We start from the raw sequence: 67,391 nt of genomic DNA, 5'->3' as shown, positions 1-67,391 counted from the left end.
CTGTAATTATACTGTGTCTTAAGGACTTAGCTGTTTTGAATTGTATCTTGATGAGGACGTTGCTTTAAGACAATGCTCTTTTTATATAATATGTAAATAAGGCTTGGAGATTATGGATAACGTTTTTAATTAGACTGATCTGCAATAACAGAATAAATAAACAAATACTGTTTTCTGAAGATGAGCTTGGAATAAATGAACCGCTTTATTTGTGCATGTGACGAGTTCCAAAGCACCCTACATTTTTAGAAAAACGTGCTTATGATATAGTTACAGCTCTAAATTCTGATTCAGTGAGCTGTGCTGTAAAAAATGATCATAAATACACACCTGTTACCCATAGTATATTAATGCATTGAGTTTCTAGGCAACTCCACACAGCCAACCATTACAATAATACTAATAATGATAATAAAAAATTATATACAAATTATTAATAATTATTATTTTTATTTAATTTTTCGTTATTATTTTGTAATTATTTCTTTATAATAGATATCAAAGTATGTTTAAAAAAAGTTTTTTGCACATCACTGTTTCGTTCCACTATATTAATTTCCCTTCATGTATATTAGGATATTAAATCAACTGCCATACCACATTTCCAACGCGTCTGAAAATATTTCCGTGCTCTTGCTTCCTGTAGGCCTGTCTCCTATTAACCCTAATGATGTGGGATTATGGAATTAAGGCTCCATGTTGCACACACTCCCCCCAGTCCCTCAGTAAATACTGTAAGCCCATTCCTGCTCCACAAAAAAAAAAAAAAAAAGGAAAAAAAAAAAGTGAAAGCTCACCGTCTGCTCTTAAGCTGCACACACAGAAGGGTCGTGATCCAATCCAGAGCCAGGGAGAGTAGGAGAGAAGAAAGAGGTCTGACCATTTTTAATCCTTGTCCTTTTCATTTCTCCTACCCGTGGGATTGGAGTGATTTTATTTAAACTGTCAGCTTGAGCCAAGGGATTGAAAATCAGGATTTGAGTGATTATCGTTTTATGAAAAAAAAAAGAAAAAAAAAACATTATGCATGTATATTGTGAGGCACTGGTGTGTACAGACATCCTGGTATAAGTATGGGAAATGGGAAATCTCTATTGTCCAGGAGAAAGTGCATTCCAGTCTAATATGTATAAGGGTCTATGACCATATATTACCCACTTGACCCTTAAACTGTATTTATAATGTACTCTCAGAAAGCAAAATGAGGAATGAGGATAACATAGCACTTTCAGTTCAGTCTGCTGTGAGAGATTAGTCTGATGGAAGTGCTTACTGCCTTGGAAACACAACAATACTCCATTGCGGTGTCTACAACTACAACTTTCATTGTTCTGATATATCTTTTCAATACGTTTGTGTGTTGCTTTTACAAACCACATTTCTCCTTTGGACAATAGATACGATGCAAAAGAGGAAGCAATCCAGCTAATTCTCAGAAATGGCCACTGGTCTCTTCCTCCCACTGCGGACTCTTGCTGGATGGCTGAATCTCCTCAGTTATTCCATCTATTTTAACAAGAATGGGTTTAAAGGTGAAGAATCAAGTATTTGTTTTAATGAGTTAGCCATGACTAATGGTTGGGAAAGATACTCTAAACCACTCCAACCGTTCAATCTCACATGAAACAAGGCAACTGTTTGAAACAAAAAGGACACCTGCTAAGTGTAGTTCACATACATTAAGAGGACCATTGTGGAGGCTTTTTTGGGCCTTTTAAAAATAATTGACACTTTTTGGCACAATCCATTTACTTTGCTGAGAAGCAACATTTTGGCTCTGCTCAAGAGATCCTTTGCATCCTTGACACAGATTTTAGAGAATTTAGAAAATGGAGAAAAACTATTATTACGTTAAATAATATTTGGAGATATCTTACATAGCGTACACTGGTCTTTACATTAGGTTGAAAAATATATGCTGCGTGAATGCAAATAATGCCAAAAAAACAAAAAAAACATGATTTGGTTTATGCACTATGAATGCATCTTTATTTTGGTCACTGAACATTTTTGACAAAAACAAGCATCACACTTTAAAATGTTTGACATACATTTAATTTATTGATTTAAATAATACTAATTATAATATAACAATTCTTAAATTCATCTTGTCATGCACATTTAATCAGAACAGAAAGCTTTTTTTCTGAAAGAAGCAACAAATTGCATGCAATATGAGACTTGAAAATACATTATGTAAGGCATGTTTGTTGTTTCATTTAAATGCATTATGTGAGGCATATGCACTGAGCCTCCCTGGTGTCATTTAATGATTCTGATGTGACAGATGTTTACTTATTATATCAAAACATGACTATTAAAACTAGCTTGTGCTTAACCACACAAATATGTATGGTGAAATTTGTTGGCAGGCTCGGGAGGTCATCCAAATATTGAAAAATATAATGACATGGTTTGTGTTCCAAAAGGTTCAAATGAACTGCGTATATAATATGAGACGAAGGCCTAGAAGCAAAGATTACCATGTTCTTTAGTTCTTTCTTCAATTTGTATTTTCTCATGACAAACATTTTATGGCCTGTTGACGATAATAGGAAGACACACGGTTCTTCCTCTGTTTACACACCAACACTTCCCCATAATAGGATGAACAAAAAGGTTATCGCTACACAATCTATCAGTTCTTTTCTTAAGCCACCACTCGAAATTACCTCATCATCCAAAATAAACTGTGTGTCATCCCCATTATACATGACTGACTGAATCCAAAGAAGCTAGTGTCTGTTTGAGTAAGCCAGCCCATTATGCCACACATACATAATCCCCTTTAACATCCTTCCTGTCCTCTGTTAGTTCCACTTGCATCCTCTCCACAGAATCTTAAAACAAAGTATGCAACAAAAACGGGCCGTCCTTAATCAAACAGCGATCGATTCTTTGGTGCATTTCAGCTGACATCCTCATAGAGGCCAAACCAATGAAGTGGGTCAAGATATCGGGCACGTCTGTGTCTTTGTGAGCTGAAAGGGAACGCTGATGCCAAGTCATTTGGAGTGGGGTGATTGTGGCAGATGGGCCAATGCTCCAAACTGATTCCTCTTCTCTCTGTTCTATTTTATGAGATATGATCACCAGGGATTATGGCTTGTCACAACTTCATACATAAGTGACTGTCCTCAACCCATAGTTAAGGATCAAGGGAAAATCTCCTCTTTGGGGACAATGTGATATCATTCTCGCTCTCTGGAAAGTTTGATCTACTCAGAACTAAAGAATGTTTTTTTTTTCTTTTTCTTTTTTTCTCTCAAGTTAGTTGTGTCCTACAGCTGGGAACAGGTTTCCTCTTGCATTTCTTTTTTCCCAATTAGCTGCTGTGAAAATATGCTGTGAGCTTTGTTTAAAAAAAAAAGACTGGGATGCTTCCATAAATTATTCTGGGTAACACTTTATTTTACAGTGTCCTTGTTACATATGTTACATGTACTTACCGTAGTAATAAGAGTAAATTATGCATAATTACATGCAATTAACCCTAAACCAAAACCTAATCCCACCCTAACCCTATAGTAAGTACATGTTGTTAATTATTATTACTCAGTACTTAAATATAGAATTACACTGTAACAATGACACCTTAAAATAAAGTGTAACCAACAAAGAAATATTTAAAAAACAAAAAACAGTTTGGAAAATAAATGACATAAATAGCCTACAATCTTATTAGCCTTAATAGGTCTATTAAATCACAATTCGGTAACACTTTCGAACACTGTTCCATCATTAATAAATAACTACATAGAACAAATGAGTAACACAATATTAACATTCTAGCAGCTACTATTAACTAACAGGAAACTCTGATTAACAAATTAGTAAGTAATAGCGCTCACTAGAATGTGCCCCCCCCCCCCCCATAATGCATAATGTATCATTATTTCTAAAGTGAAGATCATGGTAACCCACTAGCAATGACTTAAGTGTTGCTACATCCTTCTAAAGGAATTACTAATGATTTGGAACAGTATTCTAAAGTGAAAAGGCATGATAACTAATGACTCCAGTGTTACTACATCCTTAAAGGAATTACTAATTATTTGAAACAGTATTCTAAAGTGAAGATTATGGTAACCCACTAGTAGTGACTCATATGTTACCAAAACCTATTACCAATTACTAATGATTTGGAACAGTTTTCTAAGTGAAAAGCATGATAACTCTCTAGTAATGACTGAAGTCATTGCAAGCATTGAGGTTTTTGTAATGTTTTGGATAATCATTTCGGTCACACTTTAGTTTAGGGTCCAATTCTCACTATTAACTAACTATTAACTATGACTTTTGCCTCAATAATCTCCTAATTACTGCTTATTAATAGTTAGTTAGGTAGTTGTTAAGTTAGGATTAAGGGATGTAGAATATGGTTATGCAGAATAAGGCATTAAAATGAGCTTTATAAGTACTAATAAGCAGCCAATATCTTAGTAATATGCATGCTAATGAGCAACTAGTTAATAGTGAGAATTTGACCCTAAACTAAAGTGCTACCATAATTTATTCTGATGGATTTGGTAACACTTCAGTCATTACCATAATCTTTACTTTAGAATACTGATCCAAATAAATAGTAATTCCTTTAGAAGGATGTTGTAACACTTGAGTCATTACTATCTAAAACCTTACAAAAACCTTAAAAAGCTTACAATGTCTTAACTTTTCTCATTCGTTATCATGCTTCTCACTTTAGAATGCTGTTCCAAATCATTAGTAATTCCTTCTGAAGGATTTGGTAATACTTGAGTCATTATAGTGGGTTACCATGATCTTTACACAGTAAAAGATGATATCTTCAATAAGTTATGCCGACATGTTTTACATTGCTTTATCTTCAACTTTTTTTTTATGAGTTAGCCTATACAAGATTCAACAATTTTTTTTAAGTCAGTTAAATATAATTTAAGTTGAAATGACTGAAATATAGATTGTACTTAAAAATTTAAGACAGCAACATTTTTACAGTGTACTTTAGAATGAATTATACATTATGCATTATTCACATTAATTATGAACCTAGTAGTTGTAGTCCTCTTGAGGGTTTAAAAACATTAGTAGTTACTAATTAGCTAATAGTGAACTTCTGCATTCTAGTGAGCGCTATTACTTTCTAATTTGTTAATCAGAGTTCCTTGTTAGTTAAATGTACTAGAATGTTAATATTGCAGTACTAATTTGTTATTTTATAGTTATTAATTAATGATGGAACAGTATTCTAAAGAGTTACCCACAACTAGAAAAAACTCATAGAAAAAAAGACTCTTAAAAGAGCCATTCGGTCTGGAATCGCAGTACTCTGGTTGTGTTTGCGTATGTTTTTGATTCACTAATGGCCAGTTCATTACAGTCACTCGTTCTGGAATTGCACTACAAAGGATGAGCTGTACGTTTTTGTTTCACTAAGAGAAGTGGCTGATAAGTGTCATTTGTTTAGAAATTGGACTATACCAATTTGCTGCCTGTTTCGCGGTATAAGTGTTACGGCGCTGTTGATTTATTAGTAATACGGTGTTTCCATTGCATAAGAATGCAAAAAAAACAACAACAAAAAAAACCAGCTAAAGTCACCATGAAATCAAAATGGGCAATTCCAACGCTAGCTCACGACCAATTCATACAAATTCGTACGAGTGAGTAAGAGGTGGCTAATTCGTATGACCTCACTCGTTCGAATTTGTACGATTTGTCTAAACCCCAGTGATGGGTAGGTTTAGGGGCGGGGTCAGGAGTAGGTCATTTTTACGAATTCATACGAATTGGGCAACTCGTAAATATGTGCGATTTATCAAAAATCGTACGTATTCGTATACAAGCTTTCCCCTCCCTCTCTGCTGACGTGTTTACTGGCGGGAGGGCGGGATCAACCTGTCAATCATATGAGATAACAGCAATAGCAAACCACAATGATCCAACGAACGAAAAATCAATTCCTGATGGACAAAATTGCCCTACATTTTTTTTCTTGTTTAAGAAGACGTTTATAAATCACAAAAGGGAAGAAAAGACTATCGCACCTTTCGTTTTTTTTGGCAACTTTGACAAACCTTTCAAAACTTTGTCTTCATTTGGTTGCACTATTTTTTAAACAAATATATTTTTAAAAAACTCCTTGATACCTTATAATAAAAGATATCACGTGAAGTTAACACTTTTTTTGTGTTTGATTAAAGCGTTCTGGTTCATGGAACTTTATAAAGTTAAAAACCGCTCGCAGTGACTTTTGACTTTCAACCATCAAAAAACTTGAGTTGATTTGCAATGCCTCTTTACGCCCAGAATAAGGCATCAGAGCATACTGTAGTAATTAGGGAGTCTTCACACATTTTCTGTTCCAAAAACACAAGACTTGCCTGCAGGGACTATTTTTCAAGCCAAAATTGGTCCCTAGGTACCAATGCTGCACCAGACAAAGCACTGCGAAATTAGACATTGAGAGGCCCATCTTTCTGTTAAATGACCACTTCCCCTATTTAGCTCTTCAGACAGGAAGTAGTCACTAAGAGAGAGAAAAAAAGCTCTTCCTCAAAATGGCTTAAGTGGACAGACCTGTTTGAAGACTTAGACACGTGCTCACGCGCTCAGACGAACGGAAGTGACCTCTACTGGCTCTGACACACAATATGCAGGATGTTATGATTTACTTAACGCTTCACGGTGGTGTACGGACAAGGTGCGCACTGCCCTCCACTCATGTGCTGTGATGATTTATAGCAGAAATGACCACTCTTTCCCTTTAGGAAGTCTTTGAGAGCTTTAACGAAGGATGCAGCTTTATGGCTTGGGGGTCTCCTTTTATACCTGAGCAAAATTTGTGTCTGCAAGTCCATAAATCAGGTGTACGGAAATGGAAGGAGAAGGAAATGTATTAAGATCAAGTAGTTAAGCTTCAGATAAAAGGATTAAAGGCTAATAGTGAAACGATAAGTAATGAGCAATTGAAAACATGTCAAAATACATATATATTCTGAAAAATTAGCTCACATTGCTGCAACAATGCGGCCCCTCACACAGAATAAGACATGAAAGAGAGGAGGACACGGATACATGCACCTGTTGTTTGTTTTTCTCCAGAAGGAGCAGGTTGAGAAAGTCGATTGGCTCCTTGGAGAGGCTGAGCTCATGGATAATGCATGACTCTCAGATGATGCGTGTCATATGGTCAAACATTGGTAATGAGCAGAACAACACATCACCTTAACATAAGGAACAACACATGCTTAATTTCTCCCCCTCTCGCTCTCCATCATCCATTATCACCTCTCACTGGAAGACTCAGATTTACCAACTGAGCCTGTCTTAATAATATGATACTGTTATTATAGAATATTGTCACTGTGCAATAATCCAATCAAATAAAAGAAGCAAAACGTTGTGTACAGCAGAGGTCCTCAAGGAAGGCAGACCACTTCAGTACAGCAATGAATGTGAACCACCAAACACACCAGCTTTGAGGTAAAATACCAATTACTTTACTGTAAAAATACCCTTATTGTACTGAAAGAAAAGCCACATTTTTGATTATGTTCTTATTTAATTAAAATAATAAACTTAAATGAGCCAGCTGTTCACTAGCTAAGAGGTTGGACCAAACATTAACTGTCAGCATTTAAAACTGTTAGGGTATTAATCAATTAATAAACAATCAATTAAACAATTAATAAAACCATTAATCAGTTAAATAATTAAATGGTATTATTGATAACAATTGAATTATATATATACATATACAAATATATAAGGATATATATATATATATTCAACTCCTGGACCAGTTTGAGAACCACTGCTTTACAGAAACAATAAGAAATGCTTGTATGCAACGTCTATTTGAGTATTGACCATCTTTTATGAACTCGTATTCATCATTTGGCTTTCTATGTGCCACCTGTATTATTGTGGTGGTTATTGGTACTTTTTGGTAGTTAAAGTCTATATCAATGTAAAATATACATTGTAAAATATTATTATTAAATATAAATATTTTAAAAAAAAATTACAGTGAATTTTTGGCAACCACAACTGCCAGTTTTTTTTACCGTAAATTTAACAGGTTATTGATTTTACAGTGTAATTTTTTTTTTCTTTGCATGAAGAGGTGAAAGTGGAATCAGTCAGTCCTACTAACACAGATTCCATTCAGAAACAACAATACCTGTTGCCACTGTACACCAGCCAGATGTCCTGCTTTCTGTGCACACCAATGTTCAGCAAAAGACCACATGGTTTTATCCTGTTTCACTGATGTTTTTGAACTAACGCTGCTTTGAAGATCTGCACTGTCATTTTTTTCTTATACATCTATGACGCAGGCCATATTACAAACTATAATAACACGTATTTATTTTGCGTGGCGGCTCTGAGCAGACCTCTACGCATTTTTCCAAATGCCAGTATCGCATTGTAATTATGAAAGCAAATCTTCAGGGGGAATAATTATAAGCATCCCGTACACTGTTTTTTTTTTTTTTCATTTTTTTTTTCATTTCAGCGCCAAAAAAAAGCTTGTAAACAAACCGCAAAGCACCACGAGAGGTCGAGCAGTTTGAGTGCATCGCCATTCACCTGTACTGCTGAGGTAAATCAAGCATGGGGCATTTCAAAGACTAATTGCCAGGTACATCTCAGCAGAAAGAAGTGTTTATGGGTAATCATCAGCAGGTGGGGTGCTTAATATGGTGGATGGGTGGCCAAAAAAAAAAAAAAAAAACCACTCCGTTTTACCAAGCCATGGAAAATGACCCAAATAAATGCAGTACGCTCTGAGCAAACCCTGGAAACCTTGCAGCTAAATGATTCCCTTGTTTTCCCTTTGACTATTGGACATTTTGAAGGCATGTGAAACTGATCTATAATTTGAATCATAAAATAATAACTTTTGATTTGTCCAAATTTCAGTATGACACCATTCAGTACACTATGAATACAATAAGGTGTGTGTTTTTGTGATGAATGTCTACGCCTAGCATTTTCTTATTCGTTTAACATCGTTGAACTCCAACAAGAATAATCGCATACCTTTTTTAACCTTCATCAAATGGGCACAAATCTCCTTTTCTGCAAATAAATGCAGATATTGTTGCTTACAGCCGTGGCCTGATGTAGCTCCACCCCTAATCAACGAGATTACTGCTCGAGTCAATTTGAACAGTGCATTATTTGATCCAGGGTCAGAAATAGACATATTAGTAAGTGCATTAACATGATCAGACATTAACCATTGCGTTTGCAGTACAGTAAGTATCATGTCCTCCTTCAAGACAAATTTCATTCAGCTAGAGTGAGTAGAACCCTAATTAGTAATTATATACTTATTTTCACTATATTATGTCAGCGTAATATCCTTGTTACCGTCCAAACAGCCTAAGGCTTTTCCTTACGTGCTTATCGGAAGAAAGAGGCAAAGTGTATTGTGATGCCAGTGAGGGAATCCTATATTAGGATAATCCTAATTGATTTTCATTAAGTGCACTGCTGTAGAGCCCATGACTGGCCTACTTTCTCGACATTCGAATTAATCCCTTATCCCCGTTTTTATAGGAGAAAAAAAAATCCTAAGGACTGTCTCAGTAGCGATTTATGTGTTCAGCAATTTGATCAAAAGAAAGAGGATGAACACTAATTGTCCATTGTTTTTATGATTATTCATTCTCTGTATCTCTCTCGTCCATTTTTGCTATTGAAGTGTTCATAACACAGAATAATATGTCGTGGCATAATTTGAACGGCCTCTTGGTGCTTGATGATGCTCATGTGAACAGTACTTCTTTAGCAGACTCTCAAATACAGTTACAAAAATGTGGCCACAAATAATTCTAAAGGCCAGTAGTGTTGTTTAACCAGCAAATATTTCCTTTTCTTTCTTAACGTGCACAATACGGAAGTTTTTGAATACAATCAAGTGAGCAACTGAAATTGTGAACCTAGACATAAAACTCATTTCAAAAAAACAATTATTTTCTTTTATGTTTTAAGCAAATTTGCTCGTTAAATAGCAATAACGTGTTTATTTTATTTAGATGCACTAGCACATGCATGAACTGATCATTTCATCAAGGCTAACACCATGATGCAACAACCCTTTCAATAAGTCCTCTCCCTTCAGTATTTTTTTTCGGGGCCATTTCCAGCATTCTAGGTCTTTTTTTTTTTCTTCACAAAGTGGAAACATGGAAATAAAACAACAAAAACAAGCCCCCCCTGACAAACTGGACGAGTTCAGTGAAGTTACAGGAGGACTGGAGTGGAGAGGAAGCAGATAGGATTGTTTGCTGAAAAGGCTGCCTCAGTTCAGTGCACTGGTGTCTGAAGACCTCTATTCATTCTGAAGGCCAGAGGGGCCGTGGCAGTCTGGGTAGGGTCCCGCAGGCACTGAGGCACGGGGCCAGGCCTGGTCCTCTCCGCACTGCCAACTCGCCTCAAACCCTGACCTAACGGCCAGACGCGACAGGAGGGAGCAGGAGAGCGAGAGCAATTTAGTCTCAGTGGCTACTCATTCATTCAAAAGCTTATCACAGGCAGGGCTCGCGATTGTGTAATTACGTGTTAAGTTTAAGACCTCGGCAGTGAATTTAAGGGAAAAAACACAGCAGAGAAATGAATAAACACATATGGTCACTATGGAATAAGCGACTGGTTAAAAGATTGGATTGTTTTTGAAGGTTGCACAAATTAATCGTCAAGTCTTCCTAAATTGTTTTGTGCGCCTTGAGACAAACAGTAAAAGAGAATTCGTTTTTTTTCCGGTGGATATTGGGGGAAACGGATGGAGTATAATAATACTATAAAAGTAATGTCATTTGAAAATGACTTTGAAGAGTTTAGCTGCTGTTTCTTAAGCTACGTATTTGCGGACACAAACTGAGATTTATGATCTATAGCTTTGTTTAATACCCGTGCAGAAAGTGCAGCGTTTACGGGAGCATATGGTTCTCATTTATTCTATCCACATCTACCAAAATAGTATCCGATTTTTAATATACAAATGGCCAATTTAATAAAGATCTCTTTCTTTCTTTCTTTCGATCCTACCGTCACTTTTTGCTGTAGAAAGTGACCTTTCAACCTAGAACGTGTTTGCTTTAAGGCTTCACTTTGTCCATGGCACGAAACAGCATTGATTGTTAGTGTTTACCAGGGACAGTTTTGGTAAACAGTAGGTATAATCGTGTGGAATTAAGCCGGTATATCTGATAGCACAGACTGGGCTTCATCAGTCCCATAAGAGTCCTAAACTTGTTATATTGCGCACCAGGCAGACTTAAAACACCTTAAATGTTCTACAGCCATTATATTCCGTTACCTCACATCTTCTCATCAGCCTGTTCTTTTGTTTTCCCTCCTTATTTTTCAGCGTGACGGTAATGGTTACATGACGTAACATCATTTCCATGTCCCAATACCACATTCGATTCCCTGCTCCGACAGTCTTACAAATGAATCCAGCATGTCACATTGTCACATCGAGAGCCTCCCATTTTCGCAGAGTACCAGGGGTCTCTTAAACACTGCCCACTCTTAGTGCCACATCCTTTTTCCTGAAGACCTCCAAGACCCCTTCAAGCATAAGAGCTTTTAGCTAGCCCGCGCTAATGTGTAGAATAATAGCTACTCCCTGAATCTTGATGGCCCCTGGAAGCTGACTGAATTTGTGCACAACAGCATCTACAGTGCAGTAATATTCCCCTTTTTATATCTATTCTTGTGTGCTGCCACCCCTAATCTAGTCTTATTACATCTCTCTCCTTCTATTCTCTTTACCTCATATGGCCTTTCAATTTTAGCGTGATTAGTAAGGTGGAGGATATTATCTGTTCTGCTCAGAGACGCGACAGAATATTATGGAACAAGACTAATACTACAATTATGCTTTTCAACTAGAGACAAAGAAACAAATATTTCTGCCATATCAGCACATATGTAATAGTTGTTAACATACTGTAATACAAAATGTGCTGCAGAGTACATACACTTTACTCAAGGACTTTTGTTTGTGCATTAACATTCATTAGAGAGCAGTTTCTCCTGTGGGGTCTCACGTTAGGGTTCAGGTAGCGGGTCATAGATCAGCATGAAAGGGCAACGTCAGTGTCCACACAGCATTAGATCCTGTTTATCTGTTGGCAGTCTATCCCACTGATCCTCTTTTTACCACTAGCCCCCAGGACATCTGTAATCCACAGAAGTGACATATGAAGCCCAGTTGATTTCTTTTTTTTTCTTTTTTTTTTGCCTTGTTTGTTGATATTGCATCTGAATTGCTAATTTATTTGGGCCATCAACTTTGGTCCTTTGAATAAATGTATGTTCTAACTGCGGGATGGATTAAAGTTATACAAACCCTCTCTCAGTCAGTTATGCAAACCGCAGCAGCTTACTATGAATAACCGATACATCTAGGAAACAACAGCCAAAATTTATCCTGGGCAAAACACATTAAATAAAATAGAAATCCACCTCTGTGTCAGCTGTGTTTCCGGATGGCCTTTAGACAAAACTACCCACAGAAGTGCCATGTTGCCACGAAAAAATAAAATAAAATAAAATAAATAAATAGAAGGTTAGTTTGAGCTGCTCATAAACAAATTGTTTCCACTGCAATTAGGTGTGTAATATAATTGAAATACACCTCCTCTAAAAAAAAAAAAAATTATAATAAAGGAAAGTCATGTGGAGCTGACTCATTTCTGAATTTCTAAAAAGCAGTGACCTATACTTGGCCTACTGTTTATAATTAGCCCACATTCATAATAATAGCCCCTATGTAATGATAACATAAACAAATAAAGTCTCAAATCTCACTCGGTTTTACATTACTGAGATAATTCGAACTAGACAGACGCAGGGGGCGAATTGAAGGGGTGGGGCGTATTCAGGAAGTGACAACAAAAGGGATTGTTTTTACATATCAGTGTTTTTATGAGTTTCAGCAGAGTTTTTAAGCGACGTATCATTAACCACGAAAATGTTATTACAAGTTAAGAGTGCGCTAAATGTGAACGCTCGCGAACAGAAATCGCCATTAGCTGAGGTTGTCACCATAGCAACAGATGTTCGATCGGTGTCAGTTTCGGAGTAGGCTACATCAACAAACACACGTATTGTTACCGTTCATCGTGTTTTTATTTATTTTGTATTTAATTTTATTTTTTACATAGCCAATATATTACAATAATCGTTAGTAGTTCGATCTTTAAGATGGTTATCTGCGCTAGGGGCGCCAAAAGACAATTCGGGATGTGCCAGACGAACTTCAACCGACTGAGATGACTGAAATGGCTTTAAACTAAAGATGTCACTCTCCTGAAAGTCATTAAATAATTCGCACAGTGGACAGATGTAGTCTGTACATACAGTGAAGTATAACTAGCAATAGCTGCCTAATGCAGCTGTTCTGGAGAATGAATGCTGAAACTCACAGACGCAGAAACCAAATAAAGTTGCAGGCTACTATCGGAATTCAACTCGTGTTCCCTCACGAATATAATAATATGCCCTAATAATCTAAATTAAAATGTATTATATGTGTCGAATATCTTTAAATCTCTTTTATCTCGTCATCTTTATGGCACTTTCTAGTGGAAAAAAGGACTGTGGGGAGAGCAGGTGAGCACATTGACTTTTCAAATAGACGGCGTCGAGAAACCGGTGTAATTGAGATAAAGTTTCGTTTATTTTTTGTAGTATATTTGTTAAAGTATTCTAACAGTTAAAAGCAACAATTGTCCGACTTGGCTATGGCATTGACAACTGAATTGTCGCGTAAAATGAAATCAATCCGTTTCCGCACGTCATCTAAATATATATTATGATATTCGATATGATATTTATGTGATAGCCTTTATCCCTCACGAAATACAGGCGAGTCTAAGACATTTAGAGACTGAGTGTCCAGCAGAAAGGTGACAGAGAGATCAGAGGTGGCGGTGTTAATAAACAGGTTTCCTCTACACCTAAGAGGCGTTTTCCTTCTCCAAACACTATTGCTTTAATGTTGTCATGTATTTTTCCACTAAGCTCGCACTCCGAGCGTGCCTTTGGGGAAAGATGCTAACAAAATAAGTTGGAACACCTGTTTTGGAAAAGAAATTCATTGCAGCAAAAATCCTGCCTTCCCAGTCGTTTATTCACTCACAATAACATTTGCTTGCGACATGGAAACTGGACTGAACAACACGCCTTTCCTTTTGTCCTCGTTTAAGGAAAAGAAAGGGCTTGTTGCTGTGAACGTGAATCATATTCTAAACTTGAAGAAAAGTTTTTTTTTTTTTTTAGTTAGTTAGTTATGAATAATACATTTAAAAAACACTTCATCTAGTCAATGATTGTAAGTGTTGAAGGAGGAACACTGTCGGGGGGGGAAACACTCGCCATCAGGTAAAAATCTCGAGGGATGCATGTTATTAAAAATATGTAAGATTGTAACCACGTTGATATAAAAGCATATGTAGATAATAATCGAAAATAATAATCATGTTAATTATTATAATAAATGTAATAATAATAATAACAACAGAGGATGAAAAAGTTTTGTTTTGAATGCATTTGCAGATTGGCTTTTCTAACCAAAATGTATTAAAGAATTTTGATCAACAGAGTTACAGTAAATAATCTCATTAATAGGTCAAACAGCTGCGCTGCTGTCATTTGCTCTGACAGCCCAAACATGCTTTGGAATGAATGAGACCACTGAAATTTGCCTCTTTTTTTTTTTTTTTTTAAGAATACCAAATCACATTGACTGCTTGATTTAGCTATTTTACATGTAGGCTAATATACTTGTACAATTTAATTTTTTTTTGTATCAATAAAGATATTTTAATCATTACTCACGAAACTGTGCAGGGTCACATCACATTTCGTTCAAATGAGCTGCTATAAGAACACAAGAGGCAGTGGCTTTAAACCACCAAAAAAATTAAAAGGGGAAAAACTTTTACATTTACCGCGGAAAATGAGTAATATGCTAAGTTCTGAATACACTTTTTAATTTCAACAATGAGCAGGAACAGCGACTACAGAAAAGTAGGTTAAGGCTTTGAGAAATCTGCTTACATGCTGAAGCACCTGATAGGATGGTGAGAAATCAACATTTGATTGGCTAATGGCTCTCTAAATAATGTGTCCAAATAATCCTGTTTTTTTTTTTCTTCCATAACGCGGAACTTTATTTTAGCGTGGTGGTTCAAATTTATGAGCAGTCTGTGCACTTTATCTGTGCATAAATCAAACCTAAAGAACCGTCACAGAATAGACAACACTATTCTATTCTATTCTATTCTATTCTATTCTATTCTATTCTTTTCTATTCTATTCTATTCTAACAGATATAATAGAATATCCATTTGGTTGTGTTTTAAACTTTACTGACTGATCATAAAAGCACGCATGATGGATATGTGCCACATTTTACAATCAGAACCTCCCGTGCGTTTTCTGGGGGATAATCTTACGGATACATCTATGCAAGAAAGAGTCTATTTAACCGTATTCAAATAACAGTTGGTAAGAACACGTCAAAGCTTCAGCATATTCCTTCATCTGTTGACTGTGGAGGTTAGGAGGAGGGATCTAAAGTAAGAGCAAGGTCTTAAGTAGAAGAAGCCCATAGCTCAAAGACAGCCTTGGCAAGCGAAACTATTTTCACGAACCCAGGCACGCACGAGGTCGAGGCAGCGGTCACTTCTCGGGGCCTGCATACTACATTTCACGAATGTTGTGAGTTTTGTCCTATTTTTAAACATGGTGATGAAATATAGTATTCGCATTTATGAATTACATGATGATATAATATAAAAAACAATTAATAATTTGACAAATTAACTGTATTTACTTTTCTGGATAAAAAGTAAGTTGCATTGCAAGTGCACTTAGTGCGCATTGGTGCGATTTCTATTTCAAATGCATCATGCTGAGCGTGCATCTACACTGAAGGAAAGTATACATTTCAGTCAGCACAAACAACTTTTGTTCATTTTGTAAAGAAATACTTTTAACAAAATCCACACAGAGAACATATTGTTTAAAAAGTGCATATCCTTACAGATATCCCACAAAGGTTCCCGTATCATTCGTTTTTGCTTGAGCGGAGTCTTCAACTTCACTTGTTTTGTATTCCTCTAAATCCAGCGGACTGCTCTTATTGGTAGGTGCGAGCGTTACATCACTATGATTATGACGCGCCGTCTTCCTGCTTCCTTCAGCCGCGTCTTAAAGTGAATCTTGTTGGTTCGAGCGCGCGCTCTCAGCCTCCTCCTGGCCGCGTGCGCTGAGACATACAGTTTTCATGCAGAGAGAGGAGCGGCGCACAAGAGCTCTTTCTCTATCTCACTCTCTTCGCTCTCGCTTGTCCCGAAAAATTACAATATTCATCACGGGGCGAACAACCCTCTGTATTCTCTGTTACACTATCGCGAAGAAGCTCAATTCGCTCTCATCTTCAGAGTAAGTAACCTTGTCATTTGCGCTCGCGCTGAGTTTTGTTCTACTACTGGTGACTTTTCATGTGATGCGCTGTATCGCTTTATCCCTCACGCTCTTCGGTTGCTATTTTTTTTTTTTTTTTTACTTTATCATAAATTTGCATCATTTTGGAGGGGTTGCATCCTTATGTTTTCCGTAAAGTAAGTATAAATACGCTCTTGTAATATCGCTTGTAGACTTTGGAGAGGCGACGCGAAACATTTGCCTTCAGCCTGAACTTGCCGTTTCTTCTCCGTAATAGGACAGTCTATCTTTTCTGAGGTTTATGTAGTTTTAACATTTTGTGTATCTTTATTATTTCCATTTGCTTTTTGTCAGTCGTCTGTTGTTTTTATGCCAGTAACAAATTTCCTTGTGATTTACATAGATGCGCTCGCCGAATTTACGTTATCTCGTAAATGAAAGGTTTCAGATAGAAAAAGGGGTTTGCAGCCAGCGGTTTCATGTGAGAATCTTTTAAGTTTCACAAAAAAACGATTATTCTCTAGTTGTTTAGAAAGCCTCGTTATACTGCTTTAAAGAGCCGAGAGACAACAATAGTGAACTGAAGAACCTATAGCCTAATGTAGCCTAATATCAATAACTTTTTTTTTTTTTTTTTTTTTTTTTATCTCCAAATAGCCAAACTGACAACTTAAAAAAAAAGGTTCTTGATAAGAAGGTGGCTTTTTTCTGAAACTAAGGTGTTACAAAGAACCTTTGACTAACCTTTATTTTTACAAGCGTAAGCTTTACTGAGCCTCTGACTTTTACTGCCACTCCGGCTTGACGCGTTACTTCATCATCATCATCGTTTTCTGACGTGAAAGCCAGATACATCAAAGCTTTGCTTCAGTTTACGGGTACAATCAAAATCAAATGTTTAGGAGTGAACTGCCGACGTATATAGAGCCGTAAAGTCTGTTTTAAGTGTTTAGTGTCAAAATGAACTATTTAATATGAGGAGCAGTACATTACTCTGTTCCTCTAAGGCAGGATTTTCAATCAGGGCTCTGTGGAGAAAAAATATAGCCTATATGTTTCTGCTAAAAAGTTATTTTACAGTGTTACTTATCAAGTCTGGCCTTTTTAGGGGTCTCTGGGTTTGCTGAGAGAACGAGTCTTTGGGTCTTTGGGTCTTTAATGGTTCAAAACTGCGATTTCCAAAAACTTACACAAATGTCTTGGTTAACACATCAACTGCGTTTTCCGAATCGTGTGTTCACATAAATATGTAATTGAATTAGTTATATTTTCTTTCTATCACAGCTTTGTTGGTTTTAACTTGAACAGCTTTAAATATTTGGAGAGCTGCGCATAGGACGCGATGGCCGTATGAGGTGAAAGACATCTAAACCGAACAGATTTTGTTGCCTTGTTGTCTTGACTTGTCAGATGTCTATATTTAGTGACAGCAAATGCAGTGTATATCCGCTCTATTTCGTATCTTAAATGTAAACTTCTGATAATGTTAATCGGTGCGTCTTGAAGAACAATGAATTAAAGTTATACATGTTGGTATATGTCACACAATATTAGATATTTATTCTAAATCTTTGCAAACGACTAGTTGTCAAATGGCCGTGCTGTTCAATATGAAGACAATATCCAATTATATTATTAGAGTTATTATTTTCTTGATAACATTTTTAGAGGAAGTAGTCGCTTTATTAATTATCTGTTAAGCAAACTGTGCACTTTAGTCATGCTCAGTGCGAGATTAAATAGTCTATTTACAGTGCGTTAATGAGCAATGCAACATATTTGCTTTTTTATTATGTACGGAGAACTCCAACTTTTTATCATCTGATTTGAGCGACATGAATAATGTTGGGCGATCTTAAATCACCGTCAACAAACTTGTAAAACGTGCAAGCCTTTATTACACTGCATTATCCACAAAAAGGGTTTGCTTTAAATTAATTTGATCAACAACAAACCAATTGTTTTGGAAACCCAGAATTAAATTTAATGTGGTGTATTATACTTGTTGTATTAGGATTTTTTTTCTTTCAATTAGATGGGGGATATAAGTGCCTGCTAATCTCCAAAAGATAATATTAAGGGCTAAGTGTCTTTGCAAATATCAGCTGTAACTGTTTTACTGACAAAAAACAAGGGTACTTCAAAACTTACCAAAGTGAACAAAGCCTGTAAGTTGGCTATGTATGTGCACACAATAGTGGCAGGGCATGTCTGGCTAAACACAGCAGTATGATTTTTACTTGTTCTTTGCAGATTTACACAAATTTAACTATAAATGTATTTATTTTTTGAGATATTATTAAAACAATTTTCAATTGACAACTTTGTAACTGATCCTAATTATATATTATTTGCTGTTAATCTCTTTTGTCCATTTTTATTGAATATATTGTACCAACTTTTATTGCATTGTGTGTTGTTCTTTAAGACATTAGACTATTTCAAATTGCATTTAGGATTGAGTTCAAGAAACTTAGAGACATATAAAGAAAATTATTCATCAGTCCTTTCTTTTTGGCTAGGTTCCCAGGGTTCTCGAGCTGTGCCCAGCTGACAGGCTTTCAAAAATGGCACAATAACTGTTCCAGTGATGCCTGACCATGACAGCACATCCCTCTTAAGCAGACAAACCAAGAGACGAAGAGTTGACATAGGAGTGAAGAGGACTGTTGGGCAAACATCTGTGGTTTTTACCCGCACAAAAGCAACCTTTTTTAGTGCCATGAATCCCCACGGTTCCGAGCAAGATGTTGAGTGTTCAGTGGTGCAGCACGCAGACGGCGAGAAGTCCAACGTGCTTCGCAAGCTGTTGAAGAGGGCGAACTCTTACGAAGACGCTATGATGCCCTTTCCGGGGGCAACTATCATCTCCCAGCTTCTGAAAAACAATTTGACCAAAAATGGAGGCAGTGAGCCTAATTTCCAGGGAAGTGGCCTCTCGAGCACCGGTTCAGAGATCCAGCAGGAGGATGCTTGCAGCAACTCCTCGCGGGGCAGCCCTCAGGAGTGCCTTTCACCATTCAACAGGCCCTCGATGACCCAATTTGAAATGGAGAGGCTTACAGATGAGCATCTTAGGGCCAAACGAGCCCGGGTGGAAAACATCATCCGTGGGATGAGCCATTCTCCAAGCGTCACGCTCCGTGCAGGTGATAACGAGCGTGAGGGGGCAGCCCAGCCCTCGAGTCCTCGTGAGAACTACCGGGAAAACAAGCGCAAGCAGAAACTGCCACAGCAGCAGCAGCAGAGTTTCCAGCAACTCGTCTCTGCCCGCAAAGAGCAGAAACACGAGGAGCGCCGGCAACTGAAACTACAGCTAGAGGACATGCAGAAGCAGCTCCGGCAACTGCAAGAGAAGTTCTACCAGATTTATGACAGCACTGACTCTGAAAATGATGAAGATGGAAACATCTCTGAAGACAGCATGCGTTCTGATGGAATGGACAATCGTGCCCACGACTCAGTCCCAGATCGCTCCGACAACGAGATGTCTGACCTGGATCCAGGGCACTTCTTGGATCGAGCACGCGCACTTATTCGGGAGCAGAACATGATGGCGGAGGGGGACAAACCCAAGCGTGATGGGTCACGAGGAAAGAGCCAGGGACCAACCTCCATGCATGCAGAGGGCAAACAGCTAGCAGAGACACTAAAACAAGAGCTCAATACAGCAATGTCCCAGGTTGTGGACACCGTGGTGAAGGTCTTTGCCAAGCCTCCACGCCCAGTTCCTCAGGTTTTCCCACCCCTGCAGATGCCCCCTGATCGTTTCGCAGTCAATGGAGAAAACCCAAACTTCCATACTGCCAACCAGCGCTTGCAATGTTTCGGTGATGTCATCATTCCTAATCCCCTGGACACTTTTGCTAGTATGCAGGTGCACAACTCGAATGACCAAACGGAGGCCCTGCCTTTGGTAGTGAGAAAGAACTCTTCAGATCAGACTGGGTCTCTTCCCACACCTGGGGGTCACCACCACCATTCCCTGCACCCCTCACCCTTATCTTCCGCAATGGGCTTTAGTCCTCCCTCTTTCCGCCATCCTTTCCCCCTTCCTCTAATGGGCTACCCTTTCCAGAGCCCCTTAGGTGGCCCAACAGGGCATTACCCAGGAAAGGATAGGTCTTCTCCCGAGTCTCTGGATTTGTCCAGAGAGACCACCAGCCTACGGACCAAGATGTCGTCCAACCACCTCAGCCACCATCGTTCCATGTCACCAACACACCCAGGGAATGAAGGCTTGTCCTTGTCCCTCATCAAGTCAGAGTGCGGAGACCTTCAGGACATGTCTGACATCTCCCCATATTCAGGAAGTACAATATCCTTTCAAAAAAGAGAAAAGCATGTTTTAATTGTTGTATTTTTATTTGTTTAGATCAAAAATATTTGACAGTTCTGGTGAGAGTGCGGCTTAAATAACATATGAATGACAGACAGATCTTAAAAGACATAAACTTAATTTCAATGAATCTCCATTAATCGGCACATTCAAGACCAGTGTTCCTCTAGTAGTCTGAAGATTAAAAAGACCTCAGTGGATGGAGGCTTTTAAGTGTGCGCTATATGGAGAAGTGCTGAAAGGCCCCGCCGTGGCTAAGATACCTCCCATCTTCTCTGTTCTCACACTATCACAGGGAGACTCACAATAAAACCCCCTCTTTCATCACAGCGCATGCAAGACTTTGTACATAAATGCTCAAAGCAAATCATATTTCAAAGCCAGGAAGTAAAAGGACAAGTGGGATCCTTTGCTTAGAGGCCCTAGAAAGTTGTGTTAGAAGGATGGTAAAAGATCTCTGTCAGTGGAGGAGCACTTCATTTAGGAGGGTTTGTGCTCATTTAGTGTCAAGGGAAAGCAACAAGAGTAATAACGTCCCTACTGTTGAGCTTTGTCATTTTAAATATTAATTCTCCCTCATAGTTGCTTTTATTTCATATAATATGTGATCTCATGAAACAACAAAGCCTATTTCTTATGAACACCACCAGCTTGCTTTAGGTAAAGGCACACTGATAGCTGTTGCCTGGCAGTAGGTCTTTTCTTTTTTATCCTGTCTCACTGGTGTGAACAGGTGTTAGCAGGTAGCTGCTTTTCTTTCACCCCTTTCCCTCTTTTTAACCTACTAGGTCTTAGATAAGCTTTAAATTAACAAAACCAAATGTTTCATACAATTTGATATAAAGTTTTTTTTTTTGTTTTTTTTTATCAAACAGTAACTTTTGAAATTTCAAATGAAATTATTGAATTTATTAATTCAATTATATATATTTTTTAATTAATTGGCAAAATAATTCACCCTAACGATGCAAAGAGAAACGGCATCCCATGCAGGGATGCACTCTTCACCTCAGAGGGAGTCTATTATTTCTGTAAGTATACTTGCACACCTGCACAGTTGGGACCTGAACAACAACATCTCAATATTTGCAAAATAGGGTGTTTAATCAAATATGAATTTCTATTCAAATTTGAGAAGAAACAAGCAGCCAATTATCTTCAGCCATGGGCAGCATGATCTTCCTTGTCACGTGCTCTCTTTGCATCTCAAGAAAAATAGCCTTGTTCAGTTTCCCCCATCATTTGCATATAGAGAGACCGAACAGCTCTGGCACAGGGCTGTTGTAAGAATGGGGTGGGGGTGGGTGGCAGGTGAAGCCAGTTTGCATGTCTAATATAGTAGACGAGGACAGAGGTTCATGGTTGCGTTAGCTCCATGCTCAAGTGCTGAGGCAGCTATTGCTCACAGAATCAGGTTTCATCAATTAAAGCGAAGCAAAGAAAACGTGCACTATGAAGACATCGCTCAGATCACTTTTCAAACTCGGTTGCCAAAGTGGTTTAATAAAAGACCTTCTCGATTTCAAAATCACTCTGCTGGTGGAATGACAAAATTTGAGTCCTTTCTGATTTATACATTTATATGTCAAAAGATTGTTGCAAAGCACTTCATCAAAGTAATATTTTTTTTTCAGCTGACAATCTGAAAACGCTTCCTATTCTTTTTTTCTAAGCAAGAGCTAAAGTCTCAGCTGTAGTACATTTGTTGCTCTAATCTTTCATATTGCTGAACAGATGTCTAGCATTAATTTATGGATTTAGCATCCCTATGTTCTTTTTCCTTCCTTTCTCTCCTTACACCTGGCTGTTGGATCACATTTCACTAGTTATTATCTCCTTTACATGCAACATGCTTAATACAAAACCAGACCTAAAAAAGCCTGATGATGCAGTGCATCTATGGTGGCGTTGTTTATGTAGTATCTCATTTGGCTATAAACCACAGCTGCCCCATTTTTCTCCTCCCCTGAAATACTTCATATTCATGTTTGCATTATGTCCTTCATTCATGTTGACTATGGCCCGGCTTGTCTTACACTGAGTGGGCCAGTGTTTACTCGATCTATTTTGTCATTTCGCATATTTACGTATCCTAGAAACGGCTGTATTTTTCTTGGAAGCCAGGTCTACTTGTAGGAAATGTGCGTTCGATGAGTCAAGCCCCGTCGAGTCATCCTCGACACATTGTTCCCAAGATCTGCGACTGTTTGTTTTATTTAAAAGTGGATGTCTTGAATGTTAATGGCACTGAGTATTGATATACCTGGGATTTATGAATGTTGTTAACAGAGCAGAGACAGAGCAGTAAGAACTGATATGATGGTCGCTCTGTAAATACTGCAAAGAGATTGAACAGTGGCAGACGATTCAGTTCTCAACTGCGAACACTTCCTCACCGCTTTTTATCTGCGATGCCCATTAGATTAAAGAGCATCTCAATGTGATTAAACTCTTGAAAAAAATCTATGAAGGTGTTTACCAGCCCTCTAATTCCAAACTCCAACACGGCCTATTATTCGCTCCATTTCATGAAGATGCACTTTTGAGAAGCGGCCTCGCTGCCTGGGCTTTGCCCTTCTCTTAGTTTTTAAATGAGCCTTTAGGTCCTTGAAAAATCTGACTTGTTGTGAAAAAGACAGCTTAACTCTCTCTCTCCCTCCCTCGCTGTCATTCACTGCTGTTATTTGCTGTATGCATTATGACAGATGGTAGGAAAGAGAGTAATGCTCTTTTGGTCTTCCCTATCAGCCTAATGGAGGTCACCTAGGGTTCTCCTCCTCTCTTGGCAGAAGGAACACGCCAATCTACATACACACTATTATTAGAGAGGCTCAACATTGCAAATAGCAGACAGTCCTTTTTTTTTAGGTTCTTACATAGATGCATTTACTGTTGCTTTTGTAAGTTGCAACATTTATTGTCGCGACTGTTCCAGCGCTTAGTGTTTTACATAACAGACACAGTGAGGTACTGTATTCAGTGCGAGCTGCCATGACGGTGCCATGCTTTATAGTGAAGGGGGGTAGAGTGGTGAGCCTCTTAATTGACCTTGTGGGGGCCCATTGATTTAGCCCCACATGCATCTTCATTTTTGATAAATTATAAAGCCGTTAATTTGCAGAGGAAATGGCTGGGCCAGTCTGGAGCGCAGATGTGGCTAAAGCCGGCCTAACTGGCAGAGCGGGGGCCGTGCCAGGAGGCTCAGGGTGGAGGGTTGGGGGTTGGGGCTAATTGTAATGGGTAGATGGCTCTGGTTAGCCACGGTCTCTCCTGGGACCCCCCTCAGCTGCCCTCTGTTTACCAATCTAGAGGGCAGTGCCACCTCCAGATAAATAGCGTTTTTATTGGGATAAGCAGACGTTTATTGACTTGCGATGCTACATTGACTGGAACTCTGTAGGTGTTAATATGCAGTCGTCAGAAAACTGAAATAATTAAGGATGGTTTGCTACAGTGTAATTATTAGTCTTGTGGTAAATATAGGGGGAATTTGACATTATATTTATCTATTGTTTTAATATATTTAATATTATGCTCATCATAAATGGGATTTATTGTCTTTGTTTGATGAATAAAATAATTGCACTTTCAAATATTTTCCCTAACCTTCAAATTTCAAATCCAAGAGGGGCTTTCTCCGAACCATCTGAAGAAGGCCAAGCTGATGTTCTTCTACACACGCTACCCCAGCTCCAACATGCTGAAGATGTTCTTCTCAGACGTGAAGGTGAGCTCGCCGTTGACCGTTAACTATGTCGTGTGAAGTAGCACTGTCCCATTAGTCCAGATGGGTCCCAAACAGACGGCCAGCTCCCCCACCCCTCCACCCCCCAATTAAAATAACTGGCCTTAATCTCCTAGAAGAGAACAACACGGCATAGCACAAGTCCCACTTTCCCTTTTACTCACTTACGCTTTCATTTAAAACACCGATCATGAGAGTACTTTTTATTTTTTTATTCTTTTATTCTGTCGTGTCACTGCTGGTTAGCGAGCACAAACAACTATTCTCTGTCTCTGTTAACTTGTCGGACGATAATTTCCTAGAGTTCCCATTCCCAACTGATCTGTGGAAGTGGGAGGCAGAGGGTGATAAGAGCTGAGAAAATTAGAGGTTCGGCAGAAATGAACAAGCGAAAGCGGGAGGGGATGGAGAGGAGGAGGGAGACAACAAACAAAATGGAGCACAACAACACAAACAAAACAATGGCACCAATTGTCTTTTATTTACAACTTAATTTGTTGTTGATGCGTCATACAGGGAGCATACGGAGGAGAAATAATGTGACAGATTCAGGCCACATTATTTAAATGAGGAGAGCAGGGTCCTCTCACTCCCAGCTGCCCCTGTGCCGGGTCCAGGGTGACCACCTCATCCTCACACACATGCTTCTGTTGCATCCATCTAAATCTGCCAGCAGCTTAATACTCATGAGTACGTACTGCCATTCATCGCTCGCTGTTAGCGCTTATGCTCCAGTAGGAAATCATATAATTTAATGTCTCAAAAATACTTTCAATGTAATATTCAGAGAAAGCGGATTTATTTTTTAAATAACAGTTTTTTTTTCTTAGTTTATTCAAGTCAATTCTGATTTCAGTGAAAACCTCAAAACTTCTCCTAATTCATTTATTTTGTACCTTCATTTTGAAAGTTTATCAAAACCTTAAATTAAAGACGGCCCAATTACAATTCCCCCTTCAGACAAGGCTGTGAAATTCTGTACACATTAAATTAACATTTTCCAAAACAAGGTCAGTGTCCTGGGAGAGATGGTTTTCAGGGCTGCTTAAGCTGAAGGGAACAATGGGTGGCATGTGTTTGTTGGATCAACTAGTATGTATGTAAGGGAATTAAGCATAAATTACTGACTAATTACGGCTGTATAAGCCTACGAAAGTTACATGAATTAGTGATTAAAGACGTTTAGGCACCATAATGATGGGATCTAAATAGGAAATAATGACTGTGGGAAATAGGTTGATTTGACAACTGTTTTACCTAAATTGTCTGTAATCGGATAATAAAAAAAACCAAAAAACATTCTGCCTTTGTACTAGAGCAACTATTTAATCACTTAGTTGAACAAAAATGTAGAATTAACTCTCTCTTTTTGGAAAATATATTTTTTTACAAATTAATGGCTAAAATGGTAATAAAATGCAATCAAAATGTTTAAGACGAATCAATAAAAAAAACTAATTTTTATTATGAAAGCAATTATATATGTACAGTCAAGGCTGTAAAGTTCAATTGTAAATGTATTATGGCAAAGATAATTTGAATGATATCATACTTTTACCATGATGGTGGTGATGATGATGATAGATTGTAGCTCAGTCAGGAAGAGGAAGCTGCTTTTTTACAGGCACCACTTGTGACTTCACGGAGCGAGCCAGTAGTCATAAAGAGATTAATACAGCCTTCCTTCACAGGAAAGCAACAGGAAACTGTGACAATCCAATGTTTGGAGTTCTTATGTAATGGATAATACCTTTGTACCTCCTCAGTATCTCTTTTTCGCAGTTGTTCCTTGAACTGTGATCATATTTGTCACCCAAAGTATTATAGAACACAGGGTCATTATCCTAAAGTGATGTACTGCCAAACTACCTTGTTCATCCTTTACATCTCTCTCGCCCCCTGTATTTCTTCACATTTTAATCCACATAAATCTCATATGGCATATTCACATCACTTTGCGCATGGAGAGGTGGTCCACTGGCTTGGTTACCGTAGACTTTGAGGGCTAAATAAGAAGGGGTCAAAGGTTAAGAGGAGTATTAGCAGGACGATGGTGTGACACTGATTATGAGCAGTCAAAGCAAGTATGAGCGGGGGTTATGTCACCCTGTAAGGGTTGAGGCATATACGTTTCAGCAGGACAGCTCCAGTAAGGTCAACCATAGGTCAGGGAAATTATTTTAGCTGCTCAGGCTTTGTCACCCGGCTGCCTGACTGCCTTTAAACATACAGCATACCATGTACCATTAACAGCTGAATATCAAGTAACCTACTGGGGCACTTAGCTTACTTCCCTCTATAGAGCTCGACTTTTCCCAGATTCACAATCTAAGTGCATGCTGTGTGTGTGTGGTGGGGGGGGGGGGGGGGGGGGGGTCTTAAAATGCACAGACCCCCGTATAAGTAGCGTCCCCACCAAGCATGTGTGAAAGCCTGTATTGTCCATGTTTAACAGAGGAAACGTGCGGAGTGACAGGTCAAGTCTTCCCCCGGTGTCTTGGAAAGAGCGGATCTCTGTCACCAGAGGAATAATCTTTCACAGTCCCGTGAGCAAGAGTGTGTGAAATGTTCTCGCTCCCGTACGTACACCCTTGTTCTCTGAGTCAACTGCTGCCCGGACACATTACAGGCGTCAGACTGATTTGTTTTATGAATCTTTTGAGCGTGCTCATTGGATATATAAGGTTTTTTTTTTTTTTTTTGTGGGGGTAGAGAATAACAGGATGAGGTGTCCCATGGGAAGCATTGCATTTTGTGTTCTTAGAACAGCACTGGAAATGATGTTCAGAATAATAGGTTTTATGAAACTAGTGTGTTTGTGTGTGTGTGTGCGGATTTTGCACACATACGCAGAAGCCTCTTGCTGATTTAATAGTGGACTGCGATTGCAACTAAATATTGTCTAGTAAAGTTACTTTTAACCTTTATTTAAGATAATTTATTAAATAATTATTTTAAATAAATATTTATATTTGATATTTGAATTAATAAAAAAAGATATATATTAAAATTCAACATAATAAAAACATCAAAACAATGTATTTGTCTATAGCAACAGCATCAACAATAATTCATTAATTATAACTAATAAAATCCAAACAAAATGGGTACTGAAAATATATGTATATGTACACATGAAATTGAAACATGTCAACACTTCAAAAGACCTTTAAAAGAGCTGGACTTGCGTGAATACCAACACATCTCACTTTCTCTCCCGCAATCCCACTAAGAAAAATGATTGCGTTTGCAAGTGTTTTTTTCATGCCACGATGTATCATTTAATGTTTTGTTCAGTGCATGTGGTGGCTAAGAGCTGAGAGAGCTAGACTGGTTATTTTCGTTTGACAAGCAGATGACATGATCCTTAATTGCTGAGTTGTCACGTTCCAGCAACGTGGCTCCATTGTCCCCCGAATCTCTGGTATTTCTATTGGGCAACAATGCTTTTTAAATCTCCCTTTATACAGCGCTGCCAAACGATGTCATGCGGACTTACTTTTCTGCGCTCTCCATTATGTCATCCACTAGCCATTCTAGAAAAAAATTCCCCCCTCTCTCGCCTTTTATCCGTCTCTTCTGCAAGCCCCACTCATATGAGACAATGTCTTATGACAATAGAAGAGCCTAATCTCCATGTCAAAGCAATTTTCATTCCCCAGTGAGCAGTCTGCTATCATTTTGTAATGTTTTGTTTCTTATTCTAAAAGAATTAAGGGGGTGGTGGGGGGGCTGGAGTAAGTCGTCACGGGGGCCGGGGTTCTTATCTCAGTGTCTGGAAATTTGGACAGTGCATTTCGCTCCGCAGATAAAGTGGAAAAAAGAAGGCCCTCGAGTTCAGTAGATCCTAATAGGTTTAACGTCTATTGAAACGGGGGTAAGCGAGAGATCAGATAGCCTTGCTTCTTTGGTTGTTCTTTTTTTCGCCTCTTTTTTTCCTTTCAAACCCCTGTTCTCACTCGCTGTTAGGCTGAATGAAGGCAGAGGCGACACACAGGCCAAATGTATAATTCCTAGATAGGTTAAGTACATGTTTGAACTTCTGCAGACTGATGCCTCGGGATGACGACTTAATCATTTTCTGCTGAATTATGGGAGAAGAACCCTGGCGGTGGCGCAGTAATTATGCTCTCGGCTGGCCTTTTGGGGAAACCTATCAGCCTGTCGTGGCTTCTGACTCTTTCTCCGACTCGGATTCCCCGCTATGAATTCTCATTCACGTCATTATCTTAAATTTGCAAGCATGGAGACAAGTTTCTACACGGTAATTACATCTACCCTCGGAAAACACGGCCGCCCTCCCCCTCTTTGTTCCTTGTCCTTCCTCTTTTTTCTCCTCATGCTCGATCTCTCTCTCTCCTCAGCTGTCATCTAAACAGAGGCCTGCATGTTCTCATGGCCACAGATAGATAAGTGCTCGCTGTTGATTTTTGATTAATGCTCTTTGAGGGTATGGGAGGGGAGGCAAAGGCAATGAAGGCTTGATGAACACCCGTAATGACAAAAGGCAGGAGGCTGCGTGTCAGAGCAGCCAACAGAAAGCCCGTCAGATTTATAGCTTTTAACTTGGCTACATTCAACTCAGCTGTCCTGTACATTCACACTCTTGGCAGACACAGCTTTTACGCACACGCACACACACACACACACACAGAAAGTACCAAAGGCTGTCGCACAGGTCATTTGCTGAGGTCATGGGGCAAGTACACAGGGCAAACGGAGCACTGTGTATTTACTGATCGAGGATCAGGCACTCCAAATATAGCTTCCACAACAGTGTACGAGGGCCAGCTTGCTGAATAGTTACTGAGCTATTCAACTAGAGCAGAACTTTTGATTTCATTTTGATTTCTTAACTCAGTTTCACTTCACTCGGTTTTTAATGTGGGGAAAAGACCTGGGGCATGTCAGAATTAACTTTGCTACTTGATATGTAAATTTGCCGTCACTGCATTATGGGCTATTGACACAATTATAATTTCATCTACTCAACCCTGAACTGTTTGCATTTGCGCACAACAGCAAATATCCCAACCGACCGTGTAAGCCTTGTTGGAAAAAAAAAAAAACACCCCACTGACCAATCTTTCTCAGCTACGGGTTTGTTTGCTTACCCATCATCCTCAAGGACAATGTGAAGTAAACACGTTTGTAGAAACAAATGTCTTATCTGTTGTTCTGACATTTAAGGGTCTCACTGGCTAACCAGATTAGAGGTTAGTCACACCTGATTTTTTTTAGTTTTCAGAAAACACAGACTAAAGATTGAAATATTTGGAACCTTCTTGTGTAAGTTTTTCAGAAAAGAAAAAAATATATATTTTAGCATTAATAATAATTAATAATATTACTATTATAAATTTTTCTTGTGATAACATAAATATAAATAGCTTGTGTTTCAGGGTCACGAAAACACATATCAGCAATTACAAAAAAAAAAAACTTTACACTTTAAAAAAAGCACAAAGGCACTCTCTAAATATGAAAATGAATTTCTCTGTGCTTAACAAATCTTACAAAAAGTGTTTCTCTTTTTTTCCCCTCTCTCTCTCTCATAGTTCAACCGCTGCATCACATCACAGCTGATCAAGTGGTTCAGTAACTTCCGTGAGTTTTACTACATCCAGATGGAGAAATTTGCTCGGCAGTCCATCAACGACGGTGTGACAGGGGTAGAAGAGCTGAGCGTGAGCCGGGACTGCGAGCTTTTCCGCGCTCTCAACATGCACTACAACAAGGCCAACGACTTTGAGGTGAGCCTTCGTCCGTTCCGTTTGTTTCACACTACTAAGCAACTGCATTCACCTTATCAGGCCACACTGTATTACGAGGTGAGATTCAAGCAGTGATGCATAAGGTATTACTTTGAATCCTTTCCGTTAATGTTAGCGCAGTTCAGAGCTTTAAAATTAATACAGCTAAATGATCTCTTTATATGATTAGACAATGAATGGCAAGCTGTTCATCCCATAAGCCCCCCCCCCCCCCCTCCTCCTCCTCCTCGCCGTACTCCTGGGGTAAAGTGAACAAGAATTTTTCTCTTTTTTTTTGGCTGAAACACAGTCATGCATCTGTCTGTTTGATGAGGCAAACAGGGAGCGATGCTTCAGGCCCAAGTGTCCTTGTCAAATACAATTTGCAGAGCTCACATTTACCGCTCAGCTCACTATCAATATCTGCCCACTGGGACTCTGGTCATTCAAACACTATCCTTACAACATCATCATCATTTAGCTGACTATTAGCAAAAAATCTGCCCCTGTTCGCCTCCCCCCCCTTTCATTTAGATCAGGTCAAAGACAAGGTTTATTGTGATTGCAGGTACAGAGAACCTGGCACACCACACCTTTCGTGACCAGGAAGATATTTAGGGACATGATCCCTATTTTCATATATAAATGCAAGATTTGCATGGCTGTGGAAGAAAGTGCAGGGCACCATGAATAAGACTGTTGTTGGTAGAGAAGTCGAACCGAGGGAGAGATTGTTTTGCATATCAAGAGCCACAAAGGCTGCACAGGTGTACAAGCAGGACCGCCTGAAAGACTTTCCCAAATGCTCATTTTCCATGCAAGGAAAACTCGATCTTTGATGCAAATTTCAGCGCCCTAGTCTGTTCCTTTTTTTCTACCGGGCCGGCTCACGCCATGTCTTGTCTAGCATGCGGCGATATCCCACAGCAAGTCCGTGCCGCAGAGAGAGGTCACACAACCTTTGGCGGTGCAAAGGGACACTTCATGCTGAGGCTTTTTTTGTACTAAATTTTCTCTTCTCCACCTGTCAGACTGCGAGGCATGAAACTGGAACCCTCGCCGATTCAGCAAGTTGCTCTTTCTGCCAAATTTAGCATCATCAAAGTACCACCTTGCTAGCTCCTCCTGAATGAATATACCCTCTGTTGTGCTGATCGTTTGATGTTAATCTAGTCTGTCAATGTGCACCAGTAATGTGCTTCCTCCTCCTTTGAGACTTTCTTTTTTGTAGTTGGGCCCTGTCATTTCTCTCTCCCTCTCTTTCATTGCACTTCCTTTTCGCTGCCTTGTGTCTTTCATCCTCTTCGAATGTACTCACCCCTCACTTTCCCATTACAAACTTTTTAATGACATAATTGTCACATTCCTCATGGTGGATTGAGCAAAGGCCGTAATTAAAGGAGCTTCATTAATTGCCTTCAATGCACTTGTGTTGTTCTCACCAAGCTTGCTGTTTTCTTTCAAGTTGTTTATCCTTCATTCGGCTCCTCCTCCATCGTGCTGTCTCGATACACCATCATTTTTCTCCTAATTACTGCTCTGTTTGTCTTAGCTGGACAATGGCACAAATGAACACAATCAAGGACATTTGCATAGACACAGCTTATGATGTCCGGACCCTGAAAGGCTCCCCCCCAAAAAAGAGAGAATCCCCCTTTCTCGTCTTCTGTCCTAAACAGAGCTGCCAGCAATGTGGCAAGTGTTATCTCTTAGCTGAAGGGGTTTCTCTATGTACAAACCAGATATGATCATGCCTAACAGGCCTGCTTAACTGTTGTCTGGAAACATCATTTGTTTATTCTGCATAGGCTAATGGACACATTAGAATATTTTTTTTAAAGGAGTTGTTCACTTAAGCATGAAAATTTGGTCATTATTTGCTAGGTCCTTCCAAACTATGCTGTTATTTTCTATCCATGGAACTCAAAAGGAGGATTTCTTAAGGGTTTTCATGCAGCTCTTTTCCAACAACTAGAGCTCATTCATATAATATAAAGAAGGCACCATAAAAGAGGTCCATATGACGTGTGTGCTGTATTCAAAGTCTTTTGAAGTCATATGACAGCTCTGTGTGAGGAACAGACTGAATATAGGTTGTTATTTACAGAGAAATTGTAGCTATTAAACTATGAAATTTTGAAATGTTGAAATGCCATTTTTGAAAAAAAGAATGTCAGTGCATAATTTAATTCCTCGAATAAAGCTATTTAATGGCTTCTGAAGACTTTTTTTGTTGTCTATTTTGGAACTTGACTGGCTTTTTATGGAAAAGAGCTGCTTAAACATTTTTCTAAATTTCTTTATTTTTTCTAAACAAATCCTTTAAAGTCTAAAAAAAGTTACAGAGCATTTAATCGTTCAAAGAAAGCGAACACCTGTTAAATCTCGCAGCACAGTTACGCATTGTTAGCCAAAGTGGCGTTTCCAGGCCCTGTAATTGTGGCATCTGGTTCTCAGGAGCCGTCTTCACACTTACTGTATCACATCACAGGCACCATTGAAGAGTTCTAAGAGGGGTGGGGTCCACGGGCTCCACTGGGATAAGGAGACATTTTTATGACAGCTCTGGGAAGGTCTCATCTTTCGGCCACAAAATAGTTCAAGGCTCTTCTGTCAAACCCCCCTGAGTGTCCTCCCCCCCAACTTGCCCTAGACTCGCCTTGTCTTCAGTCCTTGTACCCTCCTCCCATGAACCGGCTGAGGAGAGCATAGAGAAGGCTTAGTCTCTTGCTCTCTTTCTTTGGTCCCTGTGATCTCTGAGCCTTTTTGAAAAATTGTTGGTGGTCATATACCCACAGCACACTCACACAGACCTCCTTTGACTTCAAGAGTTCTCGTCTTGGTATCTTTTGGCTATCAGGTGTCCGTGGCTATTATCATTCTGAGTGAATGAAACTTAGAGACTTTGTTTGTTTCCCACTCACATATTAGTTTTGTTTGTGTGGCGAAATTCCAAGGTTAAAAAGATACCGTTATAGTTGAGGGAATACTTAAAAGGTGAAGTGTGTAATTTCTGCGCCGCTAGCGTCAACAAACGGAACTGCAAAATTAATGACTTTAATTAACAAACTCTCCCCTCCTCTGCCATTGGTCAATCAAACAGATAGCCCCGCCCAAAATACACACCATTGGTTGAGCCAGTGTTGCTGTTGTAGGGCTGCGCAAACAAACAGAGCCAAAGTGTTTATACTTTTAAGGGAAATCAACATAATTATAAAGCTTACTTATTATTTCATATTAAGGTGGAATATTATATAAATACTTAAATAAGAATTAAAATGTCTATAAGACAAGCACATAATGTAAATGATGCAATTTAAGATGCTCTAACCAGCAACACTCCCCCTTGAAAAAGATCAATTATCCAACATCCAACACGTCCCCCTCTTCTCCAGGTTTCTCTTCCCTTTTGTTTCTTCTCTCGTCTCCTCTTGTCCATGTCTGGTGTGACCTACCCCAAAGGCCTTCATTATTAATTGTCCTTTGGAGACAGGGAAAAGTTCAAAGACTGTGCGGATGGTCCCTTTACTGCGACCGTCTATTGTCTAACATTCATCTCCCTTTACCCTTGTTCCAGGAGTGTATTATCTCCCCTGCCTCATGAGAAAAGAAGGTTATCAATAAGAGCGTAGAGAGCTGCCATCGTGACTGCCAGGAGGTCCTGGCCTCCCAAGTCCACACACAGCTCCCCCACAGAGGGCTAGTTTACTGTTGTTTATCTTTGAGCTGCTAGCTTGTGCCACGCTACACTAGCACATCTTAGGATCAGGCTCTGGTTTCACTTCTTCCTCTCTGACCTCACACTGACCTGCGGTGTGGTCTGCCAGCTCACCTCACGCTTCCATTATAACGCCACTCAAAGCTACAGACAGTGCTACGAGATAGTGTAGACGTTTAAAGGATACATTAGGGAGGATTCAGCTTAATCTTAGTTGTAACCCCTATACATCTCATTTTCTTCTTGGGAGAAAAACAAAAACGTGTAGCATTAAAAAAAGAATTCTCTACAGGCTGTACCCTCTGTGCTCTGACAAGGAGGCTAAAGACCGCAGTCTCTAGAGCGCCTCTTGAGATCAGGGGAGTGAGGTTTTACCTGCACAGCTCTTGACTAGCTGGCTTCCGTTAAACTTGCGCATATAATGTTATTTAATGTTCAAATTAAATAAAAAATGCTTCAATTATGAGTTCAACATTTATCTCTTAATATTCAGCACAGTGTCAATATCAAAACCGAATTTGTTGTTGTGAATTTTAACCCGCATCTATTATGCAGCAAAAGTATATACAATATCCGCTCAAATGAAACCAAAGACAAAGTCAGACTTGGTGCCCCATTGTATGGCAAGCGCACATGCAGCTGGGATGGCACCCCTCACAATAAGTGTTCTGTGGTGAACCCTTAGCACGTCATGTGATATAAAGAGTCACTGTGGTCAGATGATGCAGACTATTGTCTTCAAGGGCTCTTGGTCACAATCTATCTTCCTCTCTCTAATTAGATCATACTGTCTGATGGACTGACACTTACAATTACAACACTTATTTTACAGGAAGAAAAACGATCCTGCAAAGTCTAATTTAGTCTAGGTGTATTTATTTTGACAAAAAATAAAACAGAAAATTAGAACAATTACAAATATAGAGTAGCCCTATATAATACAAATAGGATATAAAAATACTTCTATGCTTTAATATCAAGAACAATTGGTTTAGCAGTATGCCGCTAACAGCCTCTTATACTCGGTGCTGAATCAATTCATCACTGGAGAGCTGATGGATAGGAGACTATAATGCATTTCCTCTTTTTTCACTACCGCTTTGCTATAAATGTCACGCTTCGCGGCTCCCCTTCACACAGTACCATCCCCAGCCGAACGTAATAGAGCTCTATGAAAACAAACTCCCATCATATTAGCTTAGTTATTACCATGCTTCACGTCAGAGGAGCTCCGGTAATCTAGTTATAGGACGACACTTGGGTTCTGTTCCCATTGCAGCCACTGATAGAATAAGCCTCGCACTCTTTATGTCTTTATTGAATGCACTTTAGGCAATATTTTAAAATTAGACTGGCAGATAGTGAATTTAATAGTAGTCAGGTTTAACTAATATTTCTTTTCTTTTACCTGCCATTTAAAGGGAATATCCATTCCCATGTCTTTTATAGATGAGATCACTCGCAGGGTCTGTGTGATTTCTTCTCATGCAACTCTTGTGGGAACTGAAATTCCTCAGCATGTTGGTTAATCATTAGTGGAGGTGACCTGGAGAACGCAACAGTACAGCACATTACATCCAATGGCCTTGACTGTACTTACCAAGGGACATTGTAATCGCTGCCATCAAATCTGCATTAAAGACTTATCTTTTGTTTGTTAATAGCACAAATAGCAACACCAACAAGGAGATGTAATTTACTAATTCATAATGGAAGGTGCAACGAAAGCACACCTATTTTAGACTGCTTCACTTACCAAACACAAAGAGTTTTTTCAGCCTAACTGTCTGGTGATGGCGGTTTAGAGGGACTTAAAGCCAAACTGCTGTAGGCACTCTATATTGTATATTACTCAGAGAAACAGAGACAGAAATTAGATAAGAGTGTGTGATGCTTTCAGGCAATGTTTTTTTTTTTTCAGACAAAATGACTTATTAATGGTCACTAAGTTGCACAGAGGGACCAAGCCCTGCAGTCTTCAGCACCAGCCAAAGAAAACTACTACTACTACACACACACACACAGAATAAATCATAGATGTATTACATACCGTTCAAGCTAAATTCCTTCCCTCACGCTATAAATTTAATGAGTGTTTCGTTTAACTACTTTAGGACTTAACGACTGCATATAATTGACTACTCAAGAACATCTTGTACACAACAAAAATCATTTTTAATCAGTATTTTTGTCTTGTTTTCCAGTAAAAATATTCAAATAGCTTTAAAACAAAATGAATTCACTTAAAATGTACTTAATAGTATTTAGATAATTGTAACAATATATTGATACCATATTATTGTTATTGTCGGTTTGGTTAATACTGGATGTATAATAAAACATTTATTACCAGTAATTTTACATTTCTACTACCTTAGCCGCCATCTAACGCCCACTTAAAGTTAATCGATTTTTTTAACGATTGAGATTAGTTTTTAGTCTTTTATTTTGAATTTATTTAGACAAAGCAACAATATTTTGATACTTGTTATTTATTGGTTATTGGCCATAGTATGAAAATAATCTATGTCAGCAAAATAAGTTTCAGAATTCAATTCTCTGAAAACAATTTTGTAACATTTCATTTTAAGGAATTGTCTTTACTGGAAACCAAGAAAATGAAAATGTATATGAAAATACCATTTAAATGGGTATTTTAGGACTAAGAACACAGGATGAACTTGACCGTGTCCCACCAGCAAGCATCACATGCTTCCTGCCCTAAAGTGTGACATTGTGGCACTGAATATACACTTCCTTTAATTGCCTCTCAGCGTTAAGTGCTGGCTGCCATGGGCTGGAATTCTGTTGTCATGAAGGGACCTGTGACAGAACATAAACAGGGCGTTAAGTAGTTTTTTAAGTAGGGCCTGCAAGCTTGCTGGAACTCCTTCCTCCTAAAGATAAGTTCCTGAAGTGGCACAAACGGAGAAACACCTGCCAGTGTCAGTGCCAATCTTTATAGCTCTCTACAAATAGTTTTTGATGGAAAGTTCTTCGTCGGAGCAGGCGGGCCTCCTTTTTTTCACCCAGACTCCTTCCATGTTCTCTCATGTCACCTTGTGTGCAGTCTGCTCAGTGACACCACTGGTGATTATGTCATTATTTTGCTCCAGGGGGTTCAAACACATCTGTAGCACTCGTGCACGGCTTTCTCCAAACCCTGGCACATCTCCCACCCGACCGCCCCGTCTATGTCTCCCTCCCTCTTCTCTTCATTAGTCTCGGTGCCAGATCCTTTCTTCAGCCAGACAAGAAAGACCCAACTCCAAGCTGCCTTTCTCCTCCTCCTGCCTGCTCCAGTCCTTAGGCCATTCTGTCCTCCATCTCCCCCCTCCTTCTCCTCCAGATGTCCCTCTTTCTCTCTTTCCCTCCCTCAAACACTCTCTTCTTTCATGGGGTTCAACTGCAATTTGAGACAAATGACTTCATAACCTTTAGCCCAAGCAGGTTTGAACCCAGACCCTCCTCTAGGTCAGAGACCTACTGCCCCTGAATTTTGAAGTGCACATGTCATTGTGGCATTGTTTGCTTTAGTAAATGCAGTGATATTGAAGGGTGAAAGGACAAATCCGATTAAGCATAATAAACATTCTTCATTAAATGAATAGTTCAACCAAAAATGAAAACTCATTATTACTCAGCCTCGTTCCAAACCTTAATGACTTTCTTTCTTCCATGAAACACAAAACAATACATTTTCAGTAATATACTGGTCCTTCTTTTTCAATGAAATACAATGTATTGAAGTATGCACTATATTTCTAGTCTTCAAAAGCCATCTGACAAATTAATGTGACAACTGTAACGATAATCTTTGAATCGGTCAGTTGGAGAACCAGACCAGTGTGATTTGTGAACAAATAATTCAGTTTTTGTGCACTGAATCAACCTTACATTGTAAAGTGCTGTCCCCAAAGTTCACATTACTTTTCTTATAAGCTTATTCTTTAAAAAAAAAAAAAAATCTAATTTTGTGTTCCATCAAGAAAAAAGCATGTAAAGATGTGTTTTTTTTTTTTTTTTTTCTAGCTGAACAATTTCTTTTATAATGCTTGTTTCATCTTCTGTGGAAAAAAAAAGCAAAAAAAAGCAAATGACCTTATTTAAAGGTGAGCGCAAATATATCCACTCACACACACACACTCACTATGTGCCAGCGTGCCTTGAGAAATGGGCATATGGTGCTTGCTCAAAGTTTTCTTAAGTATGAAAAATAGTTTTCATCAAGGCCAATGCAGAATCAGCAGCAATATGCGCATGTTTGTCCAGCATTTTCAGTGAGAACCTAGGCGTGCTTCAAGGTTGCCTGGACAGTTTGTGGAGCTCAGTTGCATCACAGTGGGTTTTGAAAGAATCTTTATCAGAGAGGGAAACATGCAATCTGTTTGCCTGATTGACACTCCAGCCAAGAGTTTATCAAACTGCAAGGTTTTGCTTTCTATGGGCTATTGATTAGCTGGAGCCGAATGTCCAGCGTTCAGTTTAACGTTTCTCGTTCAACGGGATGTTGTTCTTTTGAAGTTAAGTCTAGCTCCAGGACAAGCAGTGATAGAGAGAAACTGAGAGGCAGTGGGTGGGAGGTGAGAGGGGTGGACTCTTATGCTTTCAGCCCCCTGGCCTTGAGACTTGTTTGCGCTCTGTCAATCCATTATCTCCTGGAAAAAAAACTCAACCTCCTGCAATAGTTTAAAAGGTCTTTATTTTGTTGTTCTTAATTTCTTTCTACTGGAATATGTGCCCTAAAATATATATATATATATCAAACAACAGAATAAAGAACTTTGAGGATCCTTACCAGTAGTAAAAGGGAAGTGTTCGCTTCTCAGATTAAAGATCGAGATGGGGAAATGGTGATAATGATAAAGCATTTCACAGTTTCCTTACAATATAGGTTCATGATTTAGAAAAAAAAAAACGAAATTATTAAATGATTATTATTTGTGCCATATCGAAAGATATATCGACTTAATTTCAGTCATAACAATGTTGCATCATCATCACTGAAACTGTGAAATGCTTTAGATTTGTGAGATAGGCCTACTTTTTTTCTCCTCGACAATCTCTGAGAAATCTTACTGGCCAGCAGGTGAATTTATCACCTTTGACTGGACAGGTTGGCCTGAGCAAATATAAGCCGTAAGATACAACAGCTCCAAACAAAGGCAATATCAAACAGGAGCCGCAATGAAATGGAAAGTAGACTCTTCCCCTTTAATGATTAACTCTGGTGAGAAAACCAGGACTTTCCTCCGAAGAAGAAACTCTTAGCAGGGACAGAGAGTGGGTCTGGGTTTTCAGTTCCCCACCCTGTGGCCTTTTGAGATACAAACGTTTCACAGACCGTGTCTTCACCTGCGGTACTCGTCCATGACATTTCCCACACACAAGCATTCGCTCAGCCCTCCTTCCCTTCCCCTCCCCACGCAAGTCCTTGATTTGTATGGCAGTTATCAGGAGGTAAGTCTCTCCTCAATCAATATTTACCCAACAAACAGAGTAGATTCGAGGGCAGTTTGTATAGAGGGCCCAAGTGCACACGCAGTGGGGTGAATGAATGCTGGTTGAAGTACCAGGGCTGCTGATCATGACTGCTCTACATGTCTCCCCCCTCTTTCACCTCTTGTCTTATGTTTCTCAGTGGAGGGGCGATATAATATCCCTCTTTTCATAAGACGGTCTCTGTGTCCTCTCATCCTTGGCAACAGCAGCGCTGAGGATGCGGTGCTGCCAGAAAACTGATCAAGCTGGGGGGCAGGAACCGGTGGCCAGCTAGTCTTATTTGTAATGATACTAAATAAAACAAATCAGTTAAAAGTGATTTTTCAACACGGATTAAACTTAACTGGCGTAATGTTGATTATCACAGAAAATAATCTGGACTTGTCCCTCCTCTTAAAAATAAGCAAAAATCAAGGTCATGATGAGGCACTTACAATGGAAGTGAATGTGACCATTTTTAGAGGATTTAAAAGCAGACATATGAAGCTATTAATTAAAAACAACACTTTTGTTAAAACTTTTGTATTTGTCACTTTAGGGTTTATGACATTGGGTTGTCATAAAAAGAAAAGGTTACTGAGGTTTTTTTTTACACTAAAATCATTTTAACACATTTTGTGGCCATATATTGAAACAGAGTATTTTAATGATTTTGAATTGGCCCCATTTACTTCCATTAACAAAGGACAAGTCAACACTATTTTTTGTGACCACAAATGCTGTCAACTTAACTTGAACCCTGAACCTGAAATATCCCTGTTAATGTTGTTTCAGGTATATTAGTTTATTAATATGATGCATTACCATGAATAGCAAAGAACTGGAACTGCTGGAAGTAATTGAGTAATCACTTACGCTTTCACGCTTTTTCACATCATCTACAGCCAAGAAGTGAAACACAGCGTGACAGCGTGCACAAAACACGGCGGCCACCGGCACACGTAGTCTTTTCTTTATTAGTATTAATTTTCTCCGAGGGCTCTGTGAGCCATTTAAACCGTGCCTGCCGTATTTTTCCTCTCAACTTGTCTGAATCAGGAGTCCTAAAGAGGGCATATGAAATATTGATGTGGAATTGTCTGCCGTGCGATTCAGCTGTGTTTACCGCACAGCAGAGCGGCCTTAGAGGCTTAGCCTACACAATAGCCGTAACAAAAGAACAACAGCTGATCCGTGTGAGGCGAGGAGGTGACAAAACAGTTAAAGCATGCTGCTGGCTATGGGCAAGCAGTCAGCAGATGCAGACAAAAGGGTTTGTGACAAGAATAACTCTCTCTCTCTCTCTCTCTCTCTCTCTCTCTCTCTCTCTCTCTCTCTCTCTCTCTTTCCTCTGTCCCTCTCTCTCTTTCCAAGGCAAGCAGTCAAGAGGATCCAAAATACCAATACCCTTTTCTCCTTGACATTGTCTTCTTCCCTAGTCAGCATTTTACTGCCCTTTTATGGTAAAAAAAAAAATGAGTTAGAGAAATTCCTCACAGGAATATTCTTAGCAATGCAGCACTCCTGGGCTTTACCCTATGTTAGCGTCAGTAGCTACGCAAAGGAATCAGTTTTGATGTGAACACATCTCTGCCACAAATAGGATAAAGACAAATCTATTAGCTATAAAATCCTTCACATTAGCTCTAAACATCAGGTGCTCACCTGAATCACACAGTGCCCTATAAGACAATTTAAAGGGGACCAATGGAAGCCCTGATTTTCAATTAAAAGAGCCAATCAATGTTTGTTTGTTTTTACTCTAGGACTTCCATTAACATTAAAGGGATAGTTCACCCAAAAATGTTGTCATCACTTAACCCTCAAGTTGTTCCAAACCTGTATGAGTTTCTTTCTTCTGTTGAGCACAAAAGAAGATATTTTAAAGAATGCTGGTAATCAAACGGTTGATGGTTGTTATTGACTTCCATAGAAGGAAAAAAAATACTGTGAAAGTCAATGGCTAACTGTCTGGTTACCAGCATTCTTTAAAATATCTTCTTTTGTGTTCAACTGAAGAAAGAAACTCATACAGGTTTGGATTGGAACAACATGAGGGTGAGCAAATGATGACAACATTTTCATTTTTGGGTGAACTATCCCTTTAAAAATAAATGTAACTTCATGAAAATTATTGAAGATTAAAATGAATCAGTGAATCATTTTTGAACTAGTTCATTAAAATCAATCATCCAAATAAACCAACTCACTAAAATGATTCAGACTTCCCAACACAATTTGAGAGAGATATTCTAGCTGAGCATGTTTTGTCAAGCTACACCACTACTCGAAATATTGTCTTGAAAACAATCTTGACAATTTGGGAAAATTTGGTCATTCTCCATTCAAGTAGAAAGGAGATGTACTTATATGTGTTGTCTACATAGAGAATAACTAGCCTAAGGCATTACCAAGATGGCCACCGACCAGACTGACTTGCTTTTAAGGGACTTTGGGAGCATCCAAAAGAGACGGACTCCCTTCTGAGACCACACCAATTTGAGAAAGGCACCTCTATCACTTTTTTTCTTCTTCCTGTGTGCAATTATTCTGTTTATCCAGAAGGCTGCTGGCCATTGTCTGAGGGGGTGGAAGACTTATAAAGGCGTGAAAAAATAGGGGAGAGGGTATGTTGCGAGTCGGGGTGTTGGGGAGGTTGGATATCTATAACCTTTGTAATCCCCCCCCCACCACCACCACCACCTCTCTTCTCTTTTTCTTTCTCACCCCCTCCATTCCATGTGACATTCATTCATCAGCCAAGTGCGTTTGGCAAGCCCTTCGCCTATGAGCGCCGTCCCAGTGACCACTAACCTTGGTATGTCCTGACACTCGTGATGAGTATCTGCAGGACACAGAAGGCAAGCAGGCTGCTATGTCAGGCCTTTATTGTGTACTGCCGAGGCTGGGGACAGTCAGCATAATCAAACAAATGACCCCTGAAGGCTGTGCCCCTCAGGGAGGGAGAAGTAGAAGGAGACAGAGCTCTGGCCAAAAGCACTTGGGCAGGATTTTTTTTTATCTCCTCTTCTCTTCCCCCTCCCTTCCTATGATCTTGCCCCAGGAGAAAGTGTGGAGGAGGGGAGAAATTACTGTACGGCACTGTACAAAAATGTCACCCGTTTGAGACGGACAGAGTTTGAGCACAGCAGTGTTGCGATGATACTTTAAATTACAAGTAACTTTAAATAACTTGTAGTAGTACAAGTTACAAGTAACAGTTTCAAAGTAGTTCAACCACAGTCAAAGCCGCCCATGAAAAAAGTATAGTTGGTAACAAAAAGTAGCTACATTAAAGCTATATAAGGGAGCGATATAGCTAAAATATATAATTTATTGATCAAATATTTTATAAATTAAAATTTTATATAATTACACATAAATCTGAACTAAAATAAAACTAAACAACAACTTAACTTATCAGAAACATAGTGCCAATCATCACTATTAAACTAAATATTTATTCCGATGCCATGGAGTGCCATTAAACAGAGAGAAGATTCAAATTAAGTTTTGAATCAGTTCTTTAAAATGAGTCATCCAAATGAACCATCGCAACGCTATTTGAAAGAGACAGCTCTACGAACATTCAAATTAATCAATGAATCATTTTAACTAGTTCATTAAAATGAACTGCCAGAATGAACCAGCTTGGTTCACTGAGTGATGATTGAAATTAACTAATGTATGATTTTTTTTAACTTGTTCATTAAAATATATCCTCCAGATGAATTAACTCACTAGAGAGCACATTTTGACACCCTACAATGCTACTAACTTGTTACTGGAAAAGCTATGCTATTATGCTACACTATTCAGTTAGCAACGTCACTACTTTTAGCTATTTACTCCCTGGCCTGCACATCATAAAAGGGAGGTAGAATGTTGTACGTTACAGCATATAAACCCGATCAAGCCATCAACAACATTGAATCATACCATCTAGTTTAACTGCCATTATAAGTTCAGTATTTATAGCCATGCTATAATTTAATACTGCATCACAACCAAAAGTCAAGCACTTATGATTGTGGCGGCAGAGTGAAACATCTTCCACACTGGTCAAGGCCTTCCAGACAAGGGTATGCCTTTGATGACAGTATATTTAACACACTTAATGGAAAAAATGGAGCTGGGGATGGTGTGGGTCGCATGGATGAGATTCTTTGTCCTGACAACTGCTCACCTGGCAGGGCCTTTGAGAAGCAGTCAGGGTCTGATTGATAGTACTGACACCAAACTAAGCGCTGATCCCGATCCACGGGAGAGGGCTGCATTGATAAAAACCAACTATAGGACTTTAACCTTGCAGGGGAGGATGAATATTAGATGGTGCTATAAACTTTGCTGCAAATACATTGATTTAGGATGGTTAGAGTATAAACTGATCTGACTCTTTGTATCTGAAATGGATACTTCAACAGAAAAGTGGAATAAGAAAAAAAATCTGTTTTTGTCCATCTAATGAAAGTCAATGGGGTCCAATACAACATTAGACCCCACTGGCTTCTTATGACATTTACTATGATACATTGACTACTATGGACAAAAAAACACCAGACATTTTTCAAAACAACTAATTTTGAGTTCCAAAGAAGAAAAGGTTTCGCAAAGACATGAAGGTGAATAAATGATGACAGAATTGTAATTTTTCGGTTAACTTTCCCAGCTGTGCCCATCAATGGCTAGTGTTTTCTCTGTGGCCTATTGTAACACATTTAATACGACAGCATTATGTTTTTGTTTCTCGTATGCAACCTTTGTGTCTGTTTCTGTGTCCTCGTGCCTGCTTCCCCATCTGTGTTTGAGAGTGTGGGTGTTTGTGTGTGTGTGTGTGGCAGTAAGCACCGTGTCTGGGAAGTGTCTTGTCTAGCTGTAGGGGAGGTGGCTTAGTTCTTTGCCTGGCTAATCATCTCTATAATGTTAGCGGAGAGGAACTGTCACTGGTGCTAAAGAGATCACAGGGCCAGTCTACAGTATGCCCCCGGTCTTGGCCCTCTCTCACGAACAACAGCCTCACGCCAGAGAGGATGTGTTCTGGTTGTACAGAGCAAAATCCTAAGTAGTGTCCCACACACTAGCTGATTACTTTGGGAAAACACTGCCGTTAGAGATCCAGACCCTGTCCAAGAGCACCAATACGCTAAGTGATTGTTACAGAATCAAGTTTCTCTGGAACCCGATAAGAAACAAAGCTGAATGTAGTATTTTATGGGCTGCTATCAGTGGCAGAATCTTCTTCTTCCCCTTCTAGAAGTGGAAGCATATTGAGACAAAAAGACATTTTATGAGACATCTTGTGTCAAATAAAGGGAAGTCAACAAATTATGTTTCGCTCGCTCTAGGAAGTAGACTCTAAAAGAGGAACAGCTCAGGTAATGTTTAACCCAATGAGTTCCTCTTGGTTACAACCTCACAAATTCTGCCACCTTCAAAACATTGACTGTAAGGTGTTATGCAATGGTTTAAATTGTTTCAATTAAATCCGTGCTGCTTTTTTGACTAACCATTCAAAAGCATTTAAGTACTTTCACGTCCCCCAATGTTACAGTTAGACAAAATACAAAATACAAAAAATACAAGTGATATAAAAGATTTGAAAGACTAACTAACCAGTTAAGTTCCACTCCAACACGGGTATTCAAGTCGCCACCACCAAAATGTGTTTCAGCAACTGAAACAAAGAGGAATCAGTGTAGTGATGGTGTTTGGGGCTGTTTTCTATGTCCCCTCAGACTTGGCAGCCCAACGCTCCCCTATACACAGTTTCTGCCAGGAGGGTCTTTCGGCTCTTGGAAGGTCCCGCTTGAGCCTCAGTGCAAAAATCTTATTTTCTTTTTTTTAATTCTCTTTTTCCTTTTTCCCTTTATCCTCTTTTCTTAATCAGAGACTTGGGATTGAAACATAATATGTTTATTAATGTCATTGTCTCCTTGTGTATCAGCAGGTTCCGGAGCGATTCCTGGAAGTGGCACAGATCACGTTACGGGAGTTTTTCAATGCCATTGTGGCAGGCAAAGATGTTGATCCTTCCTGGAAGAAGGCCATATACAAGGTCATCTGCAAGCTGGACAGTGAGGTCCCAGAGATTTTCAAATCTCCCAATTGTCTGCAGGAGCTTCTGCATGAGTAGTGATTTGAATTGCTTACCAAGTATCATCCCTTCTTTTCGAGAAATCTTTACAAAGTAAGAGGTAGCATTCCTATTTTTGAGTCCCGGCTACTTTTGAATGACTTAGCTGTTAATTTTTTTTTTTTTTTTTTTTTGTGCATCTTTTTGGGAAAGTCTATAAAATTCTTGATTGTTTTGACTGTATTCAATCCTTACCCCCTTTTCCTTGCCTTTAAAATGGGCATTACTATGTTTACCACACAATGGTTAACAAATGGAACTGACACCCTGAATTTCTCTCTTTTATTGGTCATTTTTTTTGTTGAGGGCTTTGTTTTATCCCAGGATGTTTGCAATGTGTGATGGTTTTACTATTGCTGAATAAGACTTGCATTTGTAGCTTGTATAGATGTAATTATTATTTATGATTAATATAATTATTACCATTAATGTTATTCATGCTTGCTACAAAAAAAAAGAAAGGAAAAGAAAGACAAAAAATTGACATGTGGTATTCTTGTTTCTCATGGCAATGCTACAGAAAATAAATTATTCTTTGGACAAAAAATAATAATAATAAAGAGGGGTATACATTTTCTATGTGGGAAATTCATATATATATAATATAAATTTATATATATATATTTGATGTTATTCTTGAAAGGAACAGCATTAAGGTTTTTTTTTGTTTTGTTTTTTGGTTTAGCCATTCTTCCATGTTGGCTAGGGTCCAATATTCTTGTGTTTTGTGTCCACATTGATAGCACTGGCTCTAGGGAGGGAGGCCTACTCGTAGGTTTTTTTTTTCCTTGACAGAGCAGCCTCTCCTGTAACTAAGCAACATGGCCATTTCATACTGGGGCAAGCCAGTTCGGCACAAAAAAAATGGACGCCTTCCCACTGAGAAACCATTCTTGCTCATAAAAAGCACACTGTCACAACTGCTCGCATAAACACACACACACACATTACTCTCAAACATAGACGCTAATTCACAAACACAAACACGTGCCGCACGGCATCAAGACAAGAGAATGGTTGTTATTGTTCATTTTCTCCACCTGCTAGCTGGGAACACCTCTATAATTGGACTGTAAATTTGGTAGATTATCTCAAGTTTGGTTTACACAGTAGACATTTTGGCTGAGAATAATTATTTGAGCATTAGCAAAAGTTTTTTTTTTTCTTTGTACGTACTGGATTGTACATAGTTTATTTGTTAGAATTGTACAGATTTGCTTAATATTCACAATCATCTGATTATGCTGTGGCAGTGTACAGTTTATCAGTAGTGAAACCATGTTAAAGAGAGACATTGTTTGTTTGAGTTCAATTGTACATTTCTATATGAATCATATGAATTTCTTTGAGTTGCATTTTAGTAGCTTAGCCTGCTAAGAGATCCACGTAAATGTAACTGATTACAAAAATTAGCCTACCCTAGAGAAAAAAAAGCACAGTTTCTTCTCAAATCCGTGTTGACAAAAGAAAAGAGGGCCTTCAGACTCTTTGTGCATCCCTTCCTAGTTCATAAATAAGAGTCTGCAGTAGAGGGCAAGGGCTGGACATGTGATCTGCTCTGGAAGCCTGTGCCGTTTGCATTGGGCAAATCCAGCTGATGAATTGAAACGCAGGCCGGCAATTATTGTCAGCACAATGCCTTAAAAAACCTGCTGACTTCTAGATTAATGGGCACAAAAGAGCATGAGGTGCTGTCATTCTGTCGCCAGGGCTGGCATCATCCACAGCCCCCGGACAACGCACAAAACGCCAAGCTATTCACTATGCATTGTAAAGAAGAGGAAAAACAAACCCAAAAACAAAGTTTGGCCCTGTTCTCTTCTCAAGTCTCTTGCAAGGCTGTGCTGACGTACGTTCTCCTTTACATGCATTGTGATAAATAAACGATTCTTTCAAGTCGTGAGGAATTCTGTTATCACTATTGATTCATTTAAAGGTGATGCTCTGCAACATTTTCAACCCTAAAAGTGAAGGTTGTGTCATTGCAATATTTTAATTTGCGCATAAACCGGTGCTTAGTCAAATTCATCTGCTCATAATCATCTATACAAACAGGTATCGTGTATTTTACGCATTTATTGAATCTGATAATTGCCTGTGCCTAATGTTAATTACACCAGCAAATTATTTCTGTTTTTTAATAAAAGAAAATACCATAAAATGTCACAGAAATGATACGATTTGACTTGTAAATCCTATGAAGAGACATACAAAAAACAATATTATAGCACAAATTGAAATTGAGGGTTATATTCTCCTTCTTTTGAAAGAAAATGCCCTCACACTAATAGGTTCTAGGTAATGAACTACATGCAAAGTCCAACTTTTACAGCCCATTTGATGAAGAACAAGTGTGACGCTTAGTTCCCCATGAATCTGATGTACTTTGAGCCATTTAACGTAGCACAGAGGCAATACGTGTGCATAGGTGTGTGTGCGTGCTTACTTGGGCATGTGCGTGTTTGCAGGGAGTGTGTGATATACACGCATGATAGTACGTTAGTTTTAGTTCCCATAATGACTTCTGTTTATTTTCTTTTATCTATTGTTTCTCTTTTTGAACTTTTATTTGTATTTATCACTGTACTGCATCTTCAAGACAAACCAGAGTGAGGTTACGTTCAACATCTCAAGTCTTTTTTTCTTCTTCTTGCTATTATACTTCTAGAAGTGTTATGATGTTTTAAATGTTTCGAGTGGCTCTCGGTCGACTATTTTTCTCCCCTTCATCTCACCACCTCTTCAGGGTTGCCCGTCAAAGGTGTTCTCGCTCGGTCTGCATTCATTTGGTATTGAAATGAGATGGATCTGTTTGCGTGGTTACACAGGGTCATTTGCTGTGTTGCTTTGTGTCGAAAATCCTAAATGTAGCCGTGTACATTTCGCACTCCATTAAGGACACTCTATAGAAGAAGAAGAAAACCTATCTGAATAACCTTGATTCAAAGTTTGGGTATGAAGTACACTATTGCTACGCTATTGCTCATTTACATTTGACATAAGAAACTTTGTTTTTTTTTCATGCAATGGAAAAAAAAATTCTGTCATGTGGTGATATGTACAAATCAATTGCCAAACTCAGTTTGGGACTGTTTTTTATTACAAAGAAAGACATTACAGAAGAGAAAAGGAAGAAAGAAACTTTGTATATGACTATATTTCTGGGAGGGGAACAATTATTTGTACTGAATGCAATGTGTTGTACAAGACTCTTGACTCTTTGTAGATCTGATGCTGTATTTATGAGGTGTGTGCTCCCTGAAGGGTTTTAAACATGATTTCACTGGCTATGTAAATACAAACCGAAAATGAGAAAACACTGCCTTTCTATGATTTAGCAATATGATGTAAATAGCATTATTAGGCTTCTTTTTTTTTTCTTTTTTCTTTTTTTTGTATGAAAGGACTCTTTGATTCTAGTATGGTAATTCCAGCTGAAACTGTTACAATTTTCTTTAATACGTTTTGAAGGATACACATACATTGTTAACGGGATAGCATTGTGGATTTTGTTGTCAATTTGTCATACAGAACTTTCATAATTTATTGGTTTAATTTATCATAATTTATTTGGTGATGGTGTAATTTTGGTATTTCTGGGGATGTATTGTAATATTATTTGGTAGAAAGAGACCATATAAATGCCCTCCTAAGCTCCTTAACTCTGTAGAGACATAAAGAGACACATATGTCAAGGTAGCCATTGTAATTTCAGACACTGTAGTCATAAGAGACGCTTGATGGGGAAAAAAAAAAAAAAAAAAAAGGAAAGGAAAGAAAAAAAAAAGATGTACAAAACAACTTTTCTTCTATCTTGTTTGGGGAAAAAAATGTGTGTTTTGAAGTTTTTATTTCTAATCACTTAAACAGACTTTTACCTTTGCTTTTTACCACCTACACAATACAGTAGTCAAAGTGCCTCGTGTGCCTTCCATCTCCTCGGAACTGAATGTATGTGCAGTATATATGCAAGCTTGTGCAAAATAAAAACTAAGTCCTAGATCAGGTGTTTCCTTTTGCCATTTGTCATCATTTAAATCAGCATGGTAATCAGAGAAAAACCAAGGAGATTTGGAGTTGCCTGTGATGCCAGAAGATATTATATTAGAAGATAATATTTCAGGGTCAATCCAAGTTATTCGGTTCAACTCACCGAACAAGTTGATTACCATGAAAATTCATTTCAACTCATCATTTTCTTTTATAAAAAGCAAAAATCTAAGTTTCAGTGAAACACTTACAATGCACGTGAATGAGGCCAATCAGTAAATGTTAATATACTTTTAAATAGGCATAAACAGTATGAGTGTTATGATTTTATATGGAGGGGGAGGGGGGGACGCTTACCTTTTCTGTGAAATGTTATATAAAATTGTACATGGCATAACACTTAAACCTCTTAAATAGTACGATTTTAACAAAAAAGAAATATTCACATTCGCAGGATTCACATTTCTGATTTTAAATCCTCCAAAAATTGGCCCTATTCACTAAGCGTCTCACAGAGAAAACAACTTTTTTTGAGAGAATCAGCATAAAGCCCCAAATAAACACAGGTTATTCATTTCAGCTAACTGTATAACTATTAAAATGTTTATAGGCCTTTCCCCCCATGTAAATCAAATTCCTAATCAAGCCTGTTATTTCGTCATTCTTTGATTCAGGCTGAGCAGAATCACTGGAGATGCACTTCATCAGATATCACGGTAGTTGTTTCTCGACTATGTTGTCTTTGACAAAACACTAAATGATGTAATTTCATCTGGATTAATATGAACAATCTGAAGCGGAGATAAATAATAATAATAAAATGCTTCAGATATTCACATCAACATCCAATCTTAATTGCAAAGAAAGAGGGTGGAAAAGGTGCACGTGGGGAGAAAAGAGCAGCGCTCGCGCAATTGTGGCTCGTGCGGCGTTGTGGAAGGAAGCGGGGCGGCCGCTGCTGTAATTTATAGTCTGATACAAAGAGGCACTTTAGTGGGCCTGGACCGCTCCAGCGGCTCCGCTGAACAGGAGGTGGGGTCAGATCACCCCCCCTTCCCACCCTCCGCGCCATAATGACGAGCCGAGCCGCTCACCGCTCCCCTTCTGTTTGATTTCATCATCGCGCCTTTGAAAAGCACATCTTAACAGCACAACAATAAAACAGCTGTGTTTGTGTTGGCCCATTCATTGTTGAAAATTTTACCACCATCCCCTCTTCTCTCCCCTCCCTAAAGAGATAACACGAGAATAATGTCGCTACCGTGATGCTCTCTCAGAAAAGAGAAAGGAAAGATCGCTGTTATTAATTGGTTGTTATTAAAGCAGAGGGGGATAAAGGTTTTGTTCGACGTTCTCACTGGCCTGTCCGAAAGGTAGAATGAATTTTGATGGCTTTTGTAGCAATGTTGTAATAAGCATGTGAGGTTTTTCCTCATGAATAACGGTTAATTATCTGGCAACATTTTTTTCAGATTGGAAAGAATAAAACTGGGTTTTTTTTTTTTTTTTTTAGTTCAAAATGTGAACAAACACTAAAGCTTGTGTAAGCAGCGCACCGGCTGACCTCTGTCAGATCGGGGCATTTTGTTTTGGTTATGTAGAGCTAACACTAACAGGCGTGTGTGACCTTCCCTTTATCAAGAAGACAATGACCTCATCACTCCTTCTGGCATTACATGCAACTTCAGATGCAGCTGCATCGGTTTGGATCCAGAGCTCATGGCTGGATCCAAACGACATGGACAGACGCGGTCAAACGCGCCAGGCTCGTTTCTTCCTTCTTTTTTTACGGAGGACGAACCTCTGGGGCTTCCCGCCTCAGCTCAGAGCCGACAGGCTCCTTGCAGTTGGGCTGAAGCAGCATCCTTGCATTACACGAACAGTCTGCTTCATAATCAAATACCATCTGTCGCTACATCTGAACCTGTTTTTAACATCTGTGCTTTCTGGTCTTAACAAAGCTTTAAAAACCAATTCACAACTTTCACAGCTCACTGGGCTGGATGTGTATATTTACTACTTTTAATACATCTTTCTGCTACTTTTACGAGGGCTCGGCTCTCTCCCAGCTGGGGGGCTGTTAGGAGGGCTGCTGGTAGGATGATACTGCCTTGCTCAAGTACCAACTGGCCCGCCACGAGTAGCCAAGTGCAGAGCACTGCCGCACACCGGGTCACAGAGGGAAAGGAGTGAGGCGGAGGAAGGGAAAACAAGGCGAAATGTGCCCCGATGAGAGAATGAACACCTTTTGCCAAAACAAGTTTTGTCCATTTGCCCCTCCGATGAGGAGGCTTGGAGTTGATCACGCTTGAAGCCCTATTACTGGAAATGGCACTGCAGGCCGAATGGCAACCAAGGGGAGAATCAGGAGCGTGGAGCAGAAGTGTGTTCTGGGTAAATGGGTAAGTGAAAGGTCCCTCCGAGGACAGTTCGGTCTGTCACCTCGCCATGCCGAGGAATCTGCAGAGTGTCTTCTACAACTTCAAACCCATTCGCCGGCAGATGTTACCGGAGAGGGTTCCAGAAAACATGATGGTACATTCTGCAAAGTCAAAAGTAGACGTCAGGCCGATGGTTTCTATTCGCTGTGTCTCATATTTGCTACATGTTGAGCAAAACAGCAATCTCTCTGTTCAATTTGTGTTCTCATATCAAAGCGAACCATAGAAATTAGATGATATGAAACAAAACCACATAAAAAGGTATGCCAAAATGCCATTGGTTGGCAGCATTTCTCTCTAAGCCTTGTGCAAATTTTATGGGTCATGGACAAACAAGAGAGTCACCAAATAAAAAGTTATTTTTAAAAATCAAGTTCTCAAAAATGTACGCTTTGAATTCATGTTGGGTTCATATGGTTTCAAAAAACTTATATCATTTTTTTTTTTAAAATCAATAGAAATGTCATGCGGTGTAACCATCAAGTGAAAAATAATGACATTTTCCTCACACCTTGAACTAGGAGTGTCACAATATATCGCAATACAAAAAATATGCATCAATATGTATCGTGGATAGTGACAGTATGTATTGTGTACAGTTCACCCAAAATAAATATTACTGTGTGAGAAGGAATTCAAGTTTTCAGAGTTTTAGTGTCAGTACTACATTAAACTACTATGTTGAATATAATGTATAATAATGCAAGGCCTACATTATTTTAAATAAATCTAGTCAGTGACAGAGTGCAAGCATATTCATCTAAAATAATTCTGTATTTTCATCTTCAGAATCATGAATATTTTTATTCTGGTGCCACCATTATCCTGTGCATTGGGTTACCAACACCAAGTCCAAGCCTATTCATTTTTATCATATGTCTTGGAGTATCGCAATAATATCGTATCGTGAGTTCAGTATCGTGATATGTATCGAATCGTGACATGAGGGTATCGTTACACCCCTAACTTGAACACATGAGAGTGTAAAAAAATCATTATTTTCAAAGTTTTAAAATGTATTTTTAAGGAAAGATTATCATTAGTAACTTTTTGGGGAATCACACCAAATTACATTTTACAACCTGAACTAACTTTACCTTGTCATAAAAGGTTGAATATGATATTTTAAGATATTTTATGACCTTGACACACAGTAAGTGAGGACCTGCAGGGGTCTTTATCATTTTGTTTTATATATATATATAGATTAACAGAATCTAAATCAAACGTTTGTTTTGTAGCATTTGATTCTGATCAATTTGGTGCATTTAAATATGTGCAGCAGAAGAAAAAAAAAACCTTTTTCTCCCTCTGTGGCCTTTCATAAAAGGCTAATGTTTCAGATGACTTAGTGACACCTGGTGGCAGATTCATTACTCTGATCTCTGCTAATAGAGTCAGTTCCCACTCCTCCTCCAGTTGGGGGGGAGGACAGACCACAAGCCCGTCATTAATTAAGAGCCACATAAGATCATTAAAAAGTCAATAGGGCCTTTCAAGTCTGTGAGCGTTTTCTGCATGCCAACTCAAAGCCGGACCTTTTAAATCAGAGAGCGAGAATAGCCACAAGCATTTCGCTTTCAACTGGCTTCTGTTTCACTTCCAAGTCCTCTTCCATTAGCATTTCCAGAGTTTTCTTCTGCAAAGACCATTTCATATTTGATATTCTGCCTCAGCTGGATTCTCTAAGTGTGACTCTGTTTTCTTGATGAAAGTGTGCACGGCCTTAGAGTGCGCAGTGACTACTTGTCTGTGTTGTTTTATTTGAGCAAAGACCTTCTGATGTGAAGACTTCTGGACATACCAGCTTTACTTTACGTTTTCTGTTGTGTGCTTTGACTTTTAATGCAGTGTAAATCGCATTGATTTCAAAGTATGTTACAAATCCTATATTTACCAATACCCATGTATTAAAAAAATGAATCAATTTAACGATAGATCATGCATCCCTAGTTGCTCAGTATCATAACAATGGCAAAATAGCTCACTGTCATGTTCACTTGTTCACTGTCATGCAAACATTGACATTTCTTTTAGGAATTCATTAAAACACTTTGGTAATACCTAACAAAAGTAAGGGACAGCCGTGTAGAGTTTGAAGAACCATCAACTCTCATTCCTCCTAATCGTCATGCCATGCATTAAGTTTCTCAGACAATAGATAAGAAAGACACAGGCTATCTTTGAAGATGAGGAATGGCATGCTTGCAATGTGCACAAGAAGTGTGTGTTTTATTTTCAACTTTTACAATTTAGTTCTGGTGCTCCTAAGGAATAACCTTGCCCTGCTCGTGTCAAGGCAAGGCATGCCTTAGAAGGAGATATCCTCTTGACAGAGGAGGCCTCTCATTCCTAAAACACTCCATGGTCCTCTTTTAACGCTTGGGTTACAGCCCCCTTAGTCTGAGCTTCTCATGAGTGATGCATTGATATGGCTGATATTTTTACATGTTAGACAACCACAGGTTGACACACAATGGGCAATGCCACCTTACCATTTCACGTTATCGGACCAAAATTGAGGTTATGTGAAACAAATTATACACTGATACTTGTATTAAGCAAAAAAAAAAAACATTAATAGAAAACAGGCATTTTCAGGGCTCCAGACAAAAAGAAAAAGAAAAAAAAAGAGCGAGAGAAACGAGGGAAGCCACAGTGTTTTGTACGAATTTTTTTGCCTGTTTAAAAAATATATGTTGTTATATAATTATGTAATGATTCCAACATGCCACCAAACAAACTTCAATTCAACCTTAAAACTGGATTTGATATGCTACAAATGAACCAATAATATTTTGAAGTGCAATGTTATCATATGAAACCAGTCCGATATAAGTCTCACAAATCCACACATCATATTTCGCTAATGCACCTTAACAAGACATCAGACAAAATCTCCCATAAATGTAATCTACATTTCTACATAGTCTTCCAATCTACATTTTAAACTATTGTCACAAATTAGATTTTTTTGTCATCATATTTGCGACAAAATTATTTGCACTCTGGAGCTCTTTTTCTGCTATGTGAAGCATTGCCAAATGGTCTCTCTCACGAAGTGAATGTACTGTGATTAGCTCCCCTAATTATATTTTCTATGGGTGTTTCTGAAGATTAGCATATTGTGATATTAGAGTGGAAGACCCAGAGAGACTGTAATACTGTAACACGCACTCACACTCGAGTCAACCCCAATAATTCTAGATCAATTGGGAATCTACCTACTGAAGATTAAATGATCATAAAGTATTAATGTGGGGAAATTTCATTAGGTCCAAGATAGTCAGATTAAATCTACTTGGAGAGTAACTGGATATTCAATATCAATTCAGACAAGGCTGTTGTATAGTAAATCAATTTTGCCAGACATGTTCCACTTTCCTCGAGAAACCAAGCTAATTCATCTAAATTTAAAGATGTCTATACAGACAAAACTCAGAGTATTATAAACCTGTAGTTTGTGGGATACAGACTACGCTGAGATGTCTAGAGATTATCTATGAAACGACTGGCATCATGGTACTCTGAACCCACGCCTCAGACTTTGCCAATCTCCTTCTGCATTTTGAAATGCCACAATCAAATCTATTTGAAATCTTCTTACGAGTAAGCTAAAAAGATTAATATCTTTTTAACCTTGCAGGTTAATGCTTACCTTACAGAGGAGGGATTATTACAAACCTGTCTTCTTCCCAGGAACTATTTCTGGGTATGATTATATTCTAATGTAAGCAGGACAGGGTGACCAAATAGAAGAGAGCTAGACTTGGCATGGCAAGGTCTCATGTCTTTGACGATACTGTGACCTACATCCCTCTTTGTAAGGTTCTGAACCCGTTTATCAGAAAGACCAAGGAAGTAAACAAGAGATGGTTCACCCGAAAATAAAAATTCTGTCATCATTTACTCACCCACATCTCATTCGCATCCTGTATGACTTTCTTCTGTGGAAAACAAAAACACAATTTTTTAAAGAATATCCTGGTCACTTTTTTTGTATAATGATTGACAAAAATAATTCTGAAGCCATTTGACAGCTTGTGTTAACACCAGACCAACAATTAAGCCTTTATTTTTAGCACATTCAAGAGAGAATCTGAGATTTGAAAACTCATTTGATTGCACAGGTGATGAACAAATGACATTTTGGAGAAACACTTTACAATAAGGTTAGTTAACTACCTCAGTTAACATGAACTAAGAATGAACAATACTTCTACAGCATTTATTAACCTTAGTTCATGTTAATTTCAACATTTCAATGCATTATGCGTTAATGCATTAACTAATGTGAACTATTAATCTTTGATAATGTTCGTTAATAAAAATACAGTAGTTTGTTGTTTGTTCATGTTAGTTCACAGTGTTAACAAATTAAACCTTATTGTAAAGTATTACCCTTTTTTGTCAAACATAGCTATGATATTGCTTCTGAATAGTTGGAATATCGTGTGAGTTGTATGAATCACTTTTATATTTTTATGATGCTTTTGCATCCTTTTTGAAGTTTGACAACCCCAGTCTTCATCCACTTTCATTAGAAAAGGAAGAAGTGACCAGAATATCCTTAAAAAAATGCGGCCTTTAGTGTTTAACAGAAGAGAGTCAGTCAGTCATACAAGTTTGAAACAACAGTAAATGATGACAGTATTTTCATTTTTGAGTGAACTATCCCTTTAAGGAACCCCAACATTGGACAAAGCACCATTTCGCATCTGAAATATGGTTTCCCAGCTTCATTATTTTTCCAGTTTAATGGTACTGCCTCTTGTGACAAAGCGTAATAGAAGGTAGCCGCCAAAGAAACTACAAACTTAACTCCTTTTCCAGCTCGCATGTCACTGAGCTTGACAAAAGGTCTTTGAGGTGCCCGACATCAACTATCTGTGCTCTTTGTAACCTTTGTTTGTGGGATAAATGTGTGAAGGCTGAGGTGCCATAAGACAAGGGATGACAAGCTGGACAGCTGCAGACTGCAAACTCTAATCTTTAAGCTGCCTGGCTCTCTCAGTCCAATTGTTGCGGGCATGGCCAAGGAATTTCATTTATCATGAAATAGACACCCCCTCCAAGAACTCTCCTCTGTACTCACTATAAATAACCTCCATTTTTCCTGCAGTAGAAAAACAGCACGTAACATCAGAGACACACCATTCCAGGTAAAAAAAAAAAAAAAAGGGGGGGGGGGGGGATTATCGGGGGTGTTAAAGGACTAATTGAACAGATTAGATCACAATAATCTCGACTATCTTTCAACTATACTTGTAAACTCCCAAATGTTATTTGAGAATGGAAGAGTGGTGGTACCAAGTGATGGACGCGCCATCTGTCATCGTTTAATCGTATTTTAGAGGATCACCGGAGGTAATAATTATATAAACAGAGACGATCCCAGTAATACGCTAATGCTTGGGGTGAACCAGGACTCCTTGGATCAAAGTGTGCTCAGGAGAAAGGATCAGCGAGGGTGATGGCATTGGACGTAAATGTTATCTTTGAGAAGAGACTCACTAAGGCATCCGTGGCTTGTGTTCCTCAACAACTGTTGTCAAGCTAGTTAAGAGACAATGCAGATCAAGCCCAGGTATCCGACAGCTGTTAGCCAACAATAAATTGAAGAGGGGAGGCAGCCATGGAAGAAGTTACAGCATACAGCATTTAGTCAGCCCCCCTTTCCCAGTTGTCACTTGGGCTATGTCCATCAAAGTCCAATTTAGGGATGGCTATTGAGGGAGATGGACAATGCAGTTCTTTTTTTTCCTCCTTGCTTCTTGGGATGCCAGGAAGATGGTGCCGCGCAAACACACATGGGTGCACGCGCTTACACACACACCATAAATAAGACAATGACACATTGTTCCCTTGAAACCATGAACGTCTGGGCTATGAGAAGGTCAGCAGAAGGAGAGCTCTTGTTGTGGAGGCATAAGCAACATGGAAAGAACACAAAAGCATGCCAACTGGCACCGCGGCAAAGCACATTCTCAATCACTATCAGCGTGTTGACATGACATGATATGTCCGCAAGAATCCGCTAGAGGAAGTCAGAAAGGTGTCACACTTCTCCTTCATGCAACTTTAGCCTGAATTAAACATCTCTAGATGCTCATGAAGCTTTTTTCAAAGTGAGATTTCAGACAGATCATTACACCGTTACGTTCCCTCATCTTACACGTCAATTATTTATATTCTCCATTTGACTTTCTTGACTGGTTCTTACCAGATTATTGTCTAGACCCACAACAAAGCAGTTTAATAATGTCCATTGTATTTGTGGATGAGGTACCTTTGAGAGATACAGTAAAAGAAAGTCAATGACTGGATTAAGAGACTTCAGAATTTACATATTGTGAGACATATTGTTTTTGTATTTTCTAATCAAATGATCTTCTTATCTCATAAGCCCAAGACTGAAGCACTAATCTAACCCAAGATTAGGCTCAGGTCTACCAATGGTATTCATCTACGGTGACCCCAATAATGTTAGTACACTTATGAGAAGATTTATATTTTAATATATATATATTTTTTAATATAAAACATGTTCCTCTGGTTCGAAAATGCTTTTACTTAAATATTTCTGTCAAAAAAAAGTGCTGTTCTTTTAAAATTTTATTGATGAGAGAACTAGAAAGGTTACTTGAGCAACAAATCAGCATATTAGAATGATTTCTGAAGGATCATGTGACACTAAAGACTGGAGTAATGATGCTGAAAATTCAGATGCTATTAGGTAAACTCATGCCAAAAAAACAATATAGAAGCAATTGAATTTTTGATAAACAGTATAAGGGGTTACACAACCTTCCCTTATGAACATCACCTATCCCAGGAGGACTTGAAAGGATTTCATCACGTAACAGCAATAAACTAAATGCAATCTATCCAGGCGCAATGAAGACATTTGGTAAATGTAATATTTTCTGACGAGGATGCTTCGGTCTTTGTGTTTAATCCACAAAGAAGCCTCCCCCCTCTCTCCAGACAATCTCATCCTTTTCATTCAATCAAAAGATAAGCACGCAAGAACATGGTCAATTCATCAAATCTGTACTCTAGGACCAGTTCAATAATATTAGGTCCTTCTACTCCATGATGGGATGATTTTTTGGAACAATCCAAACGCTTATACAAAGGCAAGTACAACAAATCATGCTTGAGTCCATTCCTATCGTCAACTGAGAGATATTCAGAAGTCAAGACGAGCCAGAAAAATCTGCAGAAAATGCTTGATAGAGAAACTTGCCACTTTAACTATAAAAAATATTAAACTAAGACAGAAATACGGCATCTTAATCGTTAGAAATTATTTATTTCCAATGTTGATCTTGTTAAACAAGAAATGTCCTCATCCATATGAAACAGGTCACCGGAACATCTGTAAATGGCTATAAAACAGCATCTGTTTAGCACACATAATGGCTCGCATTTAAATGTCCAGATGTCCCGTATTAATAAAATGATTGTGGTGGAGGAATTAAAGAAAACTGCTCTCATCAGCTCAAGAGAGACTGTGGGCTTGTAGAAGCACAGCAGGGCCTACATTAAATTGTCTTATTTGAGATCAGAAAATAATTTATCTACCCTTAGTTAAAACGGATTTCTTACATGTAGCCTATGTCAGCTTTGATGTTTTGTATCATTTAGACTAAAAAGTGTAATTTCAATGTCCTATATAAAGTTATATACGTTTGAATTGAATTTATAGCCTTGAGTTATTAGTTAAAAGCTAACATGAATGACAGGTGCTCATGCTGTCACTAGGAGCTACCATACAAGATTTTATGTCTGTGACAACGGCAACATTGTTATATAAATGTTATGAAATACAAATAGCAAACGAATTGTTACTTGAAATATTTAATGAACATTATTTCAAGACTGCTATTGAATCATACATTGATAAAAAATATTTTAATAAAAGGATTTAACCCATTTTAAATGATCACTTATTATTATTATTATTAAAACAGTCTTCACAGCTAAAAGTGCATCACATACAATTTTTATTTAATATTAATTTATAATATTTAGTATTAAAGCAATGATATTTGAAGCATGATCATATTTGAAATACAGTGGGTTCATATATTTTGCAAGTGTTACAGTTGCCCCCAGCTTCCACATTCTTATTTCTTGTATTAGGTTATGATTTTACACTTGTTTCAATAAAATATGATTATTTTCTCAATGTAAATAGATTGATACTTTACTGTTTTTTTTCTTGTACCCAATGATGCTCTAGTCAAATAAATAATTTGATGATTAAATAAAATAAACACCTTTGGATATGATGTGCACCATTTCAGAGCAGGTGTAAAGGTGCTTAACAGAATCATGCTAATTTTGTCATTCAAAGCAGAAGTGAGACCATCACTAACTTCAACTGAGGTCAGATGTGCACCTGTTTTGAGGGAAACAGTTGAATTCAAAGCTCCATAGTGAACACAAAGATCAGCGTGGTGATACGAGGCCACAGATTTGGCACTCAATCTGAGCGGCATAATAACACAGCAGCGCCTACAACTGCGGGGAATTTTCTTAAAGCACGTTATGGGCCAACAATCGCACATTACTCATGTCTGCAACAGCTGCTGTTAGAATTATGTGAAACTAAGATGTGCCCTAAAGGGAACATGGAAGAACAGCGTGTGAAATGAAGACAGGAATTTTTGCAAGTACGTTTGTGAACAGTGATTCCTTTAGAGAAGACATTGAAAATATATGTATATTATGGTAGCACTTTATTTTATAAGTCCTGTGCCCACGTACATACTATGTACTTATTATAGTAGTCACAAAAACTGGGTAATAAATAGGTACTAACCCTGAACCTACTCCTAAACCTAACCTTAACCCATCTTATATTACCTAGTACTTTCTTAGGCAAGTACACTGTAAATGCATGCAAGTGCATGTACTGTAAAATAAATTGCAACCTATATTCCCATACAAGGGGTGTACCTGAACAACATCTACAAGGTTGAGAAAGACACTCAGGGGAACAAAAACTGCAGACAACACAAGAAAAAAAAACATTTCTGCATTCAGGGTCCAAACTAAATGAGCTCAGAGTGTAGGGTTAAGCCCTACATGTTTGTTATGGGGAGATTTAAGGGTTCAGACTTTTCTCTGTCATCTGCACAGATTGAAGCATTTTATCATATCTGAGTCTCCTTCAGAACTAAATCTACTTATATATATGTTTTTTCATTCCTTATCATTTTCTTTAATTCAAAATGACAATCCGGACTATCTAATCCATCTTCCTTTTATTAGAAAAAAAATATTATTATTATTCCCATAGGCTCTGCCCTTGCTAATATGAAAACTGATTTAGTATTTGGGACATGACGACTGGGGGAATGCCAAACAGAGGGGAGGGGGTTATATCCCAAGAAACATTGGGTTACACATTAATCAAGAAAATAAACGAAAATGATAGCATTATTCACAAATGGATAGGTGTATTCTTCTTTGCCTTGATTGTATTATAAAGGGTTGTGTCTTTAGATTAGAACTACTAAGAAAAAAACATTTTGATTGGTCTGCAGGGTTGGATAAATCCTTTAGGTGCATGTTTGTGTCAGATCCTTGTATTTATCTGAAGGGTGATTTTATGACATTTTAATACAGAGAAGAATAGGGAATTTCCCTATTCCCCGTGAGTTATTTCTTAATCTTTGATCCTTCCCAAAGAGCTTGGAATAACTTGTAAATGTATTACAAATGAATCTGACTGCTTCATGAGATGAAACTAAGGTATGTTGGAGTCCCACAGGATTCCCAAGTCAAACTGCAACACAAATGCCCAGTCATAATATGTGAAACAGAAATGCTGTTATAAATGCCTCTATATTGTGTTGCAATGTTTAAAAGTATTCCCTTAAAATACAAAATAAAAACCAAGCAAAGGTAAATAAACTGGCCAAGAAAAATAATTGAGAACATTCATAGTCTGAGATACTGCCATATCCAAACCGATTCCCAATATTAAATACTTGGTATTAGATTACATTTTAAAATACTTGTAATCAGACTTCAGTTACTTTTTTATTTATTACATGACTACTTAATGTTCACAAAATGGCTCCAAATTATTCATAATTCACTGATTATCTTGAAAATTCTTTTTATTTTCATTTTCCTTTCTAAGAAAAAGCCTATTGCCTTTACATGTTCGGAAAGTCTTCCAGTTTTGTGGAATTACACAAGAACGGTCATTAGTTAGGCAGCTATAATTACATGGAAAATTAAGAGATCAGCATAAATAAGTAAAATATATATATTTTTTGTAAGCGTTTTATTTTGATTGTTTTATTTTAAAAAGTATTTACATTTTTTCTTTTTTTATATTTAATTAATCATTAGCATTTCATCAATTTTCTCGAACCCCCTGCAGTTCCTACACAAACCCCAGTTTGAGAACGCCTGACGTATGTTTAATGTATTTCACGTTGTTGATAAATTGGAATCAATTTTATTTCTCAGTAAGTAATCAGATTATAAAAGTAATCAGATTATACTGACTAAAATGTGTAACATAATAGATTACATCACTAATACAATTGTCATGTAATTTTTATTCAGTACTGAATTACTGTTTGTAAATAATCTACCCAGCACTACATATATATATATATATATATATATATATATATATATATATATATATATATACTGTATATATACACTGTGTATATACTGTGTGTGTGTGTGTGTGTGTGTGTGTGTATATATATATATATATATATTAGGGCTGTCAATCGATTAAAATTTTTAATCGCAATTAATCGCATGATTGTCATGAGTTAACTCGCGATTAATCGCATTTAATCGCACGTTTTTTTATTTGTTCTAAATGTACCTTAAATTAATACTTTTCAAGTTTGTAATACTCTAATCAACGTGGGCATGGATAAATAGATGCTTTATGCAAATGTATGTTTATTATTGAAACCATAGTCAATATAGAGCATAAGGAGGAGACATGTTTCAAAGGTCATAGATGTTTTTCAAAGAACTTGTTCATGTCTATTAGACATGTAGAAAGAACAAAAAAATGCCAGGTTACCATTACTTCTCTTTCTTTGCACTGAGCAATTTACTAACACAAACATGTTTAGATTTTTGCATGACAGGGCAGATCTTCTAAAAATGCTAAATGTAGGCTACATTAATTATTTATTAGTTTGTCTCTCTCTGTGCCCATTTTGATGAAGCTAAATTCTCAATAAAAATGTTTTCATTGGTATATTTTACTGTTTCTGTTGTCAACGGAATGGATTTGAAAAGGTGACTGAAACGCGACCCATTAAGACATAACCAGCTCTTCCTTCTAAGATGTTAAGTTAATCTGCACAAAAATTCTGATAATCGAGCCGTCGTCTGATGAAATCAAATACACATAAGATAAAGACAATATCTGTGCTCTGATTTCGGCTATACTTGTAAAATTAGAGAAGCAACATAATATCTGTGAATTAAAGAGCTGCTCCTCCGCGCGAGACGCAGAGAGAGAGAGAGAGAGAGAGAGAGAGCGCGAGAGAGAGAGAGGCGCGCGCGCGTGCTGGGAGAGCAGTACCGGCGGTACCGGGAGATTCTCAGAAACTAAATAAGGTTTGGGCGCTTTGTTGAAGGGAAAAAAAATCGCTAAAGGGGTCTGCAATGTCGCTAAGTTAGCAACACTGTGTATCTTCATTTCTCCAACTAGGGGTTGGGCCACGGGTCAAACAGAAAATACGCGCTGCGTTAATCGCGCGTTAAAAAAATTAGTGCCGTTAATATGATTTTGCGTTAACGCGTTATTAACGCGCTAACTTTGACAGCCCTAATATATATTTATATATATATATACACTCACCTAAAGGATTATTATGAACACCTGTTCAATTTCTCATTAATGCAATTATCTAATCAACCAATCACATGGCAGTTGCTTCAATGCTTCAATTAGGGGTGTGGTCCTGGTCAAGCCAATCTCCTGAACTCCAAACTGAATGTCAGAATGGGAAAGAAAGGTGATTTAAGCAATTTTGAGCGTGGCATGGTTGTTGGTGCCAGACGGGCCGGTCTGAGTATTTCACAATCTGCTCAGTTACTGGGATTTTCACGCACAATCATTTCTGGGGTTTACAAAGAATGGTGTGAAAAGGGAAAAACATCCAGTATGCGGCAGTCCTGTGGGCGAAAATGCCTTGTTGATGCTAGAGGTCAGAGGAGAATGGGCCGACTGATTCAAGCTGATAGAAGAGCAACTTTGACTGAAATAACCACTCGTTACAACCGAGGTATGCAGCAAAGCATTTGTGAAGCCTCAACACGCACAACCTAGAGGCGGATGTGCTACAACAGCAGAAGACCCCACAGGGTACCACTCATCTCCACTACAAATAGGAAAAAGAGGCTACAATTTGCACGAGCTCACCAAAATTGGACAGTTGAAGACTGGAAAAATGTTGCCTGGTCTGATGAGTCTCGATTTCTGTTGAGACATTCAGATGGTAGAGTCAGAATTTGGCGTAAACAGAATGAGAACATGGATCCATCATGCCTTGTTACCACTGTGCAGGCTGGTGGTGGTGGTGTAATGGTGTGGGGGATGTTTTCTTGGGCATTGTTTTCCTGAGCATTGTTTCTGACCATGTCCATCCCTTTATGACCACCATGTACCCATCCTCTGATGGCTACTTCCAGCAGGATAATGCACCATGTCACAAAGCTCGAATCATTTCAAATTGGTTTCTTGAACATGACAATGAGTTCACTGTACTAAAATGGCCCCCACAGTCACCAGATCTCAACCCAATAGAGCATCTTTGGGATGTGGTGGAACGGGAGCTTCGTGCCCTGGATGTGCATCCCACAAATCTCCATCAACTGCAAGATGCTATCCTATCAATATGGGCCAACATTTCTAAAGAATGCTTTCAGCACCTTGTTGAATCAATGCCACGTAGAATTAAGGCAGTTCTGAAGGCGAAAGGGGGTCAAACACAGTATTAGTATGGTGTTCCTAATAATCCTTTAGGTGAGTGTATATACACACACAGTATATACACAGTGTATATATATATATATATGTATATGTATGTGTATATATATATATATATATATATATTGATTTAGGGGCCAAAAGCTATTGCTTTTATTACATGATGAACAATTGTGATGAATTATTCAACTCTGATGATAACTTAACACAAAGAGCTGTTCTGTAACTTTGCCAATTGGACTAATTGATGATTTGCATGTGAATGCTGGCCTAACATTATCCACCCTTTAATGTAGGATCAGCTAGAACCATTTTGAAATGAAAAGCTCAAACATCTTTGTTTTTAGGGTTGCTTTTGTAAAAAAATACCTAATTGATGCGGTGGTTAGTTTTTGTTTGTCATTCAGGTATTGACCATTTGGCTCCTTCTCCTTATTATTATTGAAATCATTTTTCCACACACAATTCTTTGCCAAAATATATTCAGATCGATACTGGAAAACAACATCCACGTTCACAACAGAAACTCCTCTGCCTGAACAGATAAATTCTTTCAGCCTTTAATTTTCTTCTGATGTGGCAAACATAATTATAATTCAATAATTCTTAGGTACAACATCCAGGACATCAGAAAAACAACAATCCCAGTGGGACCAAAGCAATAAATTATCCTTCTCGTTGAGTGTAACTCACTTTTACCAGCAGATGGAGGTATTGGAGAGCGTGTTTCAAGAGTTACAGTAGCAGTGCACTATGGTCAGCAGATGGAAGCAGACATCAAAGAACCACCAACTGTATTATGTGCGGAAATCAGCTCACTTCTTTGTCTGTCTGAAAAAAAAAAAAAATTTATAATTCATATTTAATATTAATTAATACTAATTATTAATTTTTCAAAATGAACATTTGCTGGACTAAAGCAACTTAGGTTTACCTATCCATACATCATTTATTCGAAAAATCGTGTTAAAATCTCAACCATCATTGAATAACATTGCATTATATGTTTTGTCCCCAGAATCAAAACTACAAAACTTTGATTATAAAACTAAGCATTTAAACACATCTTATTATAATACATATTATTGGCAGATGTAGAGTGGCGACTGATATTTATATGCTTTTTATGCAAGGGGTTTGTTGTACTATTGTTAAAATCTTATTGATTAACATTACAATCTTACTTTTTGAATATATAAATAACATCTGCACCAAATCACATATTTTTGAAGACTTTAGGTCTTTTGAGGTGAAAATTGAGGTGTTTTTTCATCTTTGAGGGTAAGCTAAACATTTTCACTCTATCCTATATGAGCCTTTGCGTTTCCAATTTATACAAAACATAAACTTTTTTAGATTTTTCAATAAATTTAAAGGTTCAATAAACGGATCCATTTAAACATATATTTATTTTTCTGACTATTTTTTCTAGACTTCACGTGGTTAATACTCAAAGGGCTGCTTAATATCAGAGGTGGACAGTAACAAAGTACATTTACCTGAGTACAGTACTCAAGCAAATGTACTTTGTTACTGTCCACCTCTGATATTATTACTTAAGTACACTTCAGTACAAATTTTTTGAGTATTGAGTATATAGTTTTGAGTAAACTAATTATTGATATAAAAAATTTACATTGTTACTAGTAGCAATTCAATTGCTGATATCAAGAATAGGCATTTCAACTAGTGACAACTGAATTCTTTATATCGAAAATAAAGGATTTACTAGTAAGAATTGTATTTCTGATATGTGAAATTGGGAATTTCAACTAGTAAGAAATCAATTGTTGATATCAAAAAGAGAGAGCAAGTCCAGGGTTTCATTCAAGAGTCATGATTGTGGCCCCATTTTCAGTTACCTGGAAGAGTGTTACCTGCTAGACAGCATTGCTGACAACAGGGAATTGTAGGAAATATCTGCCTGCTGAATGATTGATCAATTAGAATCAAGTATTCCAGGCAGCTGCGAAACAAATACATATTTATTACAGCTGTGATTAAAAACAGCTATTTATGCTGGTTCCTGTAATGGGCCATGATTAACCACCCTTAAATTACATTTTGCCATTTTAACGCATCAGAAATTTACAGCCCTAATATTATAATATAATATTCAAGTAAACAGACATGTGCTTTATCTGAAGGCAGTTGAAAGTATAACACAAAAAAACTATTGTTATATAGAAGTTCAGAAATAGAATTTACATAAGAAATACAAACATAACCTAGGCTATAAGAAATTAAATATAATTAATCAAATTAAAGACAAAACACATTAAGCTGGCAGTAAGAACAATTAAGTAAAATTAAATCAAAATTTTGGTTTACAGCTAAAT

The 67,391-nt window shown here is 38.2% G+C and overlaps 1 protein-coding gene across 1 annotated transcript; it reads left to right on the top strand.

The window, feature by feature from the left end:
- Positions 1 to 8,043: 8,043 nt before the first annotated feature.
- Positions 8,044 to 49,415, top strand: prox1a (prospero homeobox 1a). The gene is made up of 5 exons (XM_084393991.1): positions 8,044 to 15,726; positions 18,978 to 20,775; positions 24,416 to 24,521; positions 30,098 to 30,292; positions 45,439 to 49,415. Exons 2-5 carry the CDS (start codon positions 19,046 to 19,048, stop codon positions 45,622 to 45,624), a joined length of 2,217 nt encoding a protein of 738 aa, XP_084250117.1. The 5' UTR covers positions 8,044 to 15,726; positions 18,978 to 19,045; the 3' UTR covers positions 45,625 to 49,415.
- Positions 49,416 to 67,391: the final 17,976 nt, after the last annotated feature.

Source organism: Rutilus rutilus (assembly GCF_951802725.1).
Source record: "Rutilus rutilus genome assembly, chromosome: 21".
NCBI lineage: Eukaryota > Metazoa > Chordata > Actinopteri > Cypriniformes > Leuciscidae > Rutilus > Rutilus rutilus.
The sequence above is the reverse complement of the archived record's forward strand: the minus strand, read 5'-3'. Positions and strand labels throughout refer to the sequence as shown.

Coding starts and splice junctions, on each gene's coding strand:
- prox1a (XM_084393991.1), top strand. CDS start 19,046: ATGCCTGACCATGACAGCACATCCCTCTTAAGCAGACAAACCAAGAGA. Junction 24,522..30,097: donor TGTTCTTCTCAGACGTGAAG/GTGAGCTCGCCG, acceptor TCTCTCTCATAG/TTCAACCGCTGCATCACATC. Junction 30,293..45,438: donor ACAAGGCCAACGACTTTGAG/GTGAGCCTTCGT, acceptor GTGTATCAGCAG/GTTCCGGAGCGATTCCTGGA.